The sequence below is a fragment of the Tenrec ecaudatus genome, chromosome 4, assembly GCF_050624435.1.
Source record: "Tenrec ecaudatus isolate mTenEca1 chromosome 4, mTenEca1.hap1, whole genome shotgun sequence".
Taxonomy (NCBI): domain Eukaryota; kingdom Metazoa; phylum Chordata; class Mammalia; order Afrosoricida; family Tenrecidae; genus Tenrec; species Tenrec ecaudatus.
Window position 1 is genome coordinate 20,428,898 of NC_134533.1, and position 72,089 is coordinate 20,500,986.

Below are 72,089 nucleotides of genomic sequence, written 5' to 3' on the forward strand. Positions count from 1 at the left end.
GGGGAAAATGATGAGGGCAATGAACATACAAGGGTGCTTTACACAATTGATGTATGTATGGATTTTAATGAGAGTTGTATGAGCCCCTAATAAAATGTTTTTAAAAAAATGAAAATTAAAATGTAATAGGCATTAATAACTGTAAGACTGATGAGATAATGCTTATAGAACAGCAGTCATGTGTCAGGCATTGAGCTAAAGCACTAGAATGTATTGAATAATTAAAATATCCAAATAAACTATGGACTGTAAAGCAAGTAGCCCCTCACTTTCTTTAAGGAAACGGAAACATATAGAAGTTAAGGAACATGGTTTGAGATTATACAGTAAGTACAGCAAGCAATGAAGTGGTTTTGAACCAAAGAAGTTAGAATATTAAAATGTAAATGCAGTAGTTTTCTTGAGGTGGTAGCAATTTCAGAAAGCATATTTGATCTTTCTATAACCCCCAAAGTTGGTGCTTGTTAATAGCATGAGGATAACTATATGAATTGCATGCTAAAAAGAGTAAGAATTGGGCGAGTTTAAAGTATGATAAGAAATGGGACTACAATCATTAGCATGCTCACAATGAGGATCATGAGAGAGAGCCTGGCGTTGATACATTTCCAGAGCTATTTTTGAGTTTTGCAAAAAGCTATTGATGTCGAAGGAGACGTGCTGGCTGCTGCCACAGAGCCCATTCCAACTCAAAGCCACCCTAGAGAAGAAACTTCCACTGCCTTACAGGATTTCAATGGCTGTTTGTCATCTTTAAGGAACCAGATGGCCACCTCTTCCTCCAGTGATGGGTTAGCGGGTTCTAACTGCTGACCTACCAGCAGCTAAGCTCTTAGCCCGTGAACTCCCACAGCGCCTCCAATGCTATGGACCTTTGTGTTGAGCTACAACTTATACTTTGATTCTCTCTGCCGTTACTGCTCTTTCAGGGTTCTCAACTTAATGTTGTAACAACCTCTTAAATGATAAAGTTACTATTGAAATTGCTACTGAAATCCTCTGTTTTTATTCACACTCAGTGAAATATTCACACTCAGTGTTTTATTCACACTGTATTTATCTGATACCCTCAACAGTCTCAGGTAGATACATTGGCTATACTGTTTTCTCTCCATTATTATCTTTTTACTGATAATTATACTGAGATGGTGATTTGGCTTAATTCTCAGAGACCCTGAAGTGGAGAACACTTTAAAATATATTTTTTCTCAAGATTTTCATATTTTCTAGAGTTACTTTACCAGTTGTTGTATAATCACCCTCAAAGTTTCAAATGATAGAAATATTATCTCTTTAAATGTTATTGAGGGGTTTTGACTGCAGTTCCCTTGGTGATTATCTTGTATGAAGTCATTCAGTCTTGGTATATACTATTTTCAGAATAGAAAACATCCTCTGTTATTTGTTTATAACAAAATAAAGAAGGGCCAGAAATCATTTTAATTATGTTGTGCCCAGAAGAAATACCTAGTTTAATAAAAGATTCCCAATTTGAGTCCCATAAATGAAGATACCAAATCAGTTTTCTTGGTTTTGCTTGTTTGTTTTTGCCAGCTCAAGCTTTGAAGGTATTATTATCTCTGTTAGCTATGAACATTTATTGATGACCTAAAAAATAACAAACAAATAGCATCTAACTCAGTGGTTCTCAACCTTCCTAATGCCACAACCCTTTAGTACAGTTCCTCGTGTTGGGGTGAGCCCCAACCATAAGATTACTTTTGTTGCTACTTCATCACTGTCATTTTTCTGCTGTGATGAATCAGGCGACCCCTGTGAAAGGGTCATTTGACCCCAAAGAGCTTGCGACCCCCAGGTTGAGAACCGCTGATCTAACTGAAGGAGAGGAATAGGCTAGAAGTTGCCTTTAACCTAATGACCCTGTGAAATGAGGAGACAAATGGACTTACTTTGTTTCAGGCTTTGTCATAAGCCTGGTTATTATTTATTAGCTGCTCAAAATTTCTGAGCCTCAATTATTATGATGAAAAAATCAAGTTAAACAATCATAGTCGTGCATGTGGGAACACTGAATCAGTGTTAAAATACTTAAACTCAGAGCCTACCTATTGCGGAATCCAATAAATGGAGACTCCCACTTTCTTTAGTTTGGGTTTTAGCGTTATGCTCAGTTGGCTGGGGGCTTTGTAGAAGGTTATGCATTGGGTTGGTAATCACAAGGGAAGTAGTTCACTTGCACCAGCTTCGATGAGGGGAAAAAGGTGAGGTTCGCTGTTCTTATAAAGATGTACAGCCTCAGAAACACACAGGGCTGTTCGACTGTCTTCTCTAGGGTCACTGTGAGTCAGAATCAACTCTGTGGCAGTGAATATTTTTTGTTAAGTATGTATGTGTGATATAAATTTTATGTTATTACACCTTAAAAAATAGAGGAATGGTTTAGGTGACCAGCAATGGGCATGGAGGTTCAGTTTGGGCTTTGAAGGGAATGCAGTTTAGCTTTCCTAAATCTCCTTTTGGTCTGTCAAGTCGCTATCATCAATTACATCACTGCAGTACGTTTTCTGACCCACACCTTTGATTTCATACCCCTGTGTCACTCCCTGTGGCGTTCCTGGCCTCTTCTCAGGTTGATTCCTATGGGAAATACTTCAAACATCTACTAATCAGATGGATTGTCATAGTTGAAGTACTGCCCAGTATTCTTAATTAGTTTTTACTTATGCTCTTAAGCCCCAGTCTTAATTTCAAGTACCTGATTATGACATTTTTGTGGTCAAAAATGATCCATATTTGCCACTACTTTACTATGTAACAGGACGTATTGAAATCAATCAGTGATAGAATGTTCTTAGACTTGAACAGAAAATTCCTAATCTGATGACATAGTTGCACAGCCTGGAGAGCTCTTAAACATTCTGATGCTCAGAGTTGACATCCTAGCACCATGAATGGAATGCGCATCTCTGTGTCACACTTTCCTCTTGAAGCTGCAAGACAATACCACAGAGTGGCTTAAAAAAATGAAAATTCACTCTCTTAACATTTTGTACAGCAGAAGTCTAAAACCAAGATTTCATAAATAAGCTCTATCTAGATAATCCAACCTAATGTCACCATTTCATATCGTAACTTCATACAAATGTAGGGCTGCAAAATCATTGTTGCCACGTAAGGGTAACATAGTCCCTATGTCCAGGGATTAGCATGTAGGAAAATTTTATGTGGCCATTATAGACCCAACCACATTTAAGGAGTAGAATTTGAGCAGAAATATATTTATTTATTTATTTTCTTTTTGTATTTCTTTTACACACAGTTAATTTTCAAAGAAGCTTATAATTCAATACCCACCGGTATGTATGTATGTATGTGTGTGTGTGTGTCTATACATATATATATTTAAAGTTTTTTCTGAAAAAATTGTTTACTCCATCATTTGAAGAAACTTATTATGCCCCAAAGTTTTAAAAAAAAGCATTTTAAAACTCTAAGGATATGGGTAAATATACATTTAATTTATACATATAAATGTGTATGTGAATATAAACTTTTACATACATATTCCCCAAATTACATTGGGTGAGAAAACAGTTTGGTGTTGATTAGCTTCATGACGGCCTCCTTCAGGTCTTTGTCTCTAAGGCTGTCGATAAGGGGGTTGAGCATAGGGATCAGGACTGCGTAAAGCACGGTGGCCACTTGGACAAGGAGCAGTGGGGTTTTAGACTGGGGCATGCATTAGAGAAGGAGGATGATCCCATGGAAGATGGTGATGGCAGTCAAGTGGGAGGCACAGGTGGAGAAGGCTCTACGGAGCCCACCAGTGGAGGGCATCTTGATGGTAGTGACAACAATGGAAACATAGGATGCGAGGATAATCAGGAGGCTGCCTGCCTCATGGAAGGAAGAAATGATGAAACTTAGCCTCAGGTTGAGCGAAGTGTCAGAACAGGAAGTAGCGATGATAGCTGAATACTCACAGCCAAAGTGTTTTATGATGTGGGATCCACAGAAGGATAATGTCATTAGAAAATAAGTTAGTACAAAGGAACATACTATACCCCAAATGTAACACCCATCTACCAGGAAGGCACAGAGCTTCTGAGACATAGCAACTGTGTAGAGCAGCGGGTTACAAACAGCCACAAAGCGGTCATAGGCCATCACTGCTAACATGAACATTTCTGTAATCACAAATGTGCAGCCAAAGAAAAATTGCATCATGCAACCCATGAAAGAGAGAGTTCTGATTTCCACAACCAAGATCTCTAACAGTGTGGGTGTACGTACAGAGGAGTAACAGAAGTCAAGAAATGACAGATGACTGAGGAAAAAATACATGGGGATGTGAATTTAGGATTGATTCAGATGAGCAGGTTCATACCGAGATTCCCTACTACAGACACTGTGTAGATGGTCAAGATCAGGAAGAGGGGCACCTGGAGGTCTGGGTATTCTGAGAAGTCCAGGGGCACAAAGGTGATGTCAGCACTCTGGTTTCCTTCATGCAGCATCTTGGTTCCTATTGTAGGAAAACATAATAGTTCTGTTTGCATGATTCCTTCTTTTAACGGCTTCTACTGGACTGTGTACTGAATATGCCGGTCCTTGTCTTTGCTCAGGCTTTTTAACAGGCCACTCTAAATGCACATTCTCATCTCTCCTTTAGTGCTGTTTTACAATCGAGCAATCCCCTCTTTCACATACCATATTTTATTTTGCAAAATTGTTAATAAACTATTCATTTAATTTTCTATAGACAATTCATGACAATTTTTAAAGACCATGGACTTTGGTATTAAATCATTCTATTTCTAACCACTTACTAACGTTTGTCTCTTCAATGTTTTTCAAGATGTCTCTGTACATTATATCCTCCCTGATATAACTATTATTTTATTCTATATTATTATTATCATATCAATATCCATAGGTGGACATTAAATTACTGTTTTTAAAGTAGCTAGGACAGTATTCTAAAATGCAAGGAACTCTGGTGGCTTCACAGGGTAGATTTTATGTTACTAATCACAAGGTTAATGGTTCAAATTCACCAGCCGCTGCTAGAGATAAAGACAAGACTATCTTTTCTTGTATAGATTCAAAGTTTTAATATCTCAGAAACACAAAGGGGCAGTTAAAATGTGTCCTATAATATCACTAGGAATCAAAATCAACTCAATGAATTGGGTTGTGTTTTGTTTCATCAGTATTTGATATACAGTCATCTTCCAAAATGCATAGTTCCTTTGCTTGTACTGTGTTAGAATGCATATTTAATTTATGCATATCATCGTGTGTTGGTCTGTATATTTTATAGAAGCAAATCTACATAAATTCATATGTATAAGAGAAAGTTTTATATAAACGTTAAGTACACATCAAGAAAACCTCCCAATCCAGTTCTGTCCAAGTCCACAAGTCCAACATTAACCCATATGTCTGATAACAATTCACAAAGTCCTACTCCATCTCACAAAACACACACTATGACAGCAGGAGGAAAGCCGAATCAGTGAACGTGCAAACATCTCAGCGCTGGCAGGTGTCTCCACACAGCTGCTCCAGCACCCAGGCCTGAATCGGGGGTAGGTCCATGTGGCTCCTCCTCAGGGATGTCTTGCAGGAAGTGAGCCTTGAGAGCTGAAGCAGTGAACAGCTAAGGCAGCTACACACTGTTCTGACCATCACAAAGCAAGAGACCCAAGAACTAGAAAGGCGAGGCTCACTGAGCCATTTATCTCTCCACCCTTCAATTAACTCCACATGTGTTTATTGGCCAGGTTGGCACAATAAACTGTAATAACTCACATAATATTCTGTGTCACACCAGTTACAAATTTAGGAATATGAAGTAATGCTTATAGCGAATAGGAGGTAGCATTTTGAAGACATAATAGTAGCAGTTTTCTTTCCTGAACATTGTTTTATTTATTGAAGAATAAACAAAAGTGTTATTTTATGCACCCTTTCTGTTTGCTTATCAATAATCATCATTCTCTTTTATTTCATTTGTGACTTGTCCTTTTTAATTATATAATTCAGTCACATTGGTTACATTCACCGTGCTGTACAACCATTCCTTTTATATTGGCAAATGCAAATAGAACAGCAATAAGTTGCACAAAGAAAGATTAAATTGGATTAATAATAAGTATCATAAAGGTATAGGAAATGAAGTTCAGTACCTCATATATTCATTATCTATTGAATTAGGAGGATACAACTGCACTAAATCAAATGTGTGTCTGTGAGAAATATTCTTAATATCAAAGTTTTTTACATTAGAATTTAAAGACATTACTAAATTTACAACTCGCCAGATGCTAGATATCCTTGATCGACATTGATTGACGTTTTCTTTCATTTGAATAGCAGAGTTATTAAAAATAAATGCTCAGGAATATAAATTACCATATAACAAGCTATAATTTGGCATAGTAACTCATCCCAATATGACACTGAAATACAAGAAAATTACATTTTCTTATATTCAAGAAAATCTTAGAGACACAGAGATAGTCTCTTGATAGTGAGACAGACATTGGAACTACATTCACGAAGTCATGTATTTTGCATCCAATTTCATAACCATGGGGAATCAAATTCTAGCGACTCTTTACAAGCATTTGGATGTGACTTACAGAAAATAAGCAATTTAAAGAACGCCTCTTCCTCCTAATTTATAAATTAATTTATAATACATTATTAAATTACATTGGAGAATTGAACATGTTAACTTTTATTTTATAGTTACTAAAAATTTAACTTTAATTTTATTATAAATAAATTATTTATGATTAGTATTTATTATAATAAGAACAATCATCTCTTAATCAACATATTATGTGTTCATTATTGAATTCATAACATTTCCAGCACTAATAAAAATAAAATTAAATTAATATTCATTAATGTTTATCTTTATTTTCTAACATTTCCATTTGAACATTTGTGTGTTTTCTGTTTGTTTTATGTCAATAACACAATATGTATTGTGTTGAACATTGGCCTACAGTATGCTGTTACACATAATAATTTTATTCGCTATTTCCCAGTTTTATTTGAAGGAAAATTTGAATATATTGAATAACAAGATGCATTACTTTTCCATTGTATCATAACACATTTAGTAGCTTAAATCAATATCTGTTCATTACTTCAGAAGTTTATAGTTCAGAAATGGATGCTCAGAATGACTCCACCTCAAAGAGTGAAAATAAAGATTTGGGCCAATTCTCAGTTCCCATCTATAATTTAGGGTCATTTTCCAACTCAAAGAAGGAAAGAAAGTGAGCTTAACGGTGTTGTTTCTGTTGTTATTGTTAGATGCCCTCAAGGTGGACTGACAGTGACTGTGCAGATAAGAACAGATCACTGCCCAACCTTGGCCATCCTACAGTAGTTGGTATGGCTGAGCTCAATGTTGCAGTCAACGAGCAACATCATCAAGTTCATCTCACTCCAGTTTCTTCTCTTTTCCTATTCCTCTACTTTACGAAGCACAATGTCTTCTCCGGTGCCTGATCTCTCCAGAGAGCATCCCTATAGTTCATGAGATGAAATCATGCCATTCTCCTCCCCAAGGGCTTTCTGCTTGTAATTCCAAGACAAACCAGCTTGTTTTCTGATGGCCAACACAACTTTCCGTATTCTTCACCAGTATCATAATTGAAAGACGTATCTTCTTCTTTAGTCTTCCTTATTCAGTGCTCAACTTTCACATAAATACGAGGTGAGTGGAAATACCCTGCTGTGTCAGGTACACCTTAGTTTTAAAAGTGACATCCTAGTTTATCCACCCTTTAAAAACATCTTGCATGGTGCATATTCCTAATACAATATGTATTGTGATGTGTTGTATGCTGCCTCCATGACAAGAGGCCTGGTGTTGTATTGGTACAGTAGGTCTAAACAACCAGGCCCTTCACAGGAGAAATATGAGGCTCTATACTCTTGGAAAGGCTTAGAAACCCACAAGGGTACTTCTACTTTGCCCTGTAGGGTCACGATGAGTCAGATTTGACTAGATGGGTTGATAAGACATGAGTATTGATTTTGGATTCGTGCATGCAGCGTAAAATCATTGTCAATGTCATTGTGTTCTCCATTTATCATGGCATTGTCTATTGATCCACTACTGAGGGTTTTCATTTTCTTTACATTGTATTGTAATCTGCACTAAAGGCTGCCATCCTGGTTCTTCATCAGCAAGTGTTTCAAGTCCTCCTCACCGTCAGCAAGCACGGTTATGTCACCTGCATATTGTAGATTGTTAATAAGTCTTCCTCCAATCCTTAGGATGCTTGAACTTCGGGCATCTCTCTTTCAATGCACTGGTGCAAATTGTGTTGAATGGCATTCAGCAAATTGTACTTGTATGTTATATTAATAATATTATTTTATACTGTCTGCAATCAGCTGGGTCACCTTTCTTTAGATTGGGTACAAATGTGGCTCTTTTCTAATCAGCTCGTCAAGTTTCTTGCCATGGCTAGGTGAGTGCTTCCAGCTTGTTGAAACACTTCAAATTGGTTAACTATTAATCCCATGATATCCCACTCTGTTGGATTCTCGACCAGATAATCTTTTTTTGTAACCAACGTGGTTCTATTAAAAATTATCTGCAACTATGGCATTCAAAGGCAGCAAAATACAGTATTTTTTTACAAAGATAGCGCTATCAAAATTGCAAATGCCATCAATTCATGGTTCATCTAGCATTCTCACAGAGGCATCTCATTAGATATATTTTCTTCGAACTCTTTCCTGAGGCATTTTATTTCTTTCTTGTGGTGTACGTACTCTCGCTGTACGTACTCTCGCTGTACGTACTCTCGCTGTACGTACTCTCGCTGTACGTACTCTCGCTGTACGTACTCTCGCTGTACGTACTCTCGCTGTACGTACTCTCGCTGTACGTACTCTCGCTGTACGTACTCTCGCTGTACGTACTCTCGCTGTACGTACTCTCGCTGTACGTACTCTCGCTGTACGTACTCTCGCTGTACGTACTCTCGCTGTACGTACTCTCGCTGTACGTACTCTCGCTGTACGTACTCTCGCTGTACGTACTCTCGCTGTACGTACTCTCGCTGTACGTACTCTCGCTGTACGTACTCTCGCTGTACGTACTCTCGCTGTACGTACTCTCGCTGTACGTACTCTCGCTGTACGTACTCTCGCTGTACGTACTCTCGCTGTACGTACTCTCGCTGTACGTACTCTCGCTGTACGTACTCTCGCTGTACGTACTCCTGGACACGTTATCTTCGATCATCCTTCCCTAAAATGATTTGTAAAGACCTGCGGAATATTTTATTGCATAGGACGCTATTCATGACACAGAGATCAGAAAGTGCAAGCCTGTGACAATGGAACAAGTCTTACAAATAGTGCATTTGAAGAATTTGTTACATACTGGGTTATTTTTTTCATTTTCTTTTTTGTTTTGTTTTTACAGTTTGTCTCTTTTTTTTAAAAAAATGTGTTTTGAAGTTGCAGCTAAGCGTGAACTAAGTACAGTGAAGCACGTGTAGGCATGTTAGAGAGATTAGAGAAGATGAATGGTACAAAGGAAAAAGAAGCCATCATTCTTGCCGGCTATATAATGTATTGCCTTCAAAAGCAACTGAACAGGGTGTAATCAGTTCATAGTTAAATATTTCTACTAATCTGCTTTGGGCGAGCAAATGTCTTTCAAGGTTTCAAGCTCCTCTATGAGCTTCTTATTCTGAACTTCCAGCACTGCAACTTGCCTCTCCAGACATTTTACATATTCTTTCTTTCGACGTCGACACTCTTTTGTAGCTTCCCTGTTTTTCATCAGCCTCAGTTCTCGGTTGCGTGTCGCTTCTTCTGCTAGCTGCTGGGGGCTGTGCAAACTCCCTGGCGAGGCAGCCATCACGACTCCCTGTGGCAAAGTGGTAGTCGGAGCTCGGATCTGGTAAGTTGGCATGTCACCGGTGGCAGCAGCCATGTGACTTGGGGCAAGTTCAGTTTCCTCATCTTGAACAACCACCTGGCTGCCTGGGACAAAGAACTGCTGTGTGCCATCTTGATAGCAAGACTTCATCTTGATAGCAATGGACATTTTGCACATCTTGGGAATTCAATAAGGAAAATACATGCTTGATGTACCAGGACAGTATACATACCAATAGGTGTCAGTGGCGGTACTTTTAGTCCCCCATGCATAATTAAATTTCCTCAATTAATTTCTATGATTTATTTATAGCTGCTCCAGGTAATCATCTCTGTCTGATTTCTGTAAGACAATTATTAGTCAGAGAACAATGTCTCAGCAGTTTCTCTGCTGTCATATTGCATAAGAAGTTAGCAATACTCAGCTAGATTATGGCCACATGATTAAGTCAAAATCTCCACCTTCAAAGGATTCTGTGCAACTCTGGTTGAGTAATTTTCTACTCTTTTTTTCCCTAACAGTCAGTTTTCTTTCTCTCTCTCTTTCTTTCTTTCTTTCTTCCTTTCTTTCCTTCTTTCTTTCTTTCAATTAGTGATAGCATGAAATCTATGTTTCTCTGCAGACCTTGCCAAATGTCCCTGGGATTCAGCTTCATTATGACATGCATTTTTGGCTAAGTAAAATAAAAAACTCACTGTCATCAAGCCACTTCAACTCAAAGTAACTGTACAGGACCGAGGAAGACTGCTCCATGGGGGTTGTAAAGCGATGAATCCTTAAGGGAGCATCTATCTCCCAGAGAAAGGCATATGGTGAGCAACCCAATACTTTGCCCACTCTGCCAGCATGCTTACTTTATCCAGCTCAAACATGTGGTTACTTGATAGGGCTTATTTTTACACTGGTTCTCTATCTTGTAGTGCCTTGTTTTTCCATTTGCTATTAATAGAATCATTGCTTTGCCCACATGCAAACACAAACGCCTACACATTCCAATTATCATATGTTATATCCTGTAATTCTCAAAGGTGCTTGTTCCTGCCAGCCTCTTCTTTGGGGGTTTAGAGATCTTATGTTCAAGATCCTCATTTTGCTACTCTTTGATTTTTTCAAAATGTCTATTGATCTATTGAGTTCTTTGTGGGTACCCAATATAAAGAGAAAAAAGAAAGAGTGAAGGTGTCATTGGAATTACAGGAAGAATTAGGGATAATAAGTGGAGGTCTCATCCAGCCTGTGTATTTAAGTGTGATCTTCCATATGTGATCAGGTTCTAAGAAGATTATTAAAAATACTATTATCTTCAACCTCATTATCCAGAACGTAATGCAATAACTCATCACATAATGTCTGATCCGGTAACATCCAAATGGATGTATGAAAACTATCACTGCCACAAAGTCAATGTCGACCCACAGTGACCGTATAGGATGGAGTACAATTGTCCCTGTTATTTTCTGAGACTGTAATGCTACACGATAGTACAAAGACCTGTCTTACTCCCATGGCATATGGGGTGGATGCAAAATGTTTCTGGATAAATTAAATGAAAAATGGCAGAACAAGTCCATGCTCTTTGTGAAGCCCCCTTGCATGTCTTTGGGGCAGGGAAGCCCCCTTGCATGTCTTTGGGGCAGGGAGGAAGGGCTAGCTTGGAAGGCACCAAAAGGCAGGGTGATGCTGAGTTGCAAGCACCACAGAAGCTGGAGCTGGGCTTTTACAGCTAGGCTGCCATCTCCAAGCCACAGCTGCTCCCAGCCTCTGGACCACACTCAAGTGCCTAGCAGTGGTTGTTGAGCTGATGATGCCCTATTCAGTCCCTAAAAGTCTCAGATTCTGACTAGGCTTGGAATAGGAGAGGGATACTGATTAAAGAATTTCACAAGCCCAGACACACCAAAAAATTTTTCAAAAACATAAACCTACTACCATAGAGTGGATGATAACTCATAATGAACCTATAAGATGGGGTACAGCTACACCCGTAGTTTCTGAGACTGGCCTTCTTTATCGGATCAGAATGCCCAGTCTTCCCTCTGTGGAGTAGCTAGTTGTGTCTAAGGGTTAACCTTACAATCAACAGACAGGTTCATGACCAGTACACCACCAGCCTCTCCCTAATTTATTCCTACCTTTGAGAAGCAAAGGTATAGATCCATTAAAACTTGTGCTTATCAAAGTTGTCAATCTTTTTATAAATATGATCTTTTCTTAATAATGACTTCAACCGTAGTGCATGTCATAAATTCATAGATACAGGCCTCTACACATAAAAACTGCAGTGTCCAGTGGGGGCACAATAAAATATACTTTTTTGGATACCACAAGAAAACAAATGTATCATTTCAAAATTATTTCAAAATTAGCCCAGAAAAACTTGCACAGCATGCTGAAGATTGTAAACCATTGGCTACGTGATACTAAATTAATTTAGAGCACACTTTATTTAAAAGAAAATTGAATACAATTTTGGAACTATTTGAGACATAAGATTAAAAGAAATGACTCAGCTACATCTATTTATATCTATCTTTACAGATATAGATATCAATATCTGGGTGTGTCTAATTATGCAGAATGAGTCATCAGTTTAGTGATGATTAACTTCCTAACAGTTTCATTCACATCTTTGTTCCGAAGACGGTAGATTAAGGGGTTCAGCATGGGAATCATGACTGTGAAAAACACAGTGGCCACTTTGACCAGAAGCCATGAGTTTCTGGAGTTGGGCACACAGTAGAGCAGAAGGATCGCCCATGGAAGATGGTGATGGCAGTCAGGTGGGAGGCACAGGTGGAGAAGGCTTTACGGAGTCCTCCACAGGAAGGCATCCTGATGATGGTGACCACGATGAAGACGTAGGAAGTAAGAATAATCAGGAGGCTGCTCATCTCATTGAATGTAGAAATGATTAGGCATGCTGTCTGGCTGAAGGAAGTATCAGAGCAGGAGAGAGAGAGGATGGCCGAATACTCACAGCCAAAGTGATTGATGATGTTGGAGCCACAGAAGGATAGTTCCACAAGATAATATGTGAGCGTCATGGAGCAGATTCCACCCCATGTGTAGGTCCCAGCTACCAGGAGGGCACAGAGCTTACGAGACATAGCGACGGTGTAAAGCAAGGGATTGCACACTGCCACAAAGCGCTCATAGGCCATCACGGCTAACATGAACATTTCCGTAATCACGAATGCACAAATAAAGAAAAACTGCACCATGCAACATTTGAAAGAGATACTCCTGACTTCAACAACCAAAGTTTCTAGCAGTTTGGGTGTAAATACACTGGAATAACAAATATCTAAAAATGACAGGTGGCTGAGGAAAAAGTACATGGGTGTATGGAGCTTGGGATTGATCCTTACCACCACAATTATACCTAGGTTCCCCACCAGAGTGATTGTGTAGATGACCAAGAATGCCAGGAAGAGAGGTGCCTGGAGGTGGGGGTAATCTGAGAAACCCAAAAGGATGAATGTGGACACGGAGCTTTGGTTTCCCTTCACCAGTGTCATGACTTTTGTGGAAACAAAGAAACAAAGCTGAGAAAACTGATTCTGTGTGGCTAAGTTGAGAAGTGAGGCATAGGAAGAATGCTGGCGAGAGCAGATGTAAACCAATGGAGATAAGGAAGGTCTTTTTCTGTCCACTTTGGATTTTTAGCCCTGCTGGTTTTGCTGTTATTAATATTATGGACAATTGGCTATCGCTTTCAATCCTTTAGAGCCTTCATCTTGGGGGAAAAAGCATTTGTTGATATCATTATTTGAAACAAATGATCTATAAATGTACATGATGTGTAGGTAAAGGTACACCTCATAGTAAAATGCAATTATATAAGAAAGTAAACACAAAGCAAAATCAGGAAAACATTTTAGCAGGTCACTATAATCATTCAATCAGAGCAAAATGGTCTTGGGACATTTTTAATAAGACAAGAATGTAATACAAGCAAATATTAAATATTTTCAATGAAAAAAATATCTCTCCTTGAGAAAAAATGTATATCTCCATACTCTAGTGTCTTCAGAAGAAGGAAGTCTGCCTTGACATAGTGAACATTTCACTTTTGTAAGTAGATTAGGCAATCAAGGGGTCCTAGAACAGCTAATTCAAAAACGATTTTGAGTAGCCTGATCAAAATGATCCACTATTAACTTTATTCACTTCATTTTATCCCAAGCTCGTTGGCTCAAAATGCTCACTCTTTTAAAGTTAACTCTCTTATGCGAAAATGTTTTGGAGATATTCTTAAAAGATTCACATTGATTATCTGGTTATGTAGCCTGTTTGCAGCACATATCACACTGAAAAGAAAGAGAAAAAAAATCTTTTTGTTTATCATTAAGAAGCACAAAAAATGCATATTTCCAAAAAGAAAAAGTAAGAAAACTATCCATTACCAGTAATTAATCACTATCTATATATTATTTTACCATATTCTTTTTCTGATCTGGTAAAAGAATATGCATGATTAAGAAATGTGAACATGGTTTTAAACAAAATGAAGGTTAAGTACTGGAAATGTTACATGACTGAAACTAAAGAGTAACTGTAGAAATTGATTTGTAGATATGGAAGATAAATTATCATAGCTTTGAACCCATCCTAAATTGGACAACATTTTTAGCCTTTCCAATAACACTGAACTGGGACTGAGCCATCATTGCACTCTGGCTGCTCACTGCAAGATCAGCGGTTTGAAATGCTCTGTTGTTCTCCTGGAGAAAGGGGGTCTTTTCTTCCCTACAGCGTTACAGTCTGGGAAGTCCACACAGACATTTCTATGAAACTTCTCGATGGCAGTGGGTTTAGAGTTGCATAATAACCAAGAGCCTGCCTTCTAATCCACGGGCACTAACCCCTCAGCTGCAAGATTATATTCTCCATTCCAGAGAAGATCAGATTGACTTTTTTTATAGGAATCTATTTTGTCTCCTATGTTGAAAAAATGAAAAAGATAAAAGGCCAGTCTTTAAATTTAAGTTTTTAGATGATATTTATTGGATCATATCCCCTCAGATTCAGTGTTTGGAGATGTAATCTGCTTTTGCTTCATGACACATTTATGGAAACAGTCAGTGAAGGTCCTCAAAGCTGGATTACAGTCAGAGCCCTTTGGGCTGTTAAAGAAAACTTGCTCCACAGTCACCAAGGGACCTTGGTTAATGGCCCTACATCCAGGTTAATTCATCCATGTCAAGAGCAGGAGTGTGTGTGCGTGTTTGTGTGTGTGTCCATTGCCCCTTCATCATATTAAAGCACCTGTCCCCACAATTAAGAACATCTTCTCAAAACCTGTCATAGAGTAATCATATCAGTCCATTATATACTTGAGTATTTCTTTTAAGCAGTTGTTTTAGAAATCATTTTTGTCATTCCAAATCCTAGTGCATCTATCTCTGAGAGGTGGGAATTACAGGATTTAAAGATAGTCCCTCTTTCAATCATATACAGCATCAAATATTGGATTACAATTGATTAGACATTTTGCTCTTCTCTTCTTTTAGGAAGCAACTTAAAAATATTCACCGCCATTAATTCAGCTCAGACTCATAGTAACCCCACAGGACAGAGTAGAACTGCCCTTTCCGTGCTTCAAAGACCATAACTTTTTACTGGAGTGGAAAGTCTAATCTTTCTTCCACAGAGCAGCTGTGAGTTTTGAACCGTTGACCTTGTGATTAGCAGGTCAACACATAATCCACCATACCACTAGGGTCCCTGAGTAAACATCCATAGTGTTGTTTGTTCCTCCATGGAAGTCCTCATACTGGTTGCTAACTATTTCAGAGGGCCTGCTCAATAGTCTGAATTAACCTCCAGGTTTGATATTGACACTAAGAATTAATCTTAAGCTTCCTAGATAAAGTTTGCCAAGACTAGATGGACCACACTCAATAGCCTCTTCTCTGTGCTATACATCTAATTATGCCAAATAAACTGACCACTTGCTGTCCCTTATGTAAACTGCAAAGTTTGTCCGTGGATTACTGGTGATCCAAAACCCCTGTATTTAATTCACAATGTTGAGAAGGATGACCTCATTACTACACTCCATGTGCTGCTGGCTCTTCAGCCTTCCCATTATTGTCTTCAAGACTCCTCTTCTTAGTTGCATGGCACCATGATCTGCTTGCTTTTATTCAGGCCTGTTTGCCTTCCTGGAGTGTCTCCTGTATAACTTCAATTCTGTCACTATTAACAATCACCATCCCCCTTTTCAATCATCTATGACTTTTGACAATTTGTTAAACTTTGTCAACCTCGGGACAATAAACATGCTATACTTAACACATGTTTTAATTTGACTAAATGTATTTAACGCATCTGGAAAGGTTAAGAAGAACTTCAAATAAATCTGAGTGTTTGTCATTAATTAATTTCACCATCATTTTGAAGATAATGTCTACATTGTATATTTATAAGTTTAACAGTTATATACAAATGCATGCAAGACATAAAGTTGCTGCACTAATGCGATGGTGATAGTTTTGTGAAAATAATCATTGTGTTATTTCAAATTCATTTAAGTATCTGGAAGTTTTATTGGAGTTGAATTGATCCACCACACCTTGTTCATGGTTTTACATATAAAATTTTAAAAATGCAGTTTAGAGAACTGTCTTATTAGAAACTCTGAACAGTTTTACTGCCTTTCAGGGATGGGACAGATTGGATGTATAGATGCAGATGGGTGGATGGATGAATGGATAAAAGGCAACATCACATTTTGCCATTTGTAGAAAATACTAGTGTAGTAAGCTATTATCCATCCCATCTCAGTAACATTATTTTCATAACTTCAACTGATTATTTCATTTATGTGAGTCTCAATTTCATAATCTATGGAATTTAATCAAATTCATATGAAAGCTCTTTTAATACTCAGTGTAAGAGTCATAAAAATAAGTTAAATCTTAAATAAGGTGTTAGCTTTAAAATATCTGACAACAAACCCCTTATTGGTTTAAATACCTCCTCTCACCAATATTATCTCCCTTCCTAATTAAAATTTTAATGTTTTGACATCCAAGAAAAGAACAACAATTCATGATTTTAAAATTGCTTAGTGCTGAAAGTTGGAAAACTATTTTGTGAAGTTTTGCATCCTGTCTTCTCTTAACATGAAACCACAAAAACAAAACAAATACTCCACTGCCATCTAATTGATTCATAGAGACCCTACCTGCATTTATACAGAATGATTTTAGTATTGTGGATTTGAAAGGACAGATAGGAAAAAGTGAACAACAAAAAATCTTCAACATTTCCCTCCCTCTTCATTCCCATTATTGACATTGATTCATCAAGAAAAGAATCTTGGCTAGCTTATCTAAATGCTGGGCAGCCCACATAATCCACACTGGAAATCTCCATTAGTTTAGAATAGAATAGGGAAAGTGTTTTAGATATTTATCACAGAAACTACTGCCCTATTTTCTGTACTGGCTGTAATATTTCCAGGATTAGATAACAAAAGGATATTATCTAATCATACGAATACCCCAATTTTTTTTGTCAAAACAAGTGATTAACACCTTCTCATTTTTTTCTGTCTTTTTCTCTGAACTTGCTCATTCTCTTCTTTAATATTTATGCTATAGTATCTTTCAATGATGAGTTCCCCTCATTAACTTTTTTCAAGAACAATGTACTGATTCATACAAACTTGCTTTTTAACACCCTCTTGCTCTTTTTTCTTTACACCAAATCTTCAACCTCTATACAAAGGCTGGCATATTTTGTGTTGTTTTTAATGTATGCATATGTATCTGTGCATGTTGCTTACTTTGGTTTACACCATAATCCCCTTTCACTTCTTCAACACAGGCATTTTATTTAACTTATCTCTATAAACACTACTCTATATAAAGTAGAAATGAAAGACATAGATTCCAATTCAGCCGAATGGTCCTGAGGGTGATTACAGCAGAATTATGCATGTGGAATACATGTCACCCACTGAACTAAGTTGATATCACTCTAAGTCAATCCATGAGGTTTCTCTATAACATTTTTGCTGCATTTTAGTATTCTTCATCCAAGAAGGAAACAACAATTCAACATTGAATCAACTCACCAAAAGATGGAATTTTCTTGATGTACTTTTTAAGAAAGGCTTCCTTTGTATAATGAACAACCTGCATTTTCATTCTTGCTCAAAATTGAAATTTTCCTACATATTTTTCATTCATTTACAGTTGGAGGAAGACTTACCAAATGGAACTCAGTAAAACAGTTCTTAATTACTTTTCCAATTGCAAACACAGTATGAAATTAGTTAAGAGATCTTCCTTCACAAGCCGTAGATCCGAGAGTTAAATTCCAGGGTGATGTTGTTTGCTTTACCTCTGGACCTTAGGGACTTAGACCCCAGAGAATCAGGACTGGGTTTAATGTTATGAGCTCTAAGACAAACAATTGGAATAAATTCTCTCTTCCATAATTTAGGGTGCAATTTCTTCTAAATAGTTAATAATCTTTGCACCTGAAAAAAATTGTTTATCTTTGTACAGAGGCCACTTCTGGAAATCTTCAAAAGAAAACCAGTCATTTTCTTAATAACCTGAATTTTTATTTATATTTTTTCACTTTTAGCTTGACTTTTATATTTTCATACACCCATTAATGTAGAAATAACAATTTACATTATACTTTAAGTAGTTTTACATTCTACCCAGTCATGTTGTACCCTGAATATACTTTCTTTGGAGGGCTAGTGGAGATACTAAGTGTACTCCAAAAGTTGATGGAAAATTATATTATCATTTGATTCTATTTTTGTGATTGTGAAGTTCGCTCGTTGTTAGGTGACCTGACTGCAATTCTAGCTATATTTTTCAGAACAGTGACTAAGGTCATAGTGATGAGAAAATAAATCAATTTAAGTAATTCCTAAATTTACCCTCAAATAAAAATCAAGGAAGAAATAAAATGGTATCAAATAGTGACTCAGTAACTACCACTTTGTTTCCTTGGCCTGAGTACTTTAAGACACAAGCATATGCAGTGGCATTTAAGCACTAAAATTATCAAAATATGTAAGCTTCTTAGTGTGGCTAATATTGGTAGAGCTAACCAGATGAGTGGCCCACATACAAACAGCTAAATCAGGTGCATGTCTACAATTGCTGTAAACATGCCTCCCCTGCTCCACGGTGGCCTATGTATGACTAGGAAACACTGCCTCATTGGGCACCAACCCCATAACCACATGCAGATCAGACGATATTCTATTGTGATGTACAGGAACTTCATTGGCTGAGTTTCAGAAAGTTTCTCAACTCTTTCTTCTTAGTCCGTCAGAGTCTGCAAGGTTCGCTGAAACCTAGTCAGCATCAGAGCAATATGTAAGTCATAATTGACTAATGTGCAGAGACTGTACATGCATAATTTAATTTTAAGAGTGGGTAGACAGCAGAATTATTTCCCACTAATTTAACATAATTAAGATATGAGATGTTATATGGATAACATTAGCACACTTACACTGACATTTCTGCTGAGATTAAACCATCAGATAAATTACTCAAAAGGGACTTTGAAACCCTTTGAAAAAGACCACTTGAAAACTCAACCACTAAAATTATCAAAAAGCAAAACTCACCACTGAGAATCAAAGTGATTGTTTCTTTGAGTTTTCAGTTTTCATGGTTTTGTCTGGGCAATAAATAAAAAAGATAAACGCAGCATGCATTCATTTGGGTTCAGTCGCCGTTGAACAATAAGGTCTACTTTATAAATTGCAGCAATGTTTAATTCCAGGCTCCCAAATGTTGTTTGGGGTTGCAAATAGGTTTTGGTCAACGCAAGGAGTTAAAAGATTTTCTTACTCCAATGTGTGCTTTGCTCCTGGCTTTCTATGATTGATGTCATGAGCTGTGAACCTGGATTTAAGTTCAAATCTGAGTTTGTGGTTGTGCCAACAGAGAAGTGGGGGTTGCTTTCAAGTATGCATGCATAATCAAAGAAATAAAATAAATGCAGTATATTACCAAATATATCAACTACACTAGGTTCAGATAATTTTAGTCAGTCAGATTTACTATTGCCGAAAAGGAAATTTTCCAATGACTAGACAGTCCATCTAAAACTACACTAACATTTTTACATGGTTAGATATTTATGCCTACCAGTTCTTATGATACTATAACATAAAGCAAAACGTACCCATTATAAGTTGTGACTTTCACATGATCTAAAAATTATTCGTTATATCATGTGACTCAAAGAGGACCGAAAGTTGGCTTAGAGAAGTGCATGGTCACGTATACTAAGAAATAAACATTGTATGATAATTTCTGAAAGCCGCTATCACAGCGACTTGCTGCCATTGAGTTGATGCCAACTCGTAGTGACTCTGTAGGACAGGGTCGAACTGCCTCAGTGAGCTGTTGAGACTGTAACCCTTCACAAGGGTAGGAGCCCCATCTTTCTCTGAAGAGTCACTGGTGATTTCAACTGCTGACCTTGCAGATCACATCGCAACACATAACCACTGTGCCACCAAAGCTCCTCAGTTTATGGATAAAAGTGTTTAATTGGTATGAATTGTACTTTATTATGATATTTCTAGTATTAATGTCATTTTACTAAAAATTAAAGTGAACTGATACTAAAGTTGAACTAGAGGGTTATCATAGATTCAGGTACTGATTTGTTAGTGCTTAATTCTCACTGCTCTTATTAAATATATATTTGTATATTATATATATAATTAATGTGTATACATGTAAATGTATAAATGGATTTAGATTTTGGAACATAATAAGTTGGTATTGATTAACTTCCTGCCTGATTCTTTTACATCTTGTAGTTCAGGGAGCTCAGCATCGGATGAGCACTGTGTAAAACACACAGACCACCTTGATCGTAAGCCATGAGCCTTTGGAGTTGGGCACACAGTAGAGAAAAGCATGGTTCCGTGGAAAATGGTGATGGTGGTGGGAGGCACAAGTGGAGAATACCTTATGGTGTCCCCCAGGGGAAAGCATTTCATGAGAGGGATAAAAATGAAAGCACAGGAAGTGAGAATTATTTGGGGGCTGATGATTTCATTAAATATGGCAAAGACTACAACCATCTTTTGATCAATGTAAGTGACAGAGCAGGACGCAGACACAATGGCAGCATGCTCACAGAAAAAGTTATTTATGAAGTTAGTCTCACAAAAGGATAATGTCAACAGAAAATAGGTAAATATCAAGGACCAGATTATACTCCAAAGTATGAGGCAGCCACCGGCATCACAAAGCTTAGAGTGCGCTGATACTGTGTACATCAAGTGGTTACAAACAGTCACAAACCAGTCATAGGACATCACTGCCCACATGAATGTCTCGGTCGCCACAAATATGCAAGCCGGAAGAATTGAATGACACTCCTGTAGAGGAAATGGTTCTGTCTTCCACAACCAAGTTTTCTAACAGTATGGGTGTAACTATTGAAGACTAACGGATGTCCACAAAGGACAAGTGGCTGAGGAAAAGCACATAGGGCAGTGAAATGTAAGACCGATCCTGATGGCCGTGTTCATGCCCAGGTTACCCACCAGAGTGACTGCATATGGTCAGGAAGACCATGAACAGGGGCAGCTGCAAGTCCTGGTGTTCTGAAAAGCCCGAGAGGATAAATCTTGGTTCAGCACTCTGATTTTCTTGATTCCTGTTGAGAAAGTAGGAACTTTGTTTATCTTTAGAAACAAAACTTTTTAAGTTAGCAATACAAAATGGAAAGGACTATATGAGACATATTCAGTGTCTAGCATGATTTTTTAAAAATACTTTGATTGGAGGCTCTTACATCTCTTAACCATCCATACATTCATCCAGTGTGTCAAGTACGTTATCATATATGCCGCCATCATCATTTTCAAAGTATTCACTTCTCACTTGAGGCACTAATATCAACTCCCTACTTCTTCCCTCTCCCTTCCACATCTGCCCTCCCTCACTAACTGTTGATAAATTATAGATTATTTTTCCATATTTTACATCGTCCTCTATCGCCCCTCACCCACTTTTCTGTTATTTGTCCCCCATGGGAGGGGGTTATAGTTTGATCCTTGTGATCCATTCCATCTTTTTTCCCCCACCCACCCCTAATCCTCCTGGTATCTCTACTCTCCTTGTTAAGCCGGAGGGGGGGGGGTACCTATCCTAGATTCCCTGTGTTTCAAGCTCTTATCTGTAGCAGTGTACATACTCTGATTTAATCTGTTTTGTAAGGTAGAATTGAGGTCATGATTGTGGGGTGAAAGAAGCACCAAAGAACTAGAGGAAAGTTGTGTGTCTCATTGGTGCTTTACTGCCCCTTGACTGGCTCATCTCTTCCTTGTGACTCCTCTGTGAGTGGATGTCCAATTATGTACAGATGGGCATTGGATCTCTACTCCATGCCATACCCCATTCACCTTGGGTATGGTTTTATTCTGGGTCTTAGATTGCCTGACATCTGATCCCTTCAACACCTCGTGATCACACAGGCTGGTGTGCTTCTTCCGTGTGGGCTTTGTTGCTTCTGAGTTAGATTTATCCTCAAACCTTTGAGACCCCAGTCACTATATCTTTTGAGAGCCGGACACCATCAGCTTTCTGAACCACATTTATTTATGCACTCATTTTGTCTTCAGGTATCATGTCGGGAAGGTGAGCATCATAGAATGCCAGATTGTTAGAACAAAGGGAGGGTTCTTGTTTTAAGGGAGTACTTGAGTCGACATCCAATGTCCATCTGCAACCTTAACTCTTAACATAGAGATGAGCACATATTTCTATTCTTTCTCGTTATATATATTTAAATATGTACCTGCCTGAATTTAGGTCTTTAGAAATGCCCTTTGCCTTCTGGTTCTTTCCACTATTTCCTTTTACTTTCCTCTTGTCCCACCATTATGTTCGGACTTCATTCAGGTTTAGTAATTCTTCACTGCTACATTGCCCTTAATTAAGCTCCACTGGGCATCCTATAACCTTCTTTCTATTGATTTTACTTCACTTGTTTTCCCTTCTCCCTGGCTTGGTTCCCCACACCACCTTCCTTTCTCCCACCACCCCTTCTCCTGTATGCCTCTGGAACCACTGGTCCCGTTCTTTTCATCTCTGAACTATCTGTCCCGCCTAACTTAACTAGATAGACACACAGATACAGTAAAAAGTGAAAAACCCAGGCAAAGCCAAATAAAACAATAAAGGATGTCAAAACAAACAAAACAACAGCAAAATAACAATAACAAAAAGAACGCAACTGAAAAAAATGGAAAAGCTTATAAATAGTTCAAGGTCTGTATGTTGGTCTTTATGAGTGTTTTCCAGTCGAGTCTGATGGGGTGCTACAGTCTGTCTCCAAAGTCCATATTTTCTATTTCCCCGGGGTTTCATCACTCTGCTCCCCTTGCTGCTCTGCTGCATGACATCAGTGACTCTCCCCAGCGTGATGGGGCCAAACCATGCACTATTCCCTCCCTGTGTCTCCAGTGCTTCCCCCTGCAGCTCCATGGTTCAGTGAGGAACACCTTATCCCCTAGTGGGACCAGCCCTATGGTCCTCACCGTGAGTTGTCTGCTCTGGGGCTTGGTGGGCCAGGATGTCCTCTCCTCTCAATCCATCCCTTTTCATTTCTCCCCTATGCTCTAATCCAATGCACCTCTCTCCCCAAGCTGTAGTCCAAGTGCTGTACTCTGAAGTTCATTCTTCTGAGGGGTGGGCTGGGGTGTGGGGTGTCACATAGTTGAGATTGGGGCTGACCCCACAGACCTCTCTATTGGTTCCCTGGTCCATGCCAGTATGTTGTATTCACGTCTTAGTGCATTGGGTTGAAGTCTTGTCTCTCTCACCTGTGGAGATATAAACAATACTCTTCTCTTGCATGGGTTAATGCCCTGCTCCCCCCACCCGTGTCTTTCTCCCCCCTCTTTCTTTACCCCTCTTATTTAGCTGGCTGCCGTATTTATCCCTGAATTGGGTTTGGCCCCTGCCTTAGTTATAGGAACTTACCCCAGGGATGTATGTATATAGTAGTTTTTCCCTTATATCCCCCCTCCTTTTTTTTTAAGCTTATGTCAGAGGGTCCATGTTGTACTTGTCCTTTTGTGCTTGACTTGCTTCATATAGCATGATTTCTTCCAGGTCTTCCCACACAGCAATGTGCTTCATGTGTTCATCAATGCTTTTTAGGGATGCATAGTACTCCACTGTATATATGTACCACAGTTTTTGATCCATTCATCTGTTGATGGAAACATGGGTTGTTTCCAACTCCTTGCAATTGTGAACCATGCCACAATGAACACCGAAGAACAGATTCCTCACTGTGGTTCCTTCTCACCTCTTTTGGGTATATACCCACTAGGGGGATTGCTGGGTCATATGGTAGCTCAATCTCCATCTGTTTTAGATATCACCAAATTGATTTCCATAATGGCTGTACACACCTACAGGTCCACCATCAGTGAACAAGGGTTCCTATCTCACCACAGCCCCTCCAACACTTGTTACTTTCTGACTTCTTGAATTGGGCTATCTTTGAGGGTGTTTAGTAGTACCTCATAGTTGTTTTAATTTGCATTTCTCTTATGGCTCATGGTCAGGAACATTTTCTCATTATGTTTATTGTCCATTCGGATTTCTGCCCCTGTGAAATTTCTGTTCAGGTTCTTTGCCCACTTCCTTAGTTAGTTTTTTTTCTTATTTAAGCTTGCAAAATATTGTAGATTTTAGCAATAAGGTCTTTGTCTGATGTGTCATAGGTTAAGATTTCTTCCCAGTAAGTGAGCTCTCTTATTACTCGCTTGGTGAATTCTTTAGATGTACACAGGTGATTTACCTTCAGGGTATACCACTCATCAATTTGTGGCCCCCTCAATATTTGTATCCTTCCTAATTTTCTGATAGCCATTGTATTCCCTGTGCCAAGGTTCTCAGGTTTGTCCCAATTCCCTCATTAATGGCCCTAATAGTTTTGGTTTTACCTCAAGGTCTGTGATCTACCCTGAATTTATTCTTGTGCTTGGAGTGAGGTAAGGGTCTTGCTTCATTTTTCTTCAGGTAGATATCCATTTTTTCCAGCACCACTAATTGAATTGGGTATCTGCTTCCCATTTGATATTTGTTGGACCCTTATCAAAAATCAGTTGCCCGTTTGCTGATGTTTTTATTTCTGGGATTTCAGTTCTTTTCCATTCTTCTGAATATCAGTCATTATACCAATACCACAGTGTTTTGACCACTGTGGCCATATAATATGTGTTAAAGCCAAGTAGAGCAAGCCCTCCCACTTTGTCCTTCTTCTTGAGGAGTTCTCTGTTAATTCTGGGTATCTTCCCTATCTTTATGAAGTTGGTAATCAGTTTTTCCATCTCTTTAAAGAAGGATAATGGTATTCATTTCAGGATAGCATTAAACTTATATAGTGTCTTGGACAGAACTGACATCTTTACTATATTGAGTCTTCCAATCCACAAGCATGGGATATTCTTCAATTATTTTTTTGAGGTCACTCTTGGTTTCTTGTAATAGTGTTCTGTAGTTTTCCCTGAATAAATCTTTTGTTTTTAGTCAGGTATATCCTCAGATATTTCCATTTGTGCTTTGGTACTATCTTTGTATGGCCTCTTCTGTGATCTTGTCTGATGTGTATAGCAGTCTGATAGTCTTCTGTTTGTTGATATTGTATCCTGTCACTCTCCCATATTCCTCTATTGCTTCCAACACTCCACATAAGGAGTTTCGGGGATTTTTTATGTATAAAATCCCATTGTCTGTGAATAATGATAGTTTTGCCTCTTTCTTCCCCAGATGAATACCTTTGATGTCTTTTCATTGCCATAGATTGTTAGCTAGGACCTCCAGTATGATGTTAAATAGGAGTGGGGACAAGGACACCCTTGTCTGGTTCCATTTGTCAAGGGAGTTGTTTTCATCACTTCTCCAATGATTATCATGTTGGCTGTTGGTTTTTCATATGTAGCTTGTATAATATTGAAGAATTTTCCTTCCATTCCTATCTTCTTGGGTATCTTAACAGGAATGGCTATTGGATATTGTCAAATACTTTTCCGCATCTATCAATATTATCATGTGGTTCTTATAATTTATCCTGTCGATGTTGCTTATACTAATGGCCTTTCATATGTTGAACCATCTCTGCATCCCTGGCATGAATCCCACTTGGCCATGGTGAATTATTTTTTATATGCTTTTGTATTCTATTGACTGGTAATTTATTAAAGATTTTGCATTGATGATCATTAGGGATATTGGTCTGTAGTTATCAATTCTTCTGGGATGTTTGCCTTCTTTTGGTATCAGAGTTATACTAGCTTCGTAGAAAGTGTTTTGGAGTTTTCTGACATAAGAGAGATATGAGAGAAGGGAGGGGGGAGGGAGACTCCGGATAGAGCAAGATATGACAAAATAATGATGTATAAATTAGAAAGGGCACATGAGGGAGGGGGGAGCGGGGAGGGAGGGGGAAAAAAAGAGGACCTGATGCAAAGGGCTTAAGTGGAGAGCAAATGCTTTGAGAATGATTGGGGCGGGGAATGTATGGATGTGCTTTATACAATTGATGTATGTGTATGTATGGATTGTGATAAGAGTTGTATGAGTCCCTAATAAAATGTAAAAAAAGAAAAGGGAAAAGAAAGAAAGAAAAGAAAATGATTAGGGCAAAGAATGTACAGATGTGCTTTATACAATTGATGTATGTATATGTATGGACTGTGATAAGAGTTGTATGAGCCCCTAATAAAATGTTTAAAACAAAAAAAAAGAGAGAGATGAGAATTGACAGAAGTGAATGAAAACTGAATCTGTAGAACTCAATTATACAGGAGTGGGGAAAACACCACCACAGAATACAGAAATGAAGTGCATGTAACAGATAGCAATAAGGACAAAAGTAGACTCTTAAAAACAAAACAAATGACATGGAAAACAAGCTTGAGAAATATTTTAAAAATGGAAGAACAAACCCTTTTAATTAGAGAGAAAAGCCTACATATAGAACAAAAAATAACTATATTATAAACATATTTGGTATCTCAAGGTAGTAAATCAAAGTAATGTAATAGGAGAAAACTGAAAAATAATTCAATAATATTTTCCTAAAATAGTTAATGACTTAGACTACAGATTGAATGTATACATCTTGTGTCAGGGTGGGGGTTAGAGGATATCAGTATATAGTGATCAACACTGAGCCATCTCCCAGTGAATTTACTGGAATTCAAAGATAGAGGAAGAAATCTGAACATCAGAAAAAAAATTTAAAGTTACCTGTAAGAAGAAACACTAAGATGTTAAACTCTACAGTAACATTCACATGAAAAGAAGGTAAAAACAGTACTTACAAATCATGACAAACATGTTGGTGGTAGCATTATAGATACACAAGTATACCACAAAGAGTTGTTAAAACACTCTTCAGCCATTCAGAATGGTAATGTAGAGTGTAGACATTTACTAGAGACAGTAAAAATATGCAAGCTGTAGTGAGTGGGACTGCATATTACAGAATGTCAATTTAGTATCTGAAAGGATAAAAAAAGACAAAGGGAATCTCAATACATTTACATAAAAATCAATTCCATGAACATTAGATACTTAAATTTGAAGATTATGGAAGATAAATTAGGAGAATACCTTTCCATCATTAGACTATATACAACTTACTATATAAGAAACAATAAGCACTAATTATAAAGAAAATAATTAATGTAATCTAATTAAAAATAGAATTTTTCTTCCAAAGAAAGCTAAAATGACCATGGTAATTGTATAAGACACTAAAGCAAAAATGGAAAAAGATATTTTAACCTATTTTAGCAAAAATGACCATATTCAGAATATATAAGAATACTCACATCTCAATATAAGAGTGACCACCCACCAGAAAAAGACAAGTCATTAAATAAGCACTTGGATCCTCCTAAATTGAACCTGGGTCAGGTCCCCATATGAAGGATTATAGTGATAATGAAATCTTCAGAAATCAGCTAAATGAGGAAAGAAAAAAAAGAAAGAAAAAAACACCACAGAACACAGAAATAAAGCTCAGGTTGTCAACAGCAATGAAGGAAAAAAAAACAATTCACATTTTTTAAAATATAGCAAATGAAGGACTAATGAATAGTTACCACAAACTAAAGACCTGGTTCAATGAATTGCAGGACTATAGTTTAATCCATTCACCTTTCTCTTGTAAGAAGAGATAAACCTGAAGAAATTGTTACCAAATGTTACACATCGCAGTAAATCTGAGGTGGTACAGGAGTGGACTGTAGTGGATGCTGTAACATACAAGCCAGACTCATTCCTCAGGACTAAAGCAATCCTTTCCCACATGTACACAGCATTTGAGACTGATGATGCCACTGAGTACCTTTTCCAGGAATTCCCGTCAGGTAATTCCCTAAAGGTCAGGACCCTCCAAAGTCAGGACAACTTGAGGTCGCCTTGTCTCCACGGTCCCAAAGGGAACCCCTGAGGCTTTTTTTTTTTTACTGCATCCTGATTCACTGCTCCTTTTGCCCAAATCTATTTCTTCCACCTCCTACCAAGTGTTCCTTCAACCTGAGAATATTTCCCACTTAATTTCTTTCAGGCAAATGTTAATCTCTCAGCTCATTTCTAAGCAATCTCAACCTACGACAACCACTTTTACAAACAATTAAGTCAAGCATACATGCAACAACATAGTAATTCAGTATGGCCTAGCAATTCAACATCTGGATCTATACCTTAAAGAAATTGATAAGCATTGGATACATATATCAAACTGCCGATAGCAGAATTGTTTGTATTAACTCATATTGTAAACAGCCCAAAGATCAATCCATGTGGACTGGATCTATAAAATGTGGTCTGAGTCATAATCCATACTGCTATAAGAAATGAACAAATTAGGAGGGAAAATTATAATGACGAATCTTACAAATATAATATTTAGTCAAAGAACCTAGGCTCAAAATTATACTTGAATAGGACTCTAAAAATCAAAATCCCTTAGGTACTATGAATATAAAACATATAGTCCATTGATGTATTAATAAATTATAAACTATAAAGCAAAGAAAAGAAAAGACGCGCATATACATGGTGGATACAGAAGCTGCTTTGATTCAGGAAATCACAAAGGGCTTCTGGGATGCCAGTGGTACCTAATATCTGAGCTGTGATGTTTGCCCAAGTGTTCTATCACCTTATTTTGAATGCATTTTTGTACCCGTGGGGCAATTTTACCAAAAACATTTAGTGTTGAAAAATTATTTAAGAAGGATCATTTCTCCCCTCATCCTGGACCATCCTTATGAATGTTTCTATATTTGAACTCCTTGTTGCAAATGCTGACCCATTCCTTTATAATCCCCAATTGTCAGTGGTGTGACTTTTACCAAAATTGCTTCCTTCCTCTGAGCTGCACTTCTATCCCATATTTAATGTTAGTAATAGTCACCTTTTAGGGTCATACTGCAGGCAGTGCTATCACATACTAGGCTTTTGATGAAAAGTTATTATAATGAGTTTATTATCCTGTCATTGTTGCTAAAGGCCATTTAATGAGTCACTGCAAGTTGGAATTAGCAGAAGCAAAAAGGATGATTATTTAATAACTTACATCAATAGCCCCAGACAGCATGAACTCCAGGCATCTCCAACCCTCCATCCCCATTCTGCAAAATTACTAATGTTGAGCATTCTAGACAGGAAGATTTTTGTTTAGCTAAAAAGGCTTTAGTTTCTGTTAAAATACAAGTCATTTTTGTGTGGTGTAATTTGAGAAAATAAAAATAGTATTTGGAAAGGGGGGAGGGTAGATATTGGGGTTTACTAAAGAGAATAAGACATTACAAAACAAGAGGAAAATAAGAAAACAAACTTGTTGCCAGCAAATTAATTCCAACTCATGGTAACCCTTGTGGTATAGAGTAGAATTGCTCCATAGGGTTTTCTTGGCTGTAATATTTATGGTAGCAGATTGTTAACCTCTCTTCACCAGCACCGCTGGGTAGTATGTGCTTGCAAACTCAATTGGATAAGCGAGGTGCTGCTGTACCTGGGTAACATCTGGCAGGGCCATCAATCTGCTGCCTTCTTTTACTCCTCACTCACTGCTTCCCCCTGGGTTTTCAAGAGACCCCAGATATTTTTTTCCGGAGAAGTTCTATTAAATGTTTCCTTGGGTCTAATAATGAGGAGAGGAGACAATTAACAGAAAACAATGTTTTCCATTAATTGTTCTCTAGGGGGTTGGAGAAAAGAAACTAGTGGTGACTTTTCTTAGCTAATTCCATTATTCTATTACTTCATCCTATCATGAAATCTTTTTGTATTTTTATGTTGTTAAGAGCCATCAAGTTCATTTCAACTCACAGTGACCGTATGTACAACAGTACAAAATACTGCCCTTATCTGCACCATCCTCACAATTATTGGTATATTTGAGCCCATTATTGCAGCCACTGAGTCAGTTCTTCTAGTCAAGGGTCTTCCTCTCTCTTGATGTCCCGCTACTTGATCAAGTATTCTGGACCCAGGACTGATCCCTAGTCTGTGAGATGGAGTCTCATCATCCTTGCTCCTAAAACCTATTCTGACTGCACTTCTTCTAAGACAGAAGGTTGCATATTTTTCTAAAAGTCCGTGGTAACTTTCAATAATCTTCACCAGCACCAACAATCATATACATCACTTCTTCTGCCTTCCTAATTCAATGCTCAACTTTCACATGTAATGTGAACCAATTGAAAATACCATGGTGGGGCACATGTAACTTAGTCCTCAATGTAATGTCCTTGTTTTAAAACACTTTTAAATGGTCTTATGCAGCAGATTTACCCAATGGAATGCATCAGTTCATCTCTGAAGTTCTGTGGATCCAAGCTAAATGAGGTCCTTGAAAACTTCAATCTGTATTCATTTTTCATAATGTTATCTATTATGTTTCAGCATAAGGATTTGGGTTTTCTTTACATTGAGTTGCAATCCATACTGAAGTTTGCAGTCCTGAATTGATCTTAATCTTTGATCTTTTCCAACAAGTGCTTCAAATTCTTGATTTCAGAAAGCAATGGTATGTCACATGCAAAGTGGCTGATAAGCCTTCCTCCAACACAAATGCCAAATTCTTCTCCAAATATTCCAGTTTTGGATGATTTGCTGATTGTACAGATTGAATACTTATGGTGAAAGGCTAGAACCTTGACACACATATTTCCTTTCTCTGTTGAACAACTTCCTCTTGGTCTGAATGCAGGATCCTCATGAGCACAATGCAGAATTCTCATTCTACTCAATGTCATTCTCACAATCAAATACCTTTGCATAGCGCAAACACACAAACTTATTCCTGGTATTCTCTGTTCAAAGCCATATTCAATCTGACATCAGCAATGCTATCTCTCCTGCCATATCCTCTTCTGAATTTGGCTTAAATATCTGATTGTGGTTGTATATCATGTATTTCATATTGTTTGATAATTTCTGCCTTTGGTTGTGTTGCCTTTTTTTTGGCACAAGTATGGATATGGATTTCTTCCATTCCATTGGTCAGGAGCTTTTTATTAAAAGTCTTGGTGTAGATTAGGGAGTGTTCCCAGTGCTTCGTCAGCTTGTTGGAACATTTCAGTTGGTATTCTGTCCGTTCCTGGAGACTTGTTCCTCACTAATGCCTTTGGTGCGGCTTTGGAATTCTTCCTTCAATACCATTGGTTTTGGATCTTGTGGTTCCTCTTGAAATGGTTGAATGTTGACCAGTTCTTTTTGGCGCAGTGACTCTTTGTATTCCTCCATCTTCTTTGGATGCTTCCTGCATCATGCACTATTTAACCCATAGAATCTGTTCACATTGAAACTCAAGGCTTGAAGTTTTCCTTCAGTTCTTTCACATTAAGATATGCTGAGCATGCCCTTTTGGGGGGAGGGATACTTTCTGCTTTCAGATCTTGGCACGTTTCCTTCTAATACTTTACTTTGTCTTTTCAAGCTGACCTTTGGAATTTTCTGCTCATAATTTTTTCTTCATTTCTTCTATTTCCTTTAGTTATTCGATGATAAGGGAATGCTTCAGGGTATCTTCTAATATTCACTTTGACCTTTCTTTCCTGTCTTTCTAATGACCCTTTGGGTTCTTCATGTATGATGTTCTTGATGTCACAAAACAGGTCATTAGGTCTTCTGCTATTTATGTTTAACGAGTCAAATGTATTTTTCAGATGCTCTCAGAATTCAGGTGGGATACATTCAAAGTTATATTCAGCTCTTATGGATTTGTTTTAATTTTCTTCAAAGTCAACTTGAACATATCTGTGAGCATTTGAGGACACATTCCACAGTCAGCTCTTTGTCTCCTTTTGGCTGCTGATATTTAACTGTTCTATCTACTCTTCCCACTCACTTCCTACAATTGAGTAGATGTTGAATCAGAGTCTGTTTGATTCCTGTGCATTACATCTGGTGAGTTTCTCCTATACAGCCCCCATTTATATTGCTGAAAGAAAGTATTTGCAATGAAAAAATTTTGGGTATTGTAAAATTCTCTTTTTATCAATCTTTACTATGTTTATGTATTTTTATTTTTGAAATAATTTTATTGAGGGCATGTACATCTCTTATCACAATCTATGCATACATCCAGAATTCTCTTATGCAGCCTTTATCAGTCCATATTATTTTGGATCAATCTATTTTGAGGACGAAACTCTTCTTCTATGGCATTTTGAGTGTCTTCTGACCTGTGGGACTCACCTTCCAGCACTCTTTATGATAATGTTTAGCTCTTGTTTTTAAAGTTTTAAATATAGCTGACAATGTTCTGAAGCTATTTATTAGATTTTGAGTGGTGGATTACTCAGAAGTGAAAACCGTATTCCATCTTCATAATTTGGTCTGAGTCTGGTTGCTCTGCTGAAACCAAATAACCTTAGTTAGCCCTGTTAGCAATTGAAGAACTGGTGGAATAGCTTTCAGTCATCACAGCAAAATGTAAGCCACCATGTTAAGACAGATGGACAGACTAATGGTGATATAATTTTTATAATACTTGTTATATGAGACACTGTTGTGAGACCTATTAACTCCATCCTTGTAATATCCTGGGCTCATTTGACAGATGTGGAAGCTGAGGCACAGGAAGGTTAAGTGTCTTGTGCAAGGCCACCTCACTAATCAGTGACAGAGCCAAGTTCACACTCAGTCTGTGAAACCATAGAGTCTGGCGGTGCTGTGTGTTCCTGACTCTAATACCTAGCTGGTTCAAATTCTAAGCTTGTCCATTTTTAGAACAAGAAGGAAGCTTTATGTGTATCCAGAAGGAGCATCTTTAATTTCATTTTAATGGTCAACATTGAGTGCATAAGCACAAAGCAGAAGGTAAGTAAAACAAATGGCACCTTGTTGCTTTTGCAATTGTCAGGTGCCTACAAGTCCCTTCAGACTTATAATGTCTCTATACACAACATAATAAAACCTTATTTTCTAGACTGCCCTCACAGTTGTTTTGATTGAGGTGCAGCCATTGTCAATTCTTATTTATGGGACCTTCTGCTTTTTCATCGATCCTCTACCAAGCCTGATGTCATTGTTTAAGGACTAGTCCCTTTTGATAACTAATCCACAGCACGTGACACACCGTCTTGCCATCCTCACTTCTAAGGAGTTTTCTGACTGAAATTCCCAATATAGATGTCTTAATTCATAGCCAGTCCATGGCACATTCACCATTCTTCACCAACACAATAATGCAAAGGCATCAATCCTTCTTTCAAAAATGTATTCATACACAAAAGACTTGCATACGTTGGACATATTGTCAGGAGAGAACAGTCCCTGGAAAGGACTGTGCTTGGTAATTGGAGTGGGAGTGAAAAACATGATGCCCTGGACACAATAGAATGACTCTATGGCTCCACTAATGGGCTCAAGCAGAGGACCAATTGTGAGGATGGTGTGGGACTGTGAAATTCTTCGTTCTGTTTTACAAAGGGTCGTTATGGGCCAGAGCTGACTTGATGACATCTAACAACATAGGTTCCAAATTAAAACAATTATTGTTCTGAAATTCCCATTCTTTGAAACGTTATCCATAATTTGTTACAATCCACATGGTCAAGTACCTTTGAATAGTCAATGAAACAAAAATAAACATTTATTTTATTTCTACTTCCAGTCAAGATCCATTTGATATAGACAATGCTCTACATTCAATGTTCCCTTCTGAATCTGGCATGATTATCTGGAAGATTCCTATCAATATAGTGTTGAAAATATTTTAACTTCAGTAAACTTTTACTTGTATTTGGTATTAATATCATTCTATCATTTCTGTATACTTTTGGATAACTTTTTTTAATGGGCATTGTGTTTGGCTTAGTTATCTAAAGAAGCAAAACCAGTGATGTATATATGAAATTCGTATATATAAAGAATACACATAGTTAAAGAAATGCATATCAAGAAAGTAACTCACACAACTGTAGAAGTGGGTAAGCCCAGTTCTGTTCAAGTCCATGGGTCAGATGTTAACCTGGAGACTTTTACTGACTCATGTAGCTTCTGGGGCTGACGAACCAGGAAACAGAAAGATCATGGTTGGTGGACTCAGAAATGGATGAATCCAAGGCCAGCAGGTTGAAGTCAAATTCAAATGGCTCCTAGAATCAGCAGGCATATGGCAGTCCATTACTCAGTTCACAAGAACAGAACTGAAGATCAATGAGCCAGGTGCAGGATACAGACCAACAAAAAACGGGGAATCTTTCCAGTGTCTGTTTATACAGGAGCAGACTACATCCCCGGAAGAAACTTCCCTTCGATTGCACTTGAATCTAATCTTCTTACAACTTTTTGGTTCCTTCCAAAAGCCTCATCCTGAAGTTGATTACACTGTTTTAGGTCACACCATGGGGGATTACCAGGCCTGAACCATTGACACAGAACCTAGTTTTCATGGACACAAAAATGGATTTCTTTTAGTTGTCTAGACACCTACCATTTTGTGAATTTCTTGGCATAGACCTGCGAATGTTTCCATTTATTCTAACATCTAAATGTGCATCCTAGGAATTCAGGTATACTTGTTTTTCACCAATGCCTTCACTTCAGTTTGAACTTCCTTAAGTCCCATTGGTTCTTGATCATGTGCTACCTCTTTAAATGGTTGAACATTAACAAATTGTTTTTGGTAAAATGGCTATGTATCGCTTTCATCTTCTTGTGCTTCTCCCTTTGACATTCAATATGTTCCCCTTAGATTCCATCAATATTGCAACTTGAAGCTTGAGTATTTTCTTCAATTTTTTCAACTTAAAAAAATATTGACTATGTTTCCCCCCTTTGGTTTTCTGACTCCAGGTTGTTCCCTTTTCTGTGTAATACTTTGTATTGCTAGTGTTCAGGAAATGCTAGCACAACTATTATTTTTCTCCAGTTGTTATTATTCTAGGCTGTTGAGTTGATACTGATTTACAATAACCCATTAAGATAAAGCAGGCCCCATATGGTTTAGTAGTCTTTAAATTTCCAAGGTCATACTCTCAACTGTTTTACTTCTGATATAAGTGAGGTAGACTACCAAGAGAAATGCCATTTTTTTGTAAGCTGCTAAATAACTTACCCGTTGCTTCCTCCCACCTCAGAAAGTTGACTGCTAGTTGACCTGCATGTTCTCCCTCCCCTTATGGGAAAGTCTCTGCTGGTGATGAATTTTAGAATGTACTCCCATGTTTGCATGTTCTGGGCACTATCATTAGTTTTAACTGTTCTTCACTATATCATTTGTTCTGATTCAATATCGTTCACTTTGATGATATAATCTGGATGGTGTAGTTAGGGTACCCAGGATCTTATAGTCAATTTTGATATTGTTTCATTTATGATGAGTGTACTTTGTAATGTATTCTTGCTCTCCTTGAAGTTACCAGAATGTTATAATCAATGTTCTACCTTGTAATGCGCCCTAACCCTAAAGAATACTAACATTTATATTTTGTTTTCTGCTTCTGTTCATGCTTGCTTAGACAAAGGATAAATGAGGTGTTTTGGTTTTTTGGGTTTTTTTGCTTTAAAAGATGGACTAAAATGTGTACTTGGGACTGCAATCAAATAATCGCTTTTAGATTCTAGCAGTCTGGTTATAACTGAATAAAGCATCTTCTAAATTATCAAGACATTATAGTGGCTGACCTTTATTTGAAACCACAAATAAGCATTTTGAAATATCTACAAGTACTGTTAATAGAATTTGGTTGGCTGACTAATACACTATTTTATGGGTTCCTTTATCAAAGACCTCCATTAGCTTTCTAAGTTTCAGTAATGCTTCCCTTCATTTGCTCATTTAGGCATGAGTGTAGTAAATGCTCTCCACCATCACTAGTCTCAGTTTAATGGAGCAGTATTTTTCACAAAATTTACCCACATCCTTTTAATAGTCTCTTATAAAAACTCTCTTCAATCATGCTGTCTGAACTTGCCATATATTTACTTCCAGGGTCTTGATTGATACAGAGTGCTTTTATTCTTGGGGGGAAACTTTATTCTTAACCATACAGGTTACTCTTTTGCAAAATCACTACAATGCCCTAATACTCTGAGAAAATCATGGAGACAATACCACAACAGTTAAGACTGAATAAAATAAAAAGTAAAAAGGAGGGAAATATGCTCATTTTTCACATGTGAACTTAGGCAATGGAAGGGTGGTCTTCCATGACCATTGAAGAAGTATTTCTCTCTTGTTGTTCAGCTATCCTTAAGAAGTGCTTTTCACTCAAGGTCCAATGTCAGCCGTCTGTCTTTACTCATCATGTTACTTTCCAATCCAGATGGAGAGATGAAGGAAGCCAAGACAGTAAGAACCTTTAAGAATGGTTCTTAGACGTGTATACATAATTTCTGTTCACATAACACTGTGCAGAATTTTTCACCTAGCTTGGATCCAGCTGAAAGGGTCACTGGAAAATTGAGAAACTGACACGGAGGTCATGTCTGTCCTCATCCAACTACACAAGGGGGGAAGGAGACTCCAACTCCACACCAGTCCCCGTCGGAATGCCACAGAAGGAATCAGACAGGCCTCCAACTTCCATCCTACTTTACCCTATCCTGACACCAACCATTCTTCCCAAGGCACTCTGAGTCTCTGCTAGACCCAAAACGTGTTGCAATGGCCACACAGCACTCACAACCAAGGCTCAATATGATGGGAGTGTGTTAGGGAAGCCCACACATAAGAAATGAGAAGGATCCAGTATTTTCTTGCTCCATAGCAGCTAATTTCAGCCATGCTGGAAGACATCTCTCCCTGTTCTTCCACTTTTGAGCAACATGAATTTTGGTCTCTGCTTCTTTAGACCAGGAAGTCCACCCACCTCTCTGTCTCATTGTCTCGGTGCTGTGCCTTTTGGTGCCTCCACCACTTCGGACAGAGATCTCAAATGTGCTCTATTGGTGAATCTTCTTTCTTGACGGTCATGAGCTTCCTATTCCTGGGTCACTCTTAGACCCAGGAGAATCACAAAAACAACTAATCCAACACAAGAAATAAGTTAGAGTCCTCCACACCTATTTTCATGACTTGTCTGTCACTTTGATGTACTGTGTGGCGTATGTGCTGCTCTGACGTTGGAAGCTATGTCACTAGTGTTTCAAATGCCAGTAGGCTCATCCACATTGAACAGGTTGCAGCAGAGCTTCCAGACTAAGAGCAGAAAGGGACTTGGCTGCCCACTTCAGAGGAAGTAGCCACTGAAAACCTTATACATAGCTTCAAACCATTTCCAGATACTGAAGGTCTGGTGAATGGAAGCAGAACATTGTAAGCGGTAGTGTCAGAGGATGGGTCCCTGAAATTGAAGGGCATTCGAAAAGTGACTGAGGAGGAACTTATTTCTCAGAGTGAAGTCGACCATGGTGACACAGTGGGGTAAAGCCTATGGGAGTAGAGCCTTTGGAATCTTTACTTGCTGATGAGGTATGACACAAGGTAAGGGAAACATCTGCAAAAGTCTGCTAATAATCAGAATTGGGAATGTGAAAAAAAAAAGGATCTAAGATAATTAAAAGTGATCAAAACTGAAATTAAACTCATAATGATAGATATCCTAGACATTAGTGAGTTGAATCATAAAATCATATGATTTACTATGTGGGGAATATCACAGTCAAGAAGAATGGTGTTGTCAAACAGGATGTTTCAAAATCAATGTTGAAGTGCCAAGCTGTCTGTGCTAGGATTATATCTATCTGCCTCCAAGGAAATTCAGTCAATACCACTATTATTCCAACTTATGCACTAACTACACAAGCTAGTGATGAAGAAATGAAAGAATCTACCAATGAATTCAATCAGAAATTCATCAAATGTACAAGAAAGACACATTGATAATTATTAGAAATTAGAATGCAAAAGTTGTGGGGAGATCTCCGGAAAGAATTTTTGCAAATCCAACAACTTGTTCATAGCAAGTTCCTTTTATCAACAATAAAAAGGTGACTAAAAACATGGATTTTTCCAGACGGAATTCACAGAAGTCAAATTGACTACATCTGTGGGAAGACACAACAGAGAAGGTCAAATCAGCAGCTAAAATCAGGCTATGGGCTGACTGTAGGGCATACCATCAATTGCTCATATGTAAGTTCAAGATAAAGCTGAAGAAAATTAAAACAAGTGTATGAGGGCTGAAGTATGACCTTGAGTCTTTCCCACCTGAATTTTGGGAACATCTAGAAAACAGATTTGATCCTTGGACAGCAATGACAGAGACCTGCTGAGCTGTGTGAGGATGTGAAGAACACCATCCGTGAAACAAAAGGTTACTCAAAAGACAGAACGGAAGGAAAAAAATCCAAGTTAATGTCAGACGAGACACTGAAACTTTCTCTTAATCATAGAATGGCCAAATAAATGGAGGGAAAATGATGAAGTCAAAGAACTGAAAAAAAATTTCAAAGGGAAGGTCCAAAAGACAAAGCCAAATATTATCATGAAATGGGCAAAGATGTGCAATTTGAAAACCATAAAGAAAGAACGTGTCTACATATATTAAACTGAAAGAACTAAGGAAATATTCAAGCGCTGAGCTGCAGAATTGAAAGATTTGGGGAAAATGCTTAATTACGCAGGAATCACCAAAAGAAGAGAGTCCAGAGTCGTCGCACCAAAAAGAACTGGTTGGCATTCCACCATTTCAGGAGATAGCTCGTGGGCAAGAACCAACGGTTCTGAAGGACACATTTCATGCTGCATTGAAAGTGTTAGTCAAAAACAAGCTCCAGGAGTTGATGGGATACCTATTTAAGTGTTTCATCAAGCTCATGATGAAGCACTGGACGCACTTCTTAGTCTATGCCAGGAAATTTGGAAGATAGCTACTGGGCCAAATGAATGGAAGAGATCCACATGTGTACCCATTCTAAAGAAAGGTGACCCAATAGAATGCTCAAATTATAGAGCAATATCAATGATAACGCATGCAGAAAAAATTTTGCTGTGGATCACCCAACCATGTTTGCAGCAATACATTGACAGAGGTTCAGGCCAAATTAAGGAGAAGGGATAGAACAGGAGATACCATAGCTGCTGTCAGATGAATTTTGGCTTGAAGCAGAGAGCACTAGGAACATGTTTACTTTTGGTTGTTGACTATGCCAAGGAATTTGACTGTGTGTGGATCACAACAAACTGCGGGTAACCTCAGGAGGAGAGAGAATTCCAGAACACTTCATGGTGCTCACCCAGAGCTTATACTCGAATCAAGAGGAAGTTGTGTGAACAGAACACGGGAGTCTTGCATGGTCTAAACTCAAGAAAGGTGCACCTCAGGGTACCAGCTTCTCACCATATGTATTCAATTTGTATGGGGAGCAAATACCCAGAGAAGCTGGATGATGTGACAAATGAGAGGGAGGGTTATTAGCAACTTGAGATTTGCAAATGACACAGCCTTGCTGGCTGAACATGAGGAGGACTTGAAGCACTTGCTGATGAAGATCAAGGATTGTGCTCTTCAATGGGTATTGCAACTCAATGTCAAGAAGTCCCAAATCCTCACCCCTGGTCCAATAGGTACCAGCATGATCAGTGGAGAAAGATGTAAGTTGGTAAGGATTTAGTCTTGCTTGAATCCCCGAAAACAGTAGTCAGGACATCAAAGGATACATTGCATTGGATAAGCTACTGCATAAGACCTCTTTAGAGTGTGGACGAACAAAGATGTTACTTTGAGGAATAAGATGTGCTTGACCCAAGCCATACTGATTTCAGTTATTTCATGTGCATGGGAAACTTTCACATTGAATAAATGAGACCAAAGGAGGATTGATGCATTTCAACGGTGGTGCTGGAGAAGCAGATTGAAAATACTATGTACTGCTAACGAGACATGGAAGAAATACAGCCAGGGCTCTCCCAGAGGTGAGAATGGTGAGACTTCGGTTTACACACTTTGCACATGTTGTCAGGAGAGCCCAGTCCTTGGGGAAGGAAATCATGTTCGGCAAAGTAGAGGGGCGGTGTTAAGAGAAAGGCCCTTAAGGAGATGGATTGACACAGGGGCTGCAACCATGGGCTGAAGCAGAGGAACAACTGGGAGGGTGGTGCAGGACAGGGCAACGTTTCATTCTGCTGTGCTGTGGGTCAGTGTGGGTCAGAACCGACTTCACGGCACCTAACAGCAACAACATAGTTTTTTGCCTGTTCCCATCCGAGGGGTCAACACTGGGGACAGAAGAGTCATGCTAGGCAATGTCACTTCACCACAGAAACAGGACTATTTTGAATCCAGATAAAAAGTTGAGTGGTTTTAGTTCTTAGAAGCAGCTATTCAAGTGCTCATGTTCAGGTTCTCCTGCAGGGGCTTCCACAGGTGGTCAGATCGTTTCCTGTCTCTTTGCTGTGTTGCTGCTGCTCTGGCGGCAATAGCAAAGAGCCCACGGAAGAAAGTGCAGCATCGACTCTCCGAATAGTGAAACGGCCTCGTGTGTGAGGGTCTCTGTGACTCAAACACATTCTACATCTCACTCTTTCTAGACAGGAACCCTGGTGGTGCACTGGGTTACATGCTGGGTTGCTAACCTCAAGGTCAGCAGTTCAAAACCACCAGCTGCTCCCTGTGTGAATGAGGAAGCGTTCTACTGCTGTGGAGTTCTGGGAGACCCAAAGGGCTACTCTTCTCATTACTCTCATGGCTCGGAGCCAGAATCAACTTTATGGCCCTGAATTTGAATTTTGTTTCAGAATGAAAATATTTATGCTTTGAACTTTTTTGCAAAGTCTAGGTACTTTCAGTAATGAAACACATTTTGAATGAAATGATTCTGAGGCAATATGAATGTTGATACAATTAGTGGGGACAGGTGACCTGAGGGGTCTCTGGTGCAGAGGTTGCTGGGTTGGGGCCCATTTCTTAAGACTCACACAGTTATATATGTATCCACCAGATGGCAGTAGATACGGGAGGTGGGATGCTCAAACCACAACCGAACTCACTGCCACTGAATCGACTCATAGAGACCCTATTGGACAGAACTGTCCTTGTGTTTTTCTGAGAATGTCACATTTTATGGGAATAGAATGCTTCCTCCTTCAGATTGTCACTCATCACTCAGAAGAAAAACAAAAACCCCACTGCCATCAAGTCAATTCCAATTCATAGTGACTTGATAGGACGAGGTAGAACTGCCCTTGTGGGTCTGCAAGACTGAAACTGTTTATAGAAATTAAATATATCCATCTTTCTTTGTGAGGAGGCTGGTAGATCTGAACTGCTGACATTACAGTTAGCAGCTGTGCTAGGCTGGGTAGACTAGAGAAACAAACTCACAGCGACTCATATGTATACAAGAGAGAGTTTTATATAAAAGGTGAGTGCACATTAAAAAAGCATCCCAACCCGGTGCTGTGCAAGCCCATAAGTCCGACATTAGTCCATATATCCAATACCAATCTACAAAGTCCTCCTCAAACTCACAAAACACATGCAATGATGCTGAATGCAGGAGGAAAGCAGAATCAGTGAGCATGTAAGCATCTCAGCGCTGGCAGGGGTTTCCACAGGGCTGCATCAAGGTAGGTCCATGTGGCTTCTCCCCAGGGATATCTCGCAGGAAGTGAGCCTTGCCAGCTGAGGCAGAGAACTAGCTAATAATGCAGCTGCACACTGGTCTGACCATCAGAGAACACGAGAGACCAGAGAACAAGAAAGGCGAGGCTCACTGAGCTGTTTATTGCTCCGCACTTCAATTCATCCCACAGGTGTTTATTGGCCAGGTTGGCACAATAAACCTTAACTAGCACAACAGCCCAACCATATCCCACTACCCCACAGTCACCATGTTGTTGATTTCATTTCTTTAGATGGGTTCTGTGTGTGTACATACTATATTTATTTATTTTTAATCACTAGATTTCTTAACCCTAACACCTCTTTAGTGGTCTGAGTGATTTAAAAAAATAAAAAGCAGACAAAGTAAATTTGAAATGGCCTTGGAGCCTTTAGTGATGCACAATTTCATCACAACCAAAAACTGATCCCTAAGGAGCAGGCTGTGTTTAGTCCTGTTGTACAGAGAGTCTCCACGAGGTGGAACTGACTACACAGCACTTCAAAACCAACCAATCCTGGGTCCACAGCTAGGCTGTTACCCCAAAAGGTCCATGAACCTTGGGTGTAGTCGTTATGCATTGGGCTGCTAACTGCAGGGTCAGTAGTTCAAAACTACCAGGCGCACCTCCAAAGAAAGGCAGACCTTCTTACTCCTCTAAAGAGTTACAATCCTGGAAGCCCACAGGAGCAGTTCTACCCTATCCTATAGGGTCGTTATGAGTTGGAAATGACTTGAAGGCAATGAGTTGTTGTTGTTTAAACCAAAAAGATAGGTCAGCAGGTGGAACTCACCAACGACTTTATTTGGGACAAAATGTGAAAATCTGCTTCTACAAAGACCATAGCCTTAGAAACCAGATGGAAGCAGATCTACTGGTTGCTATGGTTTGACATCAACATGATAACAGTGGGGTTGGTTTTCTGTTTTGTTCTGCTCCGCCGTCTTCAATATTTGTTCCTCATGGAATATATTTTCCAAGGAAGCTATTTCCTCCAAGAGCCCCATTTTGTTTCCTCACTTTGAATATACTGGATCTCATCTTGCTTATTAACCTGCAAACAGTAAGCAGGGCACAGAGTTTATCTTAGGTTCCTACTGGGCAGCTAGCTCAGTTGAAGTTATTGCATGGATTTCAGAAACAGTGGGAACTCCTCTTTTTTAAAGGAGAGATCCTTTTTTGAAGGAAATTTCTAGGAAATGTAGGAGTTTAGGTTCTTCAGGTTCATATAAACAACTCCCCAACCCCACGCGTTGGAGCTCCATTCTTTCCTTAGAGGAGCCTGATAGAGATAGAGGAGACATTCCCAAGCTGTCCGTTCCATCTTCTTTGCAACTCTGCTGCTCTTGACATTGTGCTGCTCTTGACATTGTCAGGAGAGTTCTCCCCGCAGTCGCAGGAGATAAAAGTTCCCTGAGTGACTGCCATGGGGCCATCTAGCTTTCTCAGGATAGTCTGAGTTGGGAATTGTCTACCCAGAGCCTGCTATTTTCATTTTATTAATATTTCCATTGTCGTTAGTAAATGTTCCCTCACACATTTTAAATGTCATTGTCTGGACAACAATTTCAATTATTGAAAATTACTGTCTACCTTATTTACACAGGAATCTTATTTACTTTAACCACGGAAAGGTTGACACATCTGCATGCCAGGTATTAGTGTCACTGGTATTAGTCTGATTTAATCTGGGTTTCCTAAAAAGCGGAAACTAAGACAACGCTTTATGAATGATAAGTATCATCCCAGGTAGTAAGTGTGAGCAAGCAGAAGTGTAAGACATGAAGGAAATAAAATCAATTTTTAAAAGTGTAATTCAATTGTTCACTGCAACAGACACTGACTTTCTTGGTACCATGGCACTGTCATCCAAGGAGCTAAACAAAGTGCATTTCGGGAAGGATGCCCATGGAAAATAGAGAGATCAGTGTTATCCTTCAGCTTCCTTTGGTCAGCTCCACGTGATCAAATAGTTGTCCTATTGTTACTTTTCTCATACTTCCTTATTAAATAAGCATGGCCATCAGGTGCATGATATTGGACATCACTGGTTCTAATGAGACAATCACATCCTAGCTCCCTAACTTTATTTTCCATTTGTCCAATTAAAAGAGCTACTAGACACGACCTTCAGTTCACAGGTACTCACAATGCGGTATGACTATGCCCTTGATTTGACCCACCTGCAATTCTGAGTTTCACTTGTTTTCTCTGAGTCCTTCTCATGTTCAGAAACCCCAGGGGGTTAGAAATGATGAGGCCCATGTCCTGCATGAACTTGAAAATAATCAGATTTCTGGAAATTTTTATTCTCTTTTAGTCTTACCGACAAACTGACCAGTTGTTTTGTGACTTAGCTCTTTCTTGTAGAATCGTGTTAAATGCATCCAGCAGCAACCAACCCATGTTGTAGACATTCTATTTTCCTACTTTTCATCGAAAGCTGAAATTTAGTTTTCAGCAATTCTTATAGAACCTCCCCTTCGAGCTACCACAAGGGACAATTGAATCAAACACTTTGTTTTTCAAAACAAAAATTGCTATCCTCCACTTTTCAATAGTACACTTTTTTACACATTCACTGCCTAGATTTAAAGACAGAGGAATGTTAACATTTTAATATTGTTTGCAAAAGGACACCACTATCTATATAGACATCCATAATAGTTATATTGGCAATCAACCCAAATGCAAAAAATATTTATTGAAAATAATACATATCTACCTTGGATATGAGTCATTAACTAACAAAATCATTGGGAGATGAATAGGTAAAAAAACCCAAGATAAAATGTTGGACCAGAAGTGGTATATTTCATGTCCATTCATGCTTCATTTGCCAGAAAAAGTCACACAATAAAGCCTAAATTCATGAGGATGAAGAAGTATAATCCTCCCCCAGACTAGACATGAAAGACAACTATTGACATACAGATACACAATAAACCAAAGTGTAATGAGTTTCATTTTTCATACTTGGTTGTATGTGTTTATGTCCTGAATCCTAAGGTATCCTAGTCTCAAAAAATCAGGAAACCAAAGTAAAGATGAGAAGATAAGCAGGCAGGGAAACTAGAACACAGGAAATTAAAAAAAAAGAGAGAGAATGCTGACATATCATGAAACTAATATCTAATATCACTATAACTAATATCACTGAGCAACTTATGTAGAAATTTGGAAATGGGAGTCTAGTTTGCTGTGCTCATGTTCTCCGAAAACACAATAGAATATTCTTTCTTGGGGAAAAAAGGTGAAGAGAAATTTCCTCAGTAAGACTCTCATTAAAAAAACACCGTAGATAAAAATCTAGCCAGATTTAGCAAATATTTTACCACCCTCACAAAAGTATTAAACTAGATATTTTTAAAACACTGGATTCGTGTTGCTTATCATCTTTTTTTTGGAATAAAATCTGCAAACTTTGTGAAAAATTGTCAGGAGAAAATCCTTCCTTTACATCTGATGAGGGCATCTTTGATTTCCTTATTTCTCAGACTATAGATCAATGGGTTTAACATGGGAATCACTATAGTGTAGACAACAGAGGCCAGCTTGCTTTGGCTGAGAGAATCATCAGAATTGGGGCATAAATACACAAAGGTGCCTGAGCCATAGAAAAGACTCACTGCTGTCAGGTGAGAAGCACAGGTGTTGAAAGCCTTGGACCTGCCTTCAGTCGAACTCATCTTCAGAATGGTGGCAACGATATAACCATAGGATATCATGATAACCAGGACAGAGGTCAGTCCATAGATCACTGTCAGCACAGCAAATAAAATCTCAAAATAAAAGGTATCAGAACAAGATAAGTTCACTAGTTGGGCCAGATCACAGTAGAAATGGTTAATGATATTTGGCCCACAGAAATGAAGCTGAAGTAAGCCACACAACTGGGTTAATGAGCCCAAAGATCCAGTTATGGTCGATCCAATCAACAGCTGTAGACAGAGGGTCGGGGACATGATGGCTGTGTAAAGTAGAGGGTTACAAACGGCAGCATATCGGTCATAAGCCATGGACACGAGAAGACAGCTTTCAATCAGAGCAAAGCTAGAGCTGAAGAAGTACTGCACAGCACACCCCACAAAGGAGATGGATTTCTGCTCCTGGAAGAAGTCTGAGAGCATCTTGGGAGTTATGGAGGACACGTAGCATATGTCTACAAAGGCTAGTTTATTGAGAAAGTAATACATAGGTGTGTGCAAATGAGAGTCTATCTTGATCAAGATGCTAAGACCTAGGTTCCAGAAAACTGTCATAAGGTAGATGACTAGGAATATTGAAAAGAGGACTTCTGTGAGTTTTGGAAATTCAGAGAATCCCAAGAAGATGAACGTGGTAACAGTAGTTCTGTTTCTTCCTTCAGCCGTTGCCATGGCGCTCCTGAGATCTACAGGATGTTTTGTTATCTCGGTATTCTCAGGCTTTGAAAAAAGGAATAGAATATTTCACCATTCCTTGTTCCTCCAGCTTAAAAAAGAATAAAGAAGCTTCCTACATATGTTTATTTCTTACATTTTTGGAAAAAATTAAATTAGAAACTACAAGCAGAGAAGAACGTTCATTGATTGTAGTGCTCAAGTTTCATTGCTTTGAGAAATGATATTATATCTTTGTTGTTGTTGGAATTACTATCTATGGAGTTCACTCTGAACCACAAACTTATGTATGACAGATAAGTCATACAGATAACAAAATATTGCTCAGTCCATCATACCCTTTCCATAAACATCATTGATATGTTTCAGCACATCATTGCAGAGACTTTCAATCTTTACCAGTGCTTTCCTCATTTTCACTGAATTTCTGCTTGATAAACATGATGCCCTCTAATGATTGGACTTTTTGTAGACATGTCCAAGGTAAGCAAGATAAAGCCTTACTGTCCTTGCTTCTCAGGAGCATCCCTGTGGAATTATTTGCAACGTTGATTTGTTCATTCTTCCTGAACTCCTGGGTATGTTCAATAATCTTTGTCAACAGCACACTTCACGTGCACCTGTTTGCCTTCTTTTTCATGGTCTATCTTTTTCCTGCATAGGAGGTGATTAAAAAGACCAGAGCTGGGCAACATTTACCATCATTGTCAAGGTGAAATCTTTGCCTTTTACAAACATTAGACATATTTTTTGCAAAAGATTATACAAAGCAGCTTCAAAAAGTTCAGGGAGCAGTTCCACTATCTTTTCATTTCATTTTCCATGCATTTTGAAGCCCCTTGAATTATATGGAAATGATATATTAAACATAATATATTACAAATAGTACACCTGTTGAAGAGGAATACATTGACATGAGGATCAAAATTAAACCAGTGCAAGAATTTAAAATGGTAAATTGAAGTTACATACCGTGATGAATTAATATGGAGCACTAGTGACCCAGACCCAAAAGAAAAATACTGGATTAAATATGTTGGTATTACGGTCAGATGCATGAATGTGGTGGTTTCTAAGAAAAAGCAAAGTATATAGCTCACAATAAGCAGTAGGTGGTAATAGGATTCAGTAAGCTAGGAAAACAGTGAATTTGTCTTTAGTATTAGAGAAACTTGCCAAATCAGGTGAACCTAGTCATAAATTATCTCATACCCCAAATCTAATAAAAGAACCTGGCAGTCCAGGTGGTAGCTTATAGCTGCATTGAATCTTATAACTCAATGGTGAGGTAGCCATTATTCAATAGAGCATCAGATCATCTAGCTACAAGGCCCTGTTTTCTTAGAAAAAATGAAGTTGATATGAAATCCCAAGGAATTTCTAGCTATGCCTTCTTCACGCTCTTCGGAATGCCTGGAGCACACAGTTCAATTGCACACTCGCTAGTATTCAGGAAGAGAGTCCTGGTGGTGTGGGGCTTACATGTTAGGCTCCAGACCTCAAGGTCAGCAATGTAAGCCCACCAGCATCTCTGTGGGGAAAGATTTTGCCCTGCGGGTCATTGGAGTTAGATTTGACTCAATGGGAGTAAGAGTGAGTGCTTTCAGTATTCATGAAGCAGCTCCAAAATTTACAGCATGAGCTGTGGTTACATATTAAGCAAAATACAGGCACCACAAAAAGATATTAATGAGTCATTCCTAAAGAGATTCAACAAGATTAAGAAAAAATATATTTGAAATGTCGCCATAAAATTCAGTAGCCATGGAGGATTTCAATAGCTTCATGAAATAAGAATGAACATTTTCTTTACATGATAAAGGTTGTCTACAAAATTCTACATTAGCCAAGTCATTCATTGTAAAGTAATGAACGACGTTCCTTGTGATTGAACCACGGCTGTCTTCACAGTTATTCTTCTTTGTGCTGTGCGTCACACCCAGAAAGGTAAATAAAATTATAAGGAAGAGAGAAGCAATGGTGTCATTATTCACAGATTTCATGATAGCATGAAAAAATTTAAATAATAGAGATAATCCAATTTTGTATTAAAATTGCAAAAAGTTATGACTTCAGAAACCCAGTGGGCAGTTTTTTAAGGTCGGTTAGATCAGAACTGACTTAAAGATAATGAATTTGAGTGCAATAATAAATTAGATATTCCTAAACCAAAAAAGAAAGCAAAAACTTACCTTTTATAATAGCGCCAAAAAAGCATGAGGTATCTAGGAAGGAATCTAACAAAATGTTCAAACTCTTTGTGGAAATATTTTATTTTATAAGTTTATTGAAAAACATTAGAAAATACTCTAATGAAGACATATGCTCTGGTCTTTGTGTAGTGACTAAATTAATTAAAATGTTCAATTTCTCCAAACTCTATAAAATTCAATGTAATATATCTCAAAATCCCCATACCTAGTTATTTTTCTTTTTTCCAATTGAAACTTGAGATACTGAATATCTGATGTTCATGACAGATCCGAGGCCATTATGCCACGTGCTCCACAAGAAGGAGAACTCATATTCAGAAGATGTGGGCATTCCTACCAAATGAACTGATGCTTCTTCCCAAGTGGAAGAAGTGTCAAGTAATCAATTTCCCCTCTAGTCAACAGGTTGTCCCTTTGAGGGTTGGTTCTACACTGGTGATTGAGGCATTGTTCTTTGTACTTGGCAGGTAAATATTCCAGAGCAGGCATGAGTTACCTAGCATGTTCAAGGTTAAATAAGTGTTATACCGAAAATATTTTTTGCAGTGATACTGACAGAAGTAATGTTTTAGTGAATCATTCTACAGCTTCCCATGAGTGTTGGCCGAATAGAGGAGAAATAACCACAATACACACATTACATAGTGCTTCAATTCACTCCTCCATTGTTCCCTCACCATTTTCTAAATGAGGATTTCTCACCTCAACTCTCCTAACATTTTGGACTTGATAATTCTCTGTTGGCAGGGGTTGTATATCCGCTGTATTGTTAGAAGTTTTGATGCATTCCTACACTCTACTCACTAGCAACTTATAGTCGTCTTCCCCTCTCAGGACATGTGAGAAACAAAATGTCTCAAAGCCTTGCCACATCTCCCCTGGGTGAAAAGGCCAAAATCTCCTCTCCCTAAGAACATTGTTTTCTTTATCATTTCCCCATACGCCCTGGTACTGGAAGACCTCAACTCAATCTAAGATGAGTAAGAAGCAAAAAGAATCTTCAAAAAATGAATTCAAAGAATGAAAAGGGGAAGGAAGAAAAGTAATGACTGGTAAAGAAAATTCAAAAAATTGTCTGACAGATGATTAAATCTATGCTCACTCAGACTGCCATGAATGTAAATAAGCTAGTCAAAAGCTATACTTCAAAATTTGAAGCAGCAACAAGGCTCAAGAGAGAAATAAGTCAACAGAAGTAAGGGAAGCCTGAATCTGCAGAACTCCGCTACTTTGGGAGAGTTAAAAACTCCACCACAGAATACAGAATACAAAAATTAAATCTGTTTAGCAGCCAACAATAAGGACAAAAAACAGACTGTTCGGAACACAACAAATGACATGGGAAATAGGCTTGTAAACAGAAAAATTAAACGTGGAATAGACTGTAAAACGTTCAGAGAAAAGATAAGATGCAGAAGACACATAAAGCGAACTGGTGACCCTAAGGTCCAAGGGCCACACCTGCTGCCGTCTCATGGATGCTGACATACAGGGACTCTCCAGGAGAGAGTAGAACTGTCCCAAATTTTACAGTTTTTGTGACTGTAAATCTTTAGGGAGCAGACAGGCTCATATTTCTCCCTCAGAGCAATTGATGGGCTTGAACCACCGACCTTGCAGTTAATGTTCTATTACTGATTGATAACACCACAAGAGAGTACACAACAATAGTGAAATAGGAAAGATACTTAAATATCTTTCATTGATATTTCCCAAAAGTAGTAAATGACTTAGACTTAAAGATTGAATGTAAACCTCTTCCCTCAAAAAATCCCTCAGTATATAATGATCAACACCAAGTCATCTCCTGCTGAATTTACTGGAATTCAACATTAAAGGGAATTCTATGGATATCCAAGCCCCCCCCAAAAAAAGTCAGTTACCTGTAAGAAGAAAAACTCGTATTTGTCACGTATTTCTCCTCAGCAATATTTGGCATCAAAAGACAGCTGAGCAATCTTAATGATCACTACAAATAGTGATGCAGTGTAGATACACACATGTGTCATAGAAAGATTTCTTGAGAGTTTTACAACCCCTGGAATTAGTCATGTAAAATTTTAAGTAGTGACGCTCAAAATATGCAAGATTTAATAAGTGTAAAAAGTCAATTACAAAAAAAGTCAATTACAGAAACCACCTTCTTCATATTATAGATAAAAACTCAAAGAGAACTAAAGTGACAACAAGAATTCTAAAAGGCAAAAAAGCAAGAATAGAAAAATATATCTTAACACATGGAATCACAAGTGACCATTTTCCTAAATATAAGAAGAAGGTTTGCATAACAATAAAACAGATGACACAACAGAAAAATAAAATCAGTAGAAAAACTGTGAGTTGGAATTGGGACAAGTCTAAGTGCATTACTTATACACAATAAAGGGTCAAATAATTAATAACAGTTACACACTAAAGACCTAGTTTAGTGGTGGTCGAATATAGTTCATTTCATTAATTTATTACTTGTAAATTTCTCCAGGAAGAATTAAGCTGGAATCTGGAGAAATAGTTCCTAAAAGAACACAAATAAATCTGAATAGCACAAGGGCTGAACTGTAAGGGATGCTGTGGTGTACTACCCACATCCCTTCCTCAGGACACAGCTGCTCATTCCCCCAGCTAAACATACTATTTGTGGCTGATGACTCTGAGCTGAATCCCCTTCAGGCATCACCATGAGACATCTCATTGAAGGTTCTGCACCCTCCAGAGGGAGGACAACCTGAGGCTGCAGGTGGATGGCTATCCTATCTCCTTAGCTCTCAAAGGATTAGCTGAAGCTTTTGTTTGACTGCATTACTATATAACTCCTCTCTTGGCCCAATTCTATTTCTTCCATTTCCTATCAGACTTTAATTCCAAGAAAATTTTCTAATAAATTTCCTTTAAGAAAATCTTGGAATTCTAGCGATTTTCCCCAAGGGATCTCTACCTAAGACAACCCTTTTATAAGACAGTGAACATGAACCACACAAAACAGGATGATTCTCATCTATGATTGAACAATTCAATTTCTACTACTAAAACCTGAAGAAATTGTTACATAAATATATACTGGATACATATGTGAATTTGCTCACAAGGACATCATTTCTATTAGCCTCAAACTATAAACAACCCAAATACTTATCAATATGGAATGGATATATCAATTGTGGGCTAGTCTTATAAAATAATACTGCTATGAGAAAATAAAAATGAACGAACTAAGAATGCACATTTACACAGAAGAAGCTTACAAATACAATAGTAATTAAATGAAACAAGACATAACAGAATTTTCTATAAGACTTCATAAAGCAAAACCTTATGAACTGGAGACAAAATTCTATTATCCAGTGATAGGTACATAAATGATAAAATTACAGAAGCAAGCAAAGAGGTGTCCTGGGCATGGTGTGGAGAGAGGCTGATGTAGCTCAGAAGGTTGCTAGCACCGTGGCACTGTTCACTTCCTGCTCTCAGTGGTGGTGGTGACCCAAGCGTTCTCACCATAACTCATGGAAGATTATCACCAAAACGACAAGGATATTTAAAATGTTAAAAGAAGCCATTTAAGTAGGAAACCCCCCACTCCCACCGCCACTGCATGAAAACCTGTGTTGAAATTGGAACTCCCAACAGAATGGAGCAAAACAGACCGATTCACTCCACAAGGGAGCACTATACACGCCTGCAACTTTCTGAAGAGGTTTACAAATTATCCTGATTATCTGGGGGTGGAGGGTGAGTTTGGGGAAGCAGGCAACAACCACTCTTTGATCTCTGGGAAAAGATGAACCATTCCAATCTCTGTAAATAATACACTGGTGGGTTTTACATGGCTTGAAGCAATAACACATTGGTGGTAGTAAATAAAAAAATTTCAAATATAATTTTTCTCACCTTTATAGCTTTAATAGACGTGAATGAATACCATAAAATATTTTTTTCTGAAAGTTTACACGCAATTATATATTTGAAATAAAATATGCGAAACTTTTCTTATTTTTTCATTAAAACCTTATGGAAGATATACAAAGAAACATGAAGACTGAGTGATGGTGGAGATACCACCTCCAGGAAGGAGATTCATCAGTTTCAAGTTATCCAGCAGGGTAGCTGTGAGCTCAGAGTTATGATCAAGGGCAGCCCCAAAACATATCAGGCTCCTGCTGAATAGTTATTGCAGTAAGATTCCATGATTATATTATTGTTGTTAGCTGAAGGTAATTGGGTTGGTCACTCCAAATTAAAATTACCAAAATGAAAACAGGCAAACCTTTGGCAAAATGGTCCCATGAAGCATGTCCTCAGTACATTTCCAACCCTCCATCTCCGCTCCACAAGCTGCCTAATGTTGCCGTCCTAAGAAAGAGCACTGATGATTATTAAGAAGCACCTTGGCTTCTGTTAATAAACAAGCACTTTCACAAGAAATGCAATATGTAAAAAGAATGAAGAAGAATAGGTTTCAGAAAAATGAAGGGTGTAATTAATTGGTGAGAGTCAGAACATTGTTTCTTAAAAGTCATGGCGGAGTTAGGAAAACAAAACACTGAGAGGAGGGGGAAATACAGATCAACAAACCTGTTGCCATCAACTTGATTCCGACTCATGGTAACCCCGTGTGGTACACAGTAGAATTGCTCCATAGGGTTTTCTTGGCTGTAATATTTACGAACATAGTTCATCTGCAGTACTGCTCAGTGCAGTCAAACCACCAGCCTTTGGTTAGTACTTAGTCACAAGTTAAATAGAATGGAAGGTGCTAATGGTGGATTCGAGTGACCAGAAATAATCTGTTAATGGTATTCCTTCCAAAATTACTTACTGAGTTATTCCTGGAAAAAAATGTATCAGGGGGAGATCAGGAAGGACTATAATCCATTGCCTTCTCTTGGTCTTGATTACAGCTCTCACCTTGGTCTTCAAGAGACTATAGTATCCTTGTAGCAGAGATCTTTTTAAATGTTCCCAGTGGATGTAATCATGACAAAAGGAGAAAATTAACAGAAGTCAGCATTTTCCATTAATTATTCTCTAGGGTGTTGGATAAAGTCAACTAGGGCTAAATTAATCATCTCATTCTATTATCCTATTTTTCAGTCCTATCATGGGCACCCATGATGAAATTGATAGTTATCATTTTTAATCAGACACTGTTGTAAACCCTCCACGTGTTAACTTCATGCTCACAATAGACTGGGCACAAGCTTGTTATTGTGCTATCTAACATGTAAAAGCTGAGAAACATAGAAATTAAATTTTCCAAGGCTAAACAGTGGCAGATCCTGGATTAAGTCAGCCAGTCTTGATCCAAAGTCTTACTGTGCCCTCTGACACTGGTATACACCTCTGCCTCTAAGATTTGAACAAATCAACTCTAAAACTTTTCAGACTTTAAAACAGGAAAGGGCTTATTGGGGTTTTCAGGAAAACAAAGTCGCTAATTTTATTTTAATGGTCAATGTTGAGTTCATCAGCACGAACTTGTTAAAAATAAACTCACTGACATTGAGTCCATTCTGATTCATACTGACACTATAGGACACCATAGAACTGCCCTTGTGGGTTTCTGATACCATAGTTCTTTACAGGAGTAAAGAACTTTCTTCCACATATAAGCACTAAGAACTAGACAAAAATTGTGACACATTGTTGTTCTTTTCTTTTTATTATTGAATGCTTTTATTAGAGCTTCTTAAATCTCTTATCACAATCAACACATTCATCCACTGTGTCAAGCACAATTGTACATATGTTGCCATCATCATTTTCAAGGCATTTTGTTTTTACTTGAGCCCTTGATATCAGCTCCTCATTTTCCCTCTTCCTCCTCTGCCCTCCCTCCCTCATGAACACTTGATAAGTTATAGATTATTATTTTCATATCTTACAACATCCATCCCCTGTCACCCATCACCCACTTTTATGTTGTTCATCCCCCTGGGAGGGGGTTATGTGTTGATCCTTGTGATTGGCTCTCCCTTTCTCCCCGCACCTTCCCCATATCCTCCTGGTATCTCTATTCTCAGTGTTGGCCCTGAGGGTATTGTCTATCCTGGATTCCCTGTGTTACCAGCTCTTATCTGTAGCAGGATGCATGTTCTAGTCTAATCCAATTTATAAGGTACAATTGAGGTCGTGAGAGTGGGGGAAAGGAAGCATTAAAGAACTAGAGGAAATTTGTGTGTTTCATTGGTGCTGTACTGGCTCTTCTCTTCCTTGAAACCCTTATGAATAGGGATGTCCAATTGTATCCATATGGGATTTGGGTCCTCACTCCACAAACACTCCACCACCACCCCTATTCACATTGGTATGATTTTGTTCTGGGTCTTAGATGCCTGATACCCAATCCCATCGACACCTCATGATCACACAGTTTGGTGTGCTTCTTCCATATGGGCTTTGTTGCTTCTCAGCTAGATGACTGCTTGTTTATCTTTAAGCCTTTAAGACCACAGACACTGTATCTTTGATAGCCGGGCACCATCAGCTTTCTTCACCACATTTGCTTATACACCCATTGTTTCTTTGGCAAAAATGTCGGGAAGGTGAGCATCACAAGTGTTCTTGTGTTGAGGGAGTACTTGAGTTAAGGCCCAATGTCCATCTGCTACCCTAATCCTTAACATATAGATATAAGTACATAGATCTATTTCCCTGTTATATAAAATATATTTACATATGTATATGCCTATATTTAGACATCTATAAATGTCCTTTGCTTCCTAGTTTTTTCCATTTCCTTTCCTTTCATCTTTGTTCCACCATCATATTCAGCCTTCATTCAAGTTTAGTAATTCCTCACTGTTACATTGTCCTTGATGAAGCCCCACTAGACATCCTATGCCCTTAGCTTCATTGATTTTAATTCACTTGTTGTTCTCCTGTCCCTAGGTTGGTTGACACCACCTCTTCCTTTCTCCCACCTCTTCTTTTCCCATTTCCCCCAGAACCATCAGTCCTGTTGTTTTCATCTCCAAATTGTTTATCCTGCATATCTTATCTAGAAAGACATGCAGAGGCATTAATAAGCACAAAAACTAGACAAAGGCAAACAAAACAACAAAGGAAGACAAAACCAACAACAAAAAACAAACAAAATAACAACAAAAAGGAAACCAATGACAAAAGAGGAAAAGCCTCTAAATAGTTCCAGATCTTTTTTTTTTTTTTTTTTTTTACCATTAGGAGTGTTTTCTGCTCAAGTCTGATGAGGTGCCACAATCTCTCCCCAAAGTCTATTTTTGGTTTTCCCTTGGGATTTCATCGCTTTGCTCCTCTTGCTGCTCTATTGTATGCCCTTAGTGTTTCTTCCCAGTGTGGTAGGGTCAGATTGGGCACAATTCCTGCACTGTCTCCAGTGTTGTCCCGCCACCCAGTGGTATGGTTCTATGAGAGATGTGTCTTGTTGTGTGGCTGACCCAATGGTCCTCTCTGTGCATTGTCTACACTGAGCAGGAAAATCATCCTCAGGGTTTGGTGGGTCAGGATGAGTTCTGTACACTCTCCTTCCATTTTCCTTTTTCCTGTGTCCTCTAATCAGTCATACCCCTCTCACCAAACTGTAGCTTTATTGCTGCCCTCTGAAGTGCATTCTTCTGGGGTGAGAGTTGGTTCTATATAGTTGGAATTGGGGCAGGGCCCGTAGACCTCTCTATTGCACTGATTCTCAAACTTCCTAATGCATGATCCTTTAATACTGTTCCTCATAAAATTAATTTCATTATTATTTCTGAACTGTACTTTTGATTCTGTTATAAATTGGGTGACTCCTGTGTAAGGGTCGTTCAACCACCAAAGGGATCACAAACCACAGTTTGATAACTGCTGCTTTCTTGGTTTCCTGGTACATGCTGGTATGTTGTATTCACATCTTGGCGCACTCTCCCTCTCCTATAGATATATAAATAATATACCCCTCTTGGGTGGGTTAGTGCCCTGCTCCCCCCTAGCCATGTCTTTTTTCCCCTCTTTCTTTGCCCTTCTATTTATTTGGCTGCTGTATGTATCCCTGAATTATGTTTGGCCCCTGCCATAGTACCTAGACCTCACACTAACAATGTGTATATATATATATATGTATATATATATATATATATATATATATATATATATATAGCAGCTTTTCCCCTATGCCCCAATTTTTAAGCTTTCCTCAGTGAACTTATGTTGTACTTGTCCTTTTATTCTTGGCTAATTTCGCTTAGCATGATTTCCTCCTGTGATTCCTATGTGGACATGTGCTTCATACATACATTGCTGCTTTTTAGGGATGCTGCTTTTTATTCCATTGTATGTATGTACCACAGTACTTTGATCCATTCATACGTTCATGGAAATTTGTATTTTAAGTCAGGTATATGCCTAGATATTTCCATTTGTCCTTGGCTACTTTAAAGGGTATTACCTTTTTAATCACCTGTTCCATCATCTTATCTGTTGTGTACAGCAGTCCAACAATGAATTCTGTTTGTTGATCTTGTATACTGCCACTCTGCCATCTTCCTCAGCCACTTCTAACCCTCCACTTGGTGATTTGGGGGTTTTCAATATATAAAATCATATCATCTGTGAATAATGACAGTTTCGCCTCTTCCTTCCCTAGATAAATAACTTTGATGTCTTTCTTTGCCTTATATTGGTACCTCCAGTAAAATATTAAATAGGAGTGGGGACAGGAGGAATCTTTGCTTAGTCCCCTTTTTCAGTGGGATTGTTGTCATCTTTTCTGAATTGCTTACAACGTTGTGGGTAGGTTGTTCATATATAGTGTCTATAATATTGAAGAATGTTCCTTAGGTTCCTATCTTCTTGAGTGTCTTAAACAGGAATAGGTGTTGGATGTTGTTGAATGCTTTTTCCGCATCTATCAATATCATCATGTGATTCTTATAGTTTTTCATGACTATGTGGCGAATGATACTAATGGTCTTCCATGTGTTGACCCATCCCTGCATCTCTGGTATGAATCCCACTTGGTCATGGTGAATGATTTGCTTTATATACTTTTGTATTCTATTGGCCAGTATTTATTAAGGATTTTTGCATCGATGTTCCTTAGGGATATTGGTCTGTAGTTCTCAATTCTTGTGGGATCCTTGTCCACTTTAGGTATGAGAGTTATACTAGCTTCATAGAAAGAATTTGGGAGTTGTTCCATTATTTTTTATGTTCTCAAAGAGTTTGTGTAAGATTGGTGTCAGTTCTTCCTTGAAGCGTGGTAGATTTCTCCTGTGAATCCATCTGCACCAGGGGATTTTTTGTGGGTAATTCCTTGATAACCTGCCTATTACTTCTCTTGCTATGGGTCTGTTGTGATTCTTGACATCCATCTCAGATATTATAGGGAGAGATGGTTTTTTTCAATTATTTGTCCATGTCTTCCAATTTACTGAATTCATTAGAGTACAAGTCTTTGTAGTACTGAATAATTATCCTTTTGTTTTCATTAGGGTCCAATGTAATGTCCCCTTTTTCAACCCTCATTCTTGCTATTGAAATTTGTTTTTTTCTTTCTTTGGTTAACTTTGCCAGTGGTCTATCAATTCTTTCAAGCTTTTCAAAGAACCAACATTTAGCTGCATTAATTTTTTCCATAGTATTCTTGATTTCCCTCTCCTGTATTTGAGCCCCGATTTTTAGTATTTCCTTCATTTTGCTTTTAATAGGATTGTCCTGTTGACTCTGCTCTAATTGGTATAAGTTTGTGACAGCATATCAACCATAAATTTCCCTTCAATTTTCATGTGTGCATGTATTGTTATGAAACTTCTTCTGGTAAATGCCTTTAATGAATCCCAAACGTTTTGATATGTTGAAATTTTATTCTCTTGATTTTCTAGAGACTTCCTGATTTCAACTCTGCTCTAGGCCCAAACCCACTCTTTTTGCAATAGAGAGGTATGTATCCTTCAATTGTTTGCCCTTTTTTCTTCCCCATGCTTCCATTGATTTCCAGGATTATGTCACAGTAGTCGGAGAGAGGTTTCTATATAATCTCAATGTGCTTTAATCTTCTCAGGTTTGAATTGTGTCCTAGCAGGTGGTCTACCATGTTTCCCTGAAAGTAAGACATCCCCTGAAAATAAGACCTACTTACAGTTTTCCCTCTCCCTGAAATATAAGGCATCCTCCCAAAATAAGACCTTCCAACATAAGGTCTCCCAATAATAAGCCCCCACAGAGCTACCTTAACTCTGGACTCTGGACCATAGTGGTGGGGGCCACCACGAAGCTCACTGTTGGCCATAGTGCAGCCAGAGCAGACAGTAAGTGTGAGTAAATATACCATCGATTATGAGTAAATATACCATAGATTGCTGTACATGGAAATAATGGTAGTAACAAGAAATTCTTGATAGAGTAGGATTCAGTTTGTCTGGTTATGCTGGTTTGTGATGACAACTAATACTGTACCATATGCAAGTAATAAATTTTGTTTATTTGTTCAACAATAGATGTGTACCATATTCTTCTTCATGGAACTTAATATATCCCCTGAAAATAAGGCCTAGTGCATCTTTGGGAACAAAAAACTAATATAAGACACTGTCTTATTTTTTTTGTGAAACAGGGTATCTTCGAGTATGTACCATGTGGGCGTGAAAGGAATGTGAATTTTTTTCAGTTTTTGTGTAAAGCTCTGAAAATATCTATTGAGTCTTATATTATGTTTGTTTCTTCTATGCACGTTGTTAGGTTCATGACTTCTTCACGCATTGTCTTCTGTTTATCCTGATTTTTTGTTGAGGCTGTTGGGGGTTGTTTCTGACTATGTGTAATTTTAGAGACGTCCAGCACCACCTTCCAGAGTTGAAGAGTACTGGGTTCTCTCTTGGGGGACTCGCATGAGTGCCTCTGTGAACTACCTGCAGGTAGCTGCACTTAGAGGCTATATCTTCCCATGGTTTCACTCTTACCCTAGCCAATCAGTATTAAATTCTTTGGAATGTGAGTTGGATAATCCTCTCATTGTATGCTGGTTGGGTGTTTGTGGTCCTAACAAGGGTGGCATTTCACTTACTGATCTTTCAATTAGCTGTAGTGGTATGTCTAACAGTGCTTAGAACGCTGGAGGTGGTGTTTTGTGTTTCTCTCTGAAACTGAAGTGCCACAGAGCGCATGTGGGTGTACGCTCCTTGGTGCAGAGCACCATAGATAGCAGGAGGAATTATCCTAGTTAGAGAGATCACCCTAGAGGTTGGGTGGATGTTTCCCCATAGTGTGGAGCACCACAGATGGTGGGTAGGAGTTCCCCCAACCATTTGACGGGGAAATCCTTGAGCCGCTTGGAGTAGGGTGGAGGATGGCCATAATTTCCTCAGTTGTGTGTACAACCCAAAAGTGCGGGTGGGAGCTCCCCCAACTGGGCAGTCAGAGTTTCCCTAAGCAGATGGGAGGGGCCTGCAGGGCTTGTGAAAGGAAAGTGGCTTGTGAGAGGGAGAAGAGAAGAAAAAGAGAGAGAGGAGAAAAATTAAAAACAAACTAACACACAAAGTCACAAACAAAACAAAACTAAAACAGTCAAAAAAGAAAACAACAAAAGTGAAAAACTGAATCTGATGATAGTGTGATGGGAAATAGAGAAACAACAGAAGAGGAGGAATAAAACAAAAGAAGAAAAGAAAGAAAAAGAGAAGAGAAAAAATTAAAAGCTAGCTGAGTCCTATGCTGTGCAGTTTGTAGCAGTTCCTCATGCTGTGCAGAGCACTGCCACAGTGGGCAGCTTGAAGATCTCCCCACTGGGTGTTTGGGGTTGCCCAGGCAGAGGGTAGGGGACTGGAAACCAGCAGTGGCATGTGGGAGGAAAGAGAGGGAGAGGAGAGAACCAGAAAAGAAGAAAGATAGAAGAAAACAAAAAGAGAGGAAAGAAATAGAATGAAGGGGAAAATGCAACTGTGCTAAGATTGGTGGGAAAGAGAGAAGAAAAAAATAGAGTAGAGAGATAGCTGATCCCTGATCACCTGAGCATGGGACCGGAGGGGTGTAAACGCTGCCCCAACATGACAGGTTGGTGTGCTCTTGCAGTGGAGGGTCCCACGGTTGCTGGGCAGAATTTTCCTAGTTGGTAAAATCACCATAGAGGCTAGACTAAAGTTTCTCAGCAGCAGGGAGCTCTGTTGAGGGCTGTCACAGCTGCCTTGTGTGGTATGCAGTGTTCCCACAGAGGGCAGGCTGGATTTCCCTCTGCAGTTTGGGTTGAGTTTCCCTGGGCATGGTGTATTGGCCCTGAAGCCAGCAGTGGCATAAGAAAGGAGAGGGAGAGAAGTGTAAAAAGAGAGAAAAAGACGGAAAAAGAAAGAAGAAAACCCAAAACAAAACAGTGCCTGCTGAGACCAACTGTGGTGGGAAATATAGAAGGAAGAGAGAACAAATAGAGAAGAAAAAGAATAGTAAGTAAGGAGATAACAGGATTGAACACCCGACCGTGGGGCTGGAGGAGTTCCAAACCTGCTTCAAGGTAGTGGGGTGGTGTGCTCATTTGGTGTAGAATCCTACAGATGCTGGGTAGAATTACCCTTGAAGGCAGGGTCACAGCAGAGAGCAGTGCTGAGCCCTGGAATCCACTGGTATAGTTGCCTTGGGCTGTATGCAGCACAGCGGCGGGCATGCTGGTGATGGTGTTCCTTCAGGCCCATGTAGTGCCCAAGGACAGGCAGGACTTCCACAGCTGTGTGTAGGATCCCTGATCACAAATAGTAACACCTCTGCTGGACTTGTACTAGCTTGTGCCAGGACTGCTGATGGATGCCTTAATGGCTCAGAGGGTTTTTTGTTGTTTTTTTTCACGCCCCTCAACAGCTAGAATTGATTTAAGTTATTCTGAAACTGAGGCTTGCTCCAAGGAGTCTTTGTTATATTGATAGCCTTTGGCTCTGGACTCACTTCTGGCATTCCTTAGTATGGGCTCCCCTATTATGCTAATGTGTGTTAAAGGACTTGTTCTACCAATTGTCTTGGAGTTAAAGAATTAGACGGGGGTTTGCAGTTTTTACTGAAAAAATATTTTCTGTCTCTTTTTTATATTGGGCTGATGGGGTGCCCTGATTTGGAGGCTTCACGCAAACCCCCAGAGGAGAAGATCCATCTTAGAATTGCCTGTTTTCTTCTCAGCCAAGTGGAACTAAATCTGTCCTCTGGACTGTGACTATCCGCTGAATTTCTGCCACACCATGACCTGACTCAGGTAAATTTCCTTACATCTTTTCCAGTCCTCCAATCTTTGACTATCCGCTCACCCCGACCCCCAGGCTGTGAACTCAAGGGAGCTGACATTGCGGGACCTCTGGTGTGGGGTTCTGTGGCTAGCTTTCAGAAGTTCTCCTCAAGTTTGGAATTAGGTCCCCTTTAGAGCAACAGCTTGGGGAAATCGCTACTCGCTGTCAAACTAAGACGCTGGTAACTGCTATGCTGGAGCCCACGAGCCCAGCACACGGAACCAAGAGTGATTTAGTGTGTTCTCAGTATGCTTTGTGAGTGGAAGTCAAAATAATCGGGTTCAGGACAGACCCTCTTACCCTAATTCTAATTTCAGTACTCTGCTTCTCACTCTTCACCTTACCTCCCAATTTTCTGGTCTGGCAACAAGAGCTCTGGACAGGTGAATCTAAATGGACGCCATCTTCTTCCATCTGTGTTCTATCATTATTTTGTGCAAATTATCCAATTGCTTCTGTTCCATTATTTGAATAGTTATAATTTATTAACATTATGTTTTTACCAGAAATATTCATTTTTTGCAAGTGGAATATTAAAGTTTGAAGAGGAAGAACCAAAGGAGCATACCCCTTGCTATATTTCAGACCATCAAAACTCATATTAATGGGATCTGACTTCAGGAGATGAGACAGTTTGTCTTTCAGCAGGAATATGAATTCTATATATATATAATGTGTTTCCATAATCTTTTTTCTTTATCTATGAACAATTATCTTAGATTTCTTCAAATTGATAAACTTTTCCTATGCAGAATAATTCTTCTCACTGCCAATGAGTTGACAACTGCTTATTGTGACTCTTTAAGGCAAGGTAAGACTTTTCAATTGGTTTCCAAGACTGTAATTCTTCATGGGAGTAGGAAGCTCCATCTTTCTTCTACAGGGCAGCTGATGATTTTGAGCTGCTGACCTTATAGTTAGCGCTCAAACATGTAACTACTAGACCACCAGAGCTCCTGAAATAGGAACATGGTCAATATAAATTGATCTTGGCAGAATTATTTTCCTTTCAAAATCTTTATTATGTCAACTAACATAATATTCTCAATATATTCTATAATACTTCTATAGACGACTAGTATTTACCACTTAACACATTTTTTCTTTTTTAAAATGTCATATTTTAATGCATACACAAAATAATCTTCTGGGATCATGATAAAAATAATTGAAGCAAAAAAGATTTAAGTTAATATAGTACAGCGGTTCTCAAACTACGGACTGTGACCCCTTTGGGGGTCGAATGACTTTTTCACGGGGTCCGTACAATGGTTCTCAAACTGTGGGTATGTTACCCCTTTCGGGATTGAATTACCTTTTCACAGGGGTTGCCTGATTCATAACAGTAGCAAAATTACATTTATGAAGTAGCAACAAAAATAATTTTATGGCTGGGAGGCTCAGCACAATATGAGGAACTGTATTAAAGGGTCACAGTGCTAGGAAGGTTGATAATCACTGATATACTACATCTCTTCCGTTACAATGTGACAGCTTTTGGAAGTTAAGCAAATGAAACCTCATAAAATCTGTGAATGTAGTAGACACTACTCATGAATCTTAGTATGCAGCAAAAATTAGTAATGACATTCCGAATCAAGTCTTTACAAATGTCAGGCTAGAGACCCACCACAAACAGCACATCATGATACGTTTGATGTCACTAGGCCAGAACTCCAGATATGTCCATTATAAGATTCACAGTATCAGCTACAATTGCTTGGATTCATTTTATATTTTCCTTGTAATTCACAATATTTGCTCAGTACCCTTCTCTTTCAGCGGAGGTCATATGGAGTTAGCCCATAACTAAATACACATTAGAAACTTCTTCAGATCATTGTAAAGCAGAAATCAAGTGAACCATTCTTTGTCTGAGAAGGTATGTACTCCAACTCTGTAAGAGAAGACCAGAAATGAATTTTGACTTATTTCTGAATCTGACAATATAGCTCTCAAGCCCATTTTCACTCATTATTCTCAGTCACTTCCCTCCAGCAGTGAAAAAATAAGAATTAGTACTGTTATACCCTTATCATCTTCTGCTTAGTTTTTGTTAATATTTTAATGAGATAAAATTATCATATCATACAATTCAATAGTTCAATCATATTAAGCAGGGTTATACAATCACCATCACATCAACTTCAGAGCATTTTATTCTTTCTTTTGCCTATAGTTGTTGACTCCCCATTTTCCTACAACCTCCCCTTCTGTGCCCCAGGTAATTATTAATCCAGTTGCTGCCTTCATCTGTCCACCTATCCTGACTCTCTATACTGAAAAACATATAGAACAAAGACCCAAAACAAAAGAGTCGAACAACACTGACCAAATAAATCAGAAAACAGCCTCAATACAAAAGAAACAGACTATGAAAAGAAATTGATTAAATTCAAATTGAGTCAAAAGAGAGATCTTATGACAAAAATGTTACATTTCAGCCTAATTAAAGTGGTTAAAATCCACATTACATTGCTTTGTCTGGTATTAACACTATTGACATTCCTAGACTATAGTCAGTGAGAATGTATCAGAGATTCAATGCACATAGGGACCCTGTAAGATGTGCTTTATACAATTGATGTATGTATATGTATGGATTATGATAAGAGTTGTATGAGCCCCTAATAAAATGTAAAAAAAGAAAAGAGGAGAAAAAAAAGAAAATGATGAGGACAAAGAATGTACAGATGTGCTTTATACAATTGATGTATGTATATGTATGGATTGTGATAAGAGTTGTATGAGCCCCTAATAAAATGTTTTAAAAAAATACAATCTGAGCTTTCATTGATATTGTCCATACTGTTCCACAACCAGTTGTTTAGAATTTAGGTTACGGTAAAGTTCTATCCTCCAGATTTGGATTTTATTATTATTTACAATCCTTGGATCAACAGGTTGCTGGTTATGTTCCATTTGGACTTCGGCTGACACCTCATGATTGGTATGCCATCAATACTTGGAGCTTTGTTTTGCCTAATGCTTTTAGTGCAGCTTGAACTCCTTCAGTAAATTGGTCCTTGCTCATACGCTACCTCTTGAAATGGTTCAATATCAACTGATTTTATTTGGTTCAATGACTGTGTATTGCCTCTTCTTTTTGGTACTTCCTGCATCATTCATTATATTGTCCTTTGAATCTTTCAGCATTGCCGCTAGAGGTTTGAATTTTTTCCTTGAGTTTTTTTTTTTCTGTTTAAGATATGTTGAGTATATGTTTCCTTTTAGCTTTTCTAATTTTAGGTATTTTCACATTCCATTATCATATTTCACTTTGCCTTCTTGAGTTGGCCTTTGATAGCTTCTGTTCAGCTCTTTTTCCATCATTTCTTTCACTAGCCTTAGCTACTCTACAATTAAGAAGAGCAAGTTTCAGTGCTCTGCTGACATTCACTTTTCCTTTCTTTCTTCTCTGACTTTTCAGTGACCTTTTGCTTTCTTTATGTTTGATGTTCTTGATATCAGACATGTATTCAGTCCTTAATGTCTTCTGCCTTGAGTGTTCAATGCAGAAAATCTGTTCTTGGGATATTCTTAAAATTCAAGTGGGGTAGACTCAGATTTTAGCTCTCATGGACTTGTTTTCATTTTGTTCAAATTCAACCAGAGTTTAAATATTAACAATTGATAGTGCACTCTACAGTCAGTTCCTGGTCTGGCTCTAGGTAATATTAACATCTCCATAATCTCTTCAAAGAGTTGGAGTTGATTTTATTTTTAAAATAATCATTTTATTGGGAACATTGTACAACTCAACACAATTCATCCATCCATCCATTGGGCCAAGCACCTCACTTTCGGTGACCCTGATAGTACTTTAAATACCAATGATGTAGCTTGTAGCATGGCATCAACCCACAAGCCAGCAGAGTACAACAAAGTGACAGAGAAAAATGAATTTTTTATTATGGTTATAATCCAGTCAGAATTCAAAATCTATTCAAATATGTATGCTTTTTATATGCCCCTGATTCACTTTAGAGACATCATTATCATTTTATTAAAAACTACAAAATACCAAACTCACCACTCTTGAGTCAATGCTGACTCATAGTGAACCTGAAGGCCAGGATAGAATTGCCCCTGTGGATTTCTGAACCTGTCACTCCTTGCAGGAGGAGGAAGCTCCGTTTTTCTCCAGCAGAATGGCTGGCAGTTTCAAAGTGCTAACCTAGCACTTGGGAGGCCAATGTGCAACTATGAAACAACCAGGGCTCCTTTTGTTTTATTGCAGTGCATCATAAATCACTTCCATAATTCCATTCATAATAACATTATTTTAGACATTGGTATACAATTTAAAACAGTTGAGAAAAGGAATTTATATATGTGTAGGACATCTTGCTATAATACAGTACATGACTTATTAACTTTTATAGCTTTAAAACTTTAGGAACTAGACTCTAGTTACCTGAGGCATGAGGATTAGTGTCCCATCCCGCAGGACATCAACAACGTGGATCTGAAAGAGGGACTGGGAATGAAGATGGGCAAGGGCACGGAGAGATGGAGGCAAGACAGGAATCTGATCAAGCCTCATTTATTGAGTTGAGAGCAGAGGTTTAAATTGGCAGCAAGGGGCTGGCACCATTACGTCACATGTAAAATAAGGTACAGCTGAGGTAGCCAATAGTCATGCATCTCTAAATAAGGAAGAGATGGCGGGCAACTGATCAAACAGGTAAGTATGCTAATGAAGCATTCCTGGTCAGCCTGGGGGGAGATGCCATCAGTCATGTATTGACCAATGAGCATAGTAGCTGCTAGTGAAAGATCACCAATCCTAGCAAGGGTCAAGGCAGCCACCCTCTGGCAGGAATTGAGACAAAGGGCATTAAAACCCCAGGGCAGTTTGTATGGCAGGAAACCAAGAGTAAATCCATGGCTGAAATCCAGGGTAGGGAGACACTCAGTTCCCTACAGATTAGAGATACAGCAATACTTCAGTAACACCCATTGGCAAAGACAGAAACATGTCTGGTAAATTAAACATGTCACAAAATAGCAGAGAGAGCATGAAAAACAGCAAATATATATTATTCTCAGATTGCTATTAATTGGGTACCCTAAGATATTAACTGATGTTGAGAAATGCATGGGGCATCTCACATCACTCTGCTAATCATCATATACTTCTGCCCCTCATGGTTTCTGATACATCTATCTCTTCCTGTCACTAATATCCTTTTTTATGCTCTCTGAAAACAAATGATTTATCAGTTACTGTAAGGTTTCTCAAGTGGATAATACCTCAGTTCTTGGCTTCACACAATGAAAGCATTCACACCAAAGCCCATTTTGTAATCCAGGTAGGTTTTAATGAAGTACAGGACAAGTTTCAGCTTTTAAGTCTCAAAAGGGTTCACAACTGGGCATGAACAACCTCGTAGAAAAGAACACCCCCATGTGCAGAACTGGGGCAAGAAGGTACAGAAGCCAGAGAGTGAGAGGGCCAGAGCACAGGGCATGAGAGTAAAGGGAGAGACAGAGCATGCCAGAACGTGATCCCTGCCTTTATTATAGCCCACCCTCTGGCTAGGGGAAGGCATGGTTGAAGGTGTTGGTTGACCCCATTGGCTGGGTAGAGTCCACCTGGGTGATGTCATGGGCCTGGGCCTAGTTTGGACTGCTCAGGTGTGCCTCCCACCTGGTTCAGGGGCTTGAGTGTGAGCATGCTCAGTTTGGGGTCTTCATGGATGTCCAGTGGTTGTGTGATTTCTTCCCAACCTCCTCTATGGAGGCCTTTGTAGGCATAGGAGGGATAAGCCCCCATCCCTAAATCTAACTACCATACATTTCCCCACTTAAGGAGTATGGGCCCAAATCTTTGGGGTACCAGGTGATGATATCTCTGGCTGCTTCCTGCTGACAGGAAGGACACAACATTGGGATTTTTTGTCCACACCCTTTCTACTCTGTTGGGAGCAGTTGTCTACTTAAGGAGCCATGATGGATGAGGTTGATATGATCCAGGAGCTGGTGATCCTAGGGTTAGCAATCTCAGCTCAGTGTCATTGGTTACCTGATGACTTCTGGAAGGAAAAAAAAAACACAGGTAAACAGTTTAGGTAAGGCTGGAGCAAAACTATGAGATAGCAGTGTCCTTGGAAGTGTGGGTTAGTGTCACTGAAAGATTTAAAAAAGAAATCTTAAGACTGACTGGCATGGGTGCTAGTTTACTTTAAATGCAGGTACTGTGGGAACGCATTTACTAACTTAAAGACTACTGTGGGTCTGAGGTAGGGTTTTCTGCCGAGCACTTACCTGTCTCGGGTGGTGGTGAAACACCATCTTAAGATTGGACAATGGCTCAATGGAGTATTTATCAGTTTGTTCTGCTTCTGAGGGATCTGGTTGTGATGGCTTCCACAGTTTCACCCATGAATGATGGCTCCAAGCACTTTGCTCTGGAACTTTAACGGCAATGGGGGTAGAGAGAATTACTAGAAAGAGACACTTTCAGACTGGCTTGAGCTGAGAATTGGGGGACCCATTCTTCCAGGTTTTTATAAGACCTTTGTGTCCTGAAAGGCACAAGAGTGTTAGCTTTTCCTCCCCTTGAGCCTGTGTGAGCCCACACTGATGCAATGCCTTCTGGCATTGGGCTACCCTTATAGAATTTTGCTGTATTAAAGCTACCTTAGAGCCTATAGCTGGCTCTGTTTCAAGGGAAGGTTGCTCAGTAAAACTTCATAGGGGCTTAAACACGTAGGTTGCCATAGGGGAATTCTGAAATGTAACAGAACTATTGGCAGTGCATCTTTTTAGTTCATCTGAGTTGTGTCAGTTTCCTGAGGTTAGCTATTTTTCTTTATCCGTCCTGTTAAATGTTAATTTCCCCTACTTGCCCTGAGGACTGTGGCCTTCTGGTGCAGGGGAGACAATAGGTTATTCCTAAGTGTTGAGAGACTGCCTGGGTGATTTGGGAGATGGAATCAGGCCTTGTTGTCACTCTGCAGGGATTTGGGAAGCCCAAATTGAGGACTTACTTCCTGAAGAACCATTTAGACACTCAATGAGCCTTCTCAGTGCAGGTGGGATATGCTTCAATCCACCTGATAAAGGTGTCTATGAAAACCAGAAGATGCTTATATCCTTGGATAGCTGGAACCTTGGTAAAATCTCTCTGCCACTTTTCACCAGGGTAGGATCCCTTGCATTAAGCAGGCTGAGCAAGGTGACTTGTAAGTACCTCTTGGGGACTGCTGATCTCTTGAGCTGGGTCAAGGAATGTTTATAGCTAAGATGAGTAGCATCCTGAAAAGATTTTACAACTTTCCACTGTAGCCTTGTGGCAATAGGAGTTTGAGGTTTCTCTACCACCACCCATAAGGCTGAGGAAGAATTCCTGAGTATTAACTTGTTCTTTTATAAATATGCCATGGCTGAAGCGAGGCTCCTAGCTTATGGATCAGCACTCCCAGAGCTTTCCCCTTTCTCTCATGAACATACAGGAAAAACTTTTTTGTAGGATCTGGGAGACCGAGTACTGGAACCTGGAGCAGAAGAACCTTAAGTTGGTTTACAACATCCCTTTGCTCTGTGACCCACAGGAGTGGCTCTACATCACTTCTCCCTTTCAGGCTCTCATGCAAGGGTTTTGCTAGGAGTCCATAGTTGGGAATCCAGATTATACAAAACCACGTAAGGCCAATAAACACTCGTAGCTGTCTCAGAGTTTCTGACTCAGGCAGCTTCACAATTGCCTTTACTTGTTCTAAGGAGAGCCTTCTCTTTCTTTTTGGTAAGACTAGTCCCAGGTACTGGCTTTGGCCCTAGAGACTCTGTATTCTCTTTCTGTCAAGAAGTTTAAAACTTGTACCGTATGAGTGATAGACTGTCCTCAAGTAGCACAGCAGATGAGGAGGTCGCTTATATATTACAGACCCCCCCCCCCCACTGAGAGTAAGACAAGCTAGCATCTGGCTTAGAGCTTGTCCAAACATATGGAGGCTATCTTGGAAGTCTATTGGTAACACAGTCCAGGAAAGTTGGTGTGACTGCCCCTGTTCTAATTTCCACTCAAAAGCAAAAAGGAACTTGCTCTGTGGGTCCAGTCACCACTGTGTGGCTTTAGGGATTTCCTCTAGGAGTGTATGTGGGTTTGGTACTACTGGGTCAGTGGGATCACTGCTTAATTTATTATCCTGAGGTCCTAAACCAGCTGGTAAGACCCATCTTCCCTTTTGACTGGTAATATTTGGGTGTTACATGGGGAATTAGCAGGGACCAAAAGTCCACGTTGCAGGAATTTATTAATAAGGAATTGCAATCCATTGATGGCTTCAGATTCCAAAGGATACTGCCAATGGCAGGGAAAATAGGTGGGGTATTTTAGGAAATATTTACAGGGGTTGCATATTTAGCTCTGTGGGGGTCTCCCATATCCCCAAACTCAGGACTTATGACACTTTCCCACTGTTCCTATGTGGGGTTTAGCAGATCCTCTGTGATAAGGAACATTTAGAAAGCTATAGTTGCAATATTGTGAGGTCCAAGGACTAGGTAGGCATATAGCTTAGACAAGACATCTCAGCCTAGAAGAGTGACTGGATATTAAGGGAATACTAGGAAACAATAAGAGAAGTAAAAGTTGTCCCAGAGGCACCTTAAGAGTTCTTTAAAGTGTTTGACTGCAGGTTTTCCTGACATTCCCATGATGATGCAAGTATGTGATCCTTCCCCAGGGACCTGGGGAAGGAGATAAGGACAAAATAGGCACCCCCAATATCTAGAAGGAAACTTACTGACCTACCTGCCACATTTATGCTCACCTGAGGCTCAAGACCAGTAACAACAATCTCCTGCTGCTGGGTTGTCCTGGCTGGGCCAGTTCATTCCTCAGTTAGCATCTGTACATTAGCCTGAGGGTTCCTCCCTCTGGGTTTCTCCCATAGGACCGAGTGCTTCCCAGTGGCCAATTTGGTTGCAGTGGTATCATGGCTCTCACAGAGGTCTATTCTGGGAAGGGCAATTCCTTGACCAGTGACCTGGGCAATGGCACACATGACAGCTGGTGCCTGTTCAGGGGTCTTGGAAACCTGGGAGGCAGTCAAAGTTCATTGGTTAGCAATGGTGGCCAGTACCTGTACATGCCTAATGTCCTCCTTTCTCTGAGCCTGGACTTTTCCCTCTTTGTCCCTATTGTAAAAGGTTTTATTGACACCAGTGATCATTTCTCCGTGGGTAACTCCTTCAGTCTTTTGCACTGACTTCTGGAGTTTTTCCAATGTCTGGTGTGGCCTGTGTGAGAAATTTGTCTCTGAGTTGGACTTACCCTTCATATAAGTCTATGTCTACTGTGGTGTGATTCCTCAGGGCTTTACTCAGCCACTCTAAGAAACTGACAGGGCTTTCATTAGGCCTTTGGTTAATGGGCTGTCACTTTAGTGTAGCTTCCCTGACTTTCATCCATTTTTGATACACACCAAAAAATGTTCCCATACCCACCTGTCATAGTGATCATTATAATACCAGGTAGGGTCAGTTGGAGACACAGCTGTTTCTCCTATTGGATACTTATAGCTCATCACCTGTAAACCTTCTCTAAACTTCCTAGCTGCCTTCAGAAGGTTGGGGGACCCAGTCTCTGCCAGCAAACTGGGCCCCGACCACTTTATAGACAGCATACAAATGGATTGGTGAGCCACCAGATTGGTGGGCCACTGACTTGGGTGACTTTACAGGGCTCACAAAATGCCTGTGGGTCACATCTAGACCAACAGATGGGTTACAGTACACAGAGCATTCCCCCTGGAATGGATATTGGAACAGGAGAACAAAACCAAGGCTACAGAACCAAGAACAGGGAATCCCAAGAGAGTCAGGGGACCCTCTGCCCGGCCTTTATCCCCTTCCCACAATACTTAATGGGGCGTGGTTGAGGATACTAGTCAACCTTTTGGGCAGAGTTCAGGTGTACCTGGGTGATGTCACATCACTGGTGCCTAGGTGTTTCCCCATAGGTGTCTTGTGGGTGCCTGACTTCCCTGCAATCCCTTTATTGTGGCTTTGCCATCTGACTTCTGCCAGTGCAGGCATGAGGGAGAGACAACCCCCTTCATCCCTAATCTAGCTACCTATCACGGCCATGCTAATCAAGTTTTATTGCTATGTAGGTAAATTCTGACCATTTATGCACAGCGTCAGAGTACCCTGACAACTCAAGGGTTAAATGCTGGGCTGCTAACTGCAAGTTCTGATTTGTTCCTTATTCTGGCAGTCCATGGTATATTAAATACTCTTCTACACTAACAAAATTAAAATACATAGATTCTTC

The 72,089-nt window shown here is 39.0% G+C and overlaps 2 protein-coding genes and 3 pseudogenes across 2 annotated transcripts; all 5 read right to left on the reverse strand.

The window, feature by feature from the left end:
• Positions 1-3,534: 3,534 nt before the first annotated feature.
• Positions 3,535-4,478, reverse strand: LOC142446488 (olfactory receptor 1165-like; annotated as a pseudogene).
• Positions 4,479-9,634: 5,156 nt separating this feature from the next.
• LOC142446489 (cAMP-responsive element modulator pseudogene) lies at positions 9,635-9,958 on the reverse strand (annotated as a pseudogene).
• A 2,499-nt stretch (positions 9,959-12,457) lies between these two features.
• On the reverse strand, positions 12,458-13,407 carry LOC142445727 (olfactory receptor 1165-like). Its single transcript, XM_075547656.1, is given in 2 exon segments — positions 12,458-12,642; positions 12,645-13,407. Coding segments are annotated over 2 exon segments (948 nt in total).
• Positions 13,408-20,721: 7,314 nt separating this feature from the next.
• LOC142445728 (olfactory receptor 5D13-like) lies at positions 20,722-44,404 on the reverse strand (annotated as a pseudogene).
• Positions 44,405-45,435: 1,031 nt separating this feature from the next.
• Positions 45,436-46,377, reverse strand: LOC142445729 (olfactory receptor 5AN6-like). The gene has a single exon (XM_075547658.1). It carries the CDS (start codon positions 46,375-46,377, stop codon positions 45,436-45,438), a length of 942 nt encoding a protein of 313 aa, XP_075403773.1.
• Positions 46,378-72,089: the final 25,712 nt, after the last annotated feature.

What these genes read in the sequence shown, in the direction of transcription:
- LOC142445729 (XM_075547658.1), bottom strand. Translation starts at nt 46,377, where the DNA reads ATGGCAACGGCTGAAGGAAGAAACAGAACTACTGTTACCACGTTCATC.